A 72,089-nucleotide genomic window follows, 5' to 3' on the forward strand; every position below is an offset into this window, starting at 1 on the left:
AAATAGCAACTAAGATAAGCAAAGCAACAAAAGCAATTTAAAATAAATTTGAATGATCAGAATTGTGCCAATAACAGATTCTAATTGTCCGAATATTTTTCCAATACTAAATCTAGTAAACCAGGTGTGGCAGTCCAACCCAAATCCTCTCTACAGTAAATAACAACATGAGCACTTTTGGTGACAAGCTCACAATTTGCCAACCAAACTTGCAAGAATACCTTTTGCTCCTCTCACTTCAGTGAAGGTAATTTATGAACATTAGAATCATAGAATCGCTGTAGTGCAGAAAGAGGCCATTCGGTCCATCGAGTCTGCCCCAACAACAATCCCACCAAGGCCTTATCCCCGTATCCTACATATCTACCCCGCTAATCCCTCTAACCTACACATCCTGGGACACTAAATGTCAATTTAGCATGGCCAATGCACTTTACTCACACATCTTTGGACTGGGGGAGGAAACCAGAGCACCCGAAAACCCATGAAGACACAAGGAGAATGTGCAAACTCCACACAGAGAGTAACCCAAGCCAGGAATCAAATCCAGGTCCCTGGCGTTGTGAGGCAACAGTGCTAATCACTGTGCCGCCCCTAGTCCCCCTCAACCAAAGAACTGCCAAATATTTATTCAAGGAAAAAGTGCACCGCTAATAAAATGTTCTACGGGTGATAGCCAATTCACTGTTTTATAGTTTTCATAAGAAGCGAAAAGACCTGCAGAAGGTAATATGACAAACATCCATAGGAATTCTGGATCTGATGCAATCACAGAATCATAGAATGCATACAGAATAGAAGGAAGCCATTCAGATTATTGAGTCCATGCCATGTGTAATAAATATAGAATTATATTCATTATGACTAACAAATTATAGGTGGAATGTGGTCCCAAAAATACTGTTAAAAAGAATTGCAGAATTCTATGCAATAAAAATGAGATTTGACGATTAAGTTTCTCTTTATAATTATGGGTTACAGAATCACATCAGCATCATTGGAAGAAAAAAAATAGCCAGGTAGGATCACACTGCCATAATAGTTTACTGTCTGCTCAGTGAGTGGGGTGGCCTCACAACACCAGGGAACCAGGTTCAAATCCAGCCTTGGGTTACTGTCTGTGTGGAGTTTGCACATTCTCCCCGTGTTTGCATGGGTTTCCTCCAGGTGCTCCGGTTTCCTCTCACACTCCAAAGATGTACAGGTTAGACTGATTGGCCATGGTAAATTGCCCCTTAATGGCAGGGAGACTAGCTAGGGTAAATACATTGATGCAGGGTTGATGGGCTGAATGGCCTCCTTCTGCATTGTAGGGATTCTGTGAGTGAATAATCGGTTGTGTTCTATTGTGAACATAAGATTATCTTTGCCTGATTTCCCTTAATGAACTTTCCGAAGAGTGAACCCTGTGTCCATGAAGTTAAAGATCTACCTCATCCAAGGCTTGTGAGTTACAGATCCGACTGATTACTCTGAGTTACATTACTGCTGAATTTGTCACATTTGTTTGAGAACAACTAGCTGCCAATTCAAAACCTTCAGTGCATGAGGCAAAACTCAAACAATCTGCATTCACCATTGAATGCTATTTTTTCTATAAATGTTATGGATAATTCATTTGCATTAAAAGCAATATGCTTTAACAACTTAATAAATTATCAGAAAAACATGCTGTTGTCACCAAAAATCACTTTCCCCATCGTTTATATGCTAAGTTTAGCTAAGTGCCAGATTTTCAGAATTTGTTGTATGTTCTCTGATGAATAATGCACACTTCTCCTGAACTACACAGCGATATATCCCATTTTCCTCCTGCATTATAAATGAGCTTATCTCGCTCAGAAAGATTTTTTAATAAATTACATGGATAATTCATTGTGATAAAATGTACTTGAGTACAGAACAATAATATGTTTCTTAAAGATGTAGCTCTCCTTGTAACCTCCTCCAGTCACACAACCCATCAAGATCTCTGTGCTCCTCCACTATCTTGCGTCTCTTGCACTATCCTAATTCTTATTGCTCATGACTTTAGAAAAATAGAAACATTGAAAATAGAACCAGGACTAGGCCATTCAGCCCTTCGAGCCCGCTCCCCCATTCATTTTGACCATGGCTGATCATCAAATTTAACATCCTGATCCCGCCTTCCCCAATATCCCTTGATCCCTTTAGCCCCAAGAGCTATATCTAATTTCTTCTTGAAATCATACAATGTTTTGGCCTCAACTACTTCCTGTGGTGGTGAACTCCTTAGATTCACCACCGTCTGGGTGATGAAATATTTCTCAACTCAGTCCTAAAAGGTTTACCCCTTATCCTCAAACTATGATCCCCTAGTTCCAGACTCCATCTCACCCCCTCCACCTCCCCACTATCAGGATGATTCTTTCTCTATCAAACCCCTAACCTCTGGAATTCCCTCCATAAATTGTTCCACTTCTCTCTCTTTCTCCTTCTTTAAGTTGTTCCTTAAAACTTACCTCTTTGACACAATGTAAGGTGACTTGTCCTCCTACGACTCAGTATCCAGTTGTGTTTGACAATGCTCCTGTCAGTGCCTTGGAACATTTTATTTTGCTAAAAATGCCATGCAAGTTGTTGTTGTTATTTGTATTGCTGTATGGTGGGAGAACACAACGTTTGGACTTCAGAGCCTTCAGAATAAATAACTCACACCTACAAATTAGAGGACATTCACTGCAGTAAACCTGGGCTAGAGCAGAGGTAACAATTATAAGAATCCAGTGCCTTAACTTAGGCTAGACGACAGATAGCAAGATAAAGCAACGTACAAAAGTCTTACAAACAGAACAAAAATATTAATTTGACCAAGTTGAGAACAATTGCACTGCACTTAACAATTTGAATGTTCAGCAGGATTGGGAAATGCACGCTGGAGAACTCTGGATGTAAATTCCCAGTGGGATTGTTCACAGATGCAAAAATTCTATTACTGAGAGCTACGAGCCCCAAATATATGTTTGTTCAAACATAAATGCAGGCTTTCCTATGGTAAAAGGTTTGAAATTACCACCCAGAGTCCCAGATGCATTGTGAACCGAGTCTGATGGTAATTTTCCAAACATATTCTGTTTGGAAAGCAAAGATCTGAAGTGTTTCTAATGGTGAGAGGAATTATGCATCTTTGAAAAGCAGAAAGGAATATTTGTAGCCTTTCATCAGTAATGGCAGGCTGCATTGCAAACACGGCAACTTCACTCTTCCTCACTGCTTCTTCCATTTAAATGAAAGAGTCTACTTGTAAATATTGAATACCTTCCTTCTGGTGTCTACAACATAACATACTCCTCAGTATACAGGACCAGTCCTGGTCATCCTGCAGCCATGTCTCCATAATAGCTTTCAGATCATGTATGTTTACTTTAGTGTGTGGTATCAATTCACTGGTTGGAATTTTCTGGCTGTGCTTGCCCAGAACTGGAAATTCCCACCCAAGGTCAATGGGCCTTTGCGTAGTCCATTTCCCATCTTTTACAATTCCCATGGCAGACACGACAGGAAAATTCCCTATATTTACTTTGTTATGAATGCTATGCACATTCAGATACAAAGCTTCTAGGTTGCCCTTTTTACTGCTTTATCACATCTAGTTTTCACTGATGATGTATTCTTTGTTTTTTTCCCCTCTTGTCCATCCTGCCATTCTCTGACTCTTATATCTTATATTACTGTTTTGCTCTCCTGCCTTGACTCTACCCCTTGTTCAGCAACATCTGGAGTCTTTGCCAGGTCACTATCTGGCCATTTTTCTCCAGGGGCTATACTTACGTTTACGCCCCTAGCCGGCAGGGAGTTAATATCAGCAAGGGGGCAGGTTAATTATATTAAAATCTATTCCATTCCAGGTCCAAGCAGGTTCGCACCCGTTTACGCGAAGATCCAAAATCGCGATCTCGCCAGCGAGAACTGTGACTTCCAGATATTGAGTCATTGTTGACATTCATGTGGGCAGCAAATGCGGGCTCCAGATCATCCCTGTATTTTTGTGTAATTTTTTTATGGAGGTCTTGTGGTGCTGTGGGTGGCTTTGCTAAGCCGGAAGTATCAAATTCAAGCCCCACCACAGGACTTGAAATGTGCATTCACAATGTGACCAACCTGTAAATGCTTCCAACACAGGCCAATGGTAAAAACAAGGGAGATTCCTGTTCAGTTACGGAAGTTGGAGTCCACACTGTCATTGTCCATTTGTATTGTTCTCAGATGCGTAGACCCTATGGGACTCAGCACCTTTAACCCATCTCACAGTCAAAATCTCCATTCTGACATTTTATGGACTTCGGTTGTACAGATCTCAATGTTTTAGCAAGACTTACAAAAAGCCACACTATGAATTTAACAATCATGAGGTGCCTGTTGGAGAGAATCTAAATGTGAACATTTGGTCCAGAAGCAGGCTGTAATGTGACTTTTTTTTTAAAAAAAGTCTTTAATTCTTGATTTAATGGTTGATCTTAATGTAAATGAAGTAATTCTGTAAAATCATCCCCATCTGTCAGGACCTGCAGTTTAGATTGTTAGAGAATGAATGGGAGGATTGACTAAAATATCATATTAGATCTCAAGTACCCAAGCAGCACACATCGAAACAAATGTTTGAACAACGTATTCAGTGTCAAGAATAGGGTACGCGCACTGACCCATTTTAGATCATGGATTGAATATCATCATCCTGCGAGCAATAGCAAAAACAGTTGAGAGCAGTATTCTTACTTCCCAGCTTTTATTCTTTCTCCCGTCCTGTACATATATTTACTTTCTCCTTATCTAAAGAGTCAGCTTACACCTGGAATCCACACTCAAACGAAAATTAAGCTATTACTACACACTTGCAATCCCTGGCCCAACACAGCACTTTTACTACATTATGCACCTAACTGCCTATTTGAACTATCTTTGTTCATATTCTAAGAACATAAGAAAAACAATCCCTTTCTAGTCAGCACTTTCCTCTTATTTGTTTTTCAGGACATACCATAAATAAAACTGACGCCAATTCATTAATTTATTGCATTATTGTGACTATGTTCTTGGCTTTACAGTTTCACTGGCCACAGTTCAATTTTAATTCACTTTTTCCACCTGATTTAAGGACAACTCAGACTCCTATATTTGACTTTCCTCATTTTTACAACCATCCTTGTCATTATACGCTCATTGAACCTGTGAAGTGGTTCATATATGGGACATAGCTCATGAAAAATTTAACACTTCTGTTGGTTATTACAAAGACATTCTGTAACAGCTTATAATGAGAGGCTTGTAACATATTGTGCTAATAATATTCCTCTCTATGTTGACTAACAAAATACCCTGAGAGTTTATGTTTTTTTTTATTTTACAGAACATTCCTGCTCTTGTTTTTAGGTTGCCCTAGCTTGTGTTCAAACAAAATCAAAGATCACATTTATTCCACATTTAGCAAATCTGATTGGGCCTCACATGTTCAGGAGTCAGCTATTGTGGTGCTAAAAGCAATAATCCTGGTTACATGAAAACACAAGAAGGTTGAAACCGGAACAGGTCATTTTGCTGACTACGCCTACCTCTTACTGTTGATCCACAATAAACTACAACTCAGATGTTTCTTCATTCACAGTGAAAGGTTCCACGGAATTTTACTGCAGCTTTAAAAACAATGAGGTTGACCTTCAACTTACACTCATTAATGTCCAAAGATCACCTGATACAATTTTCAGGTGGCCCTGTGAAATAACTCCTCAGAGGCTGGTTTCCCTTCACCGGATTTACAAACTCCATTCCATTCCTAAGGTGAAAAGTCAGAATCCAGAGTGTCAGCACACCTGACACTCTGATACTTCTCAATATAATACACAAGTGAGACTTCCTGATTAGGCAGGCAATTGTTACCTCAATCGGGGAGCTCATACTCCAAGAGGCCAACATCATGGATCTCGTTGAGGTCACTATAGCCTGTAAGTGGGCAAGCCGCATGCCTGCCTAGACAGAAAAAGGCTGTTTAAATACACAGATAAGGGTTTTTTTGATGGCTATAGGACCAAGTTATAATTTTATGGTGTAAATTGGGTGCTCATTGTCTGATGCAAATATGTACACATTTAATCCATTTGTACCTGAAAATTATCATGGTTTTGGGCCTTAATTGGGACTCACAACCAGATTATCATATCATGGATTTTACCGCTAACCACTTCATACGTTACAGCTGGGTGGAATACCAGTGAACTGGGTAAATGTTACCCTGCCAATTTAAAAAGACACCATTTTGAATGCAATGGCGTAGTAGTATTATTGCCAGGCTATTAATCCAGAAACTCAGCTAATGTTCTGGGGATTCAGGTTCAATCCCACCACGGCAGATGGTGGATTTGAATTCGATAAAAAGTATCTGGAATTAAGAATCTATTGATGACCATGAAACCATTGTCAATTATTAGAAAAACCCATCTGGTTCACTAATGTCCTTTAGGGAAGGAAATCTGCCATCCTTGCCTGGCCTGGCCTACATGTGACTCCAGAGCCACAGCAACGTGGTTGACTGCCAACTGCTCTCGGGCAACTAGGGATGTGCAATAAATGCTGGCCAGCTAGTGATGCTCACGTCCCAAGAATGAATAAAAAAATACACACTTCCATGAACTATTAGTGAAAAGCAAAGTTAACCACAATTAGTTTTGCTGAAGTTTCTAAGTATTGTTTTGCCCCACCATGGCATGACTCCATACACAGGTGTTGGAACATATTTTTCTGTCTAACATGTTGTTTATTCATTCATGGAATGCAGGCTTCACTGGCTCGGCTAGGCCAACATTCATTGCCCATCCCTAATTGACCTTGAAAAGTTGGTGCTGATCTGCCTTCTTGAACCGCTGCAGTCCATGTGGTATAGGTGCACCTACAGTGCTGCTCAGGAAGGAGTTCCAGGATTTTGACCCCACAACAGTGAAGGAACGGAGATATACTTCCAAGTCAAGGTGAGTTGGACAAAAACTTACAGATGGAGTTGTTGCTTTTTGTAGATATTGTCGTAGCAAAAATAGGTTTGGTAGGGGTTGTCGTGAATTGCCTTGGGGTGTTTCTATAGTGCATCTTGTAGATGGGTTACACTGCTGCCACTGTGTATCGAAGGTGGAGGGAGTGAAGGTTTGTGGAATGGGTGCCAATTAAATCGGTTGCTTTGTCTTGGGTGGTGTTGAGCTTCTTCAGTGTTGTTGGAGTTGCACTTATCCAGGCAAGTGGAGAGTATTCTGTTACACTCCTGACATGTACCTTGTAGATAGTAGACAGGCATTGAGGATTTAGGAGGTGAGCTATCTCCTAGAATAAGACCAGTTCTTGTAGCCATGGTATTTATATGGCTAGTCCAATTGTGTTTCTTGATTTCAAGGCCACATTTAACTGAATATGGCAACAAGGAGCTGTGAAAAAACTGGAATCATTGGAAATCGGGGAAAAAATCTCTCCGCCAGTTGGATTCATACCTGGCACAAAGGAAGATTGTTGTGGTTGTAGAGGTCAGTCACCTCAGTTCCAGAACATTATTGTAGGAGCTCCTCAAGGTAGCATCTGGGGTCTAACCATCTCCAGCTGCTTATTTGATAACTTTCCTTTCAATATAAGGTGAGAAGTGGGAATGTTTGTTGATGACTGCACAATGTTCAGCACCACTTGCAACTCCTCAGATACTGAAGCAGTTGGTGTCCAAATCAATAGGACATGGATAATATCCAGGCTTGGGCTGGCTAGTGGCAAGTAACATGCTCACCACACAAACACCAACAATGACCATCTCTAATAAGAGAAAATCTAAATATTGTTCTTTGACATTCCGTGGAACAACAATCATTGAATTCCCCACTGCCAGTTTTCACTGAAAAGATGGAGGCTCAGGCGAGACCTGACAAAGATCTGCAAAATTATGAGAGGCATAGACAGGGTGGATAGTCAGAGGCTTTTTCCAAGTGTGGAAATGCCAGGGTGAAGGAGGCACGGGGTGAAAATGAGAAGGGGGAGGGTTAAGGAGATGTGCGGGGGAAGATTTTCACACAGAGAGTGATGGGTGTCTGGAATGTGCTACCAGAGGACGTGGCAGAAGCAGGCACATTAGTAACATTTAAGAGGCTCTTGGATGGGTACATGAATACGGAGGGAATAGAGGGACATGGGTTTAGTTAAGTGCGTCATGATTACCACGGGCTTGGAGGGCCGAAAGGCCTGTCCCTGTGCTGTACATTTCTTTGGTCCTTGTTCTCTGTTCTACCAATATCCTGGAGATTACCATTGACCAGAAACTAAACTAGGCTAGCCTGAATGAGTGCAGCTCCAACAACACTCGAGAGTTTGGCAGAATCCAAGACAAAGCAGCCTGCTTGATTGCCTTTCCTTCCATTCAGGTTCACTCCTTCCAGCACTGACACACAGTGAGAGCAGTGTGTACCACATACAAGATGCACTGCAGCAACTCATCAAGGCTCCTTAGGCAGCACCTTTTGAACTTACAACTGCTACCATCGAGAAGGACAAGGGCAGCAGGCATATGGGAACACCAGCACCTTGCGGTTCCCCTGCAAGCCACTCATCATCCTGACTTGGAAGTATATCAATGTTGCCTTAATTGCAGCCAGTACTATGGGTGTATATTCATCACATGGTCTTCAGCGGTTCGAGAAGGTAGCTTATCACTACTTTCTCAAGGACAATTAGGGATGGGCAATGAATGCTTACTTAGCCAGTGAAACCCATATCCCATAAATGAATTTTTAAAAGTCATCACCTGTTCAGAACAAGCATAGTTGCTTCCTACATTTCTATTTTTTCATCATAATACATTGCATTAAAATAGAAAAAGCTGTTTTTACATCTCATAAATAGTGCAGACGCACCAAAATGAAATTTCACCGATTACTGTATGGAACTGAAGCTGGTTTATCTCAGCTCCTTGCAAGTCACCTCTGATTTGCACAATAACTTTCATTTAGGAACCAATATTCAGAGCATTGCAAGAGATAATTCATATCAACCTGTAACCTGTTCACGTGATGTGATATTCTTCATTCACATTATGTGTGCTACTCGTATGCACTGTGCTATTGGTTCTGGAATAATGCATTATTAAAACCTGCTTTTTCATTTGTTTCCAGTTCGGAGAGGCTAAATAGAATTAAGTAAAATGACTCCTATATATTATAGAAGCATATTAGGAATTATTGAAGGAAACTGAGAATATTTTTCCTATTCAGAGAGCATAGGTGTTGTAAATAGGATTTAAATAATGGGCTGCCTTTGAATGGATTTAGGCTGGAGATTCATCTCTAATCATTGAAAGAAGATTCCAACAAATCATGTAAATTGTGCGTCCTAGCAAGCAGCACAATTTTACCCTTGGCCTAAATATGGATGGGGCACATGTGTAAAATCTCTTAAGTTTATTTATTATTGCCACAAGTAGGCCTACATTAACACTGCAATGAAATTACTGTGGAAGTCCCCTAGTCACCACACCTGGTGCGTGTTCGGGTACACTGAGGGAGAATTTAGCATGGCCAATGCACCTAATCAGCACATCTTTCAAACTGTGGAAGGAACTGGCACACCCAGTGGAAACCCATACAGATACGGGGAGAATACACAGATTCTGCACAGACGGTCACCTAAGCCAGGAATCGAACCAGGGTCCCTGGTACTGTGAGACACTGTGCCACCATGCATAGGATCCATTTGCCAACTCGCAGTGGTTACTGTCAAATTTAAGCAACTTTCAAAATGGCTGGTTAAAGCAGGGTGTCAAGAGTTAAATTACAAGGAGAAATCACATCAACATTTATTCTGTTATCTATAGAAGAATAAGGCCTGATTGAGGTTCAGCAAATGTTTAAGAAGTCGATAGGTTAGGTGCGGGGAAACTAATTAAGATCAAGGAAATAACTTTAAAAAGAGCTGAATCGCCCAGGAGAAAAAAATGGAGGCATTTCTTCACACAAAGTGTGGTAGAAATCGGGAATGCGCTTCCCAAAAGGCTATGGATGTTTGCTTGAATGGAGCTTTTGAGAGCAAAAGAGAAAGATTTTTATTAGGTATCAAGGAAAATTTGGTGAAGATCTGTCATGATGAATGGTGAAACAGTCTGAAGAGTCAGAACGTATTCTTCACACTCCCCAAGTTTTATCTTTATGTTCCTTTGAAATCCCTCCTATCAGTAATCCTCCCCCCAAAAAACTAATTCATATTAACTGGGAAGTCCTGTTTTATGCTTACACTGATTTATGCTAAATTAATGGGACATTCCCCATTGAATCTTGACTTAAGTCGATGGTGCACCATAAATGTGCGCCAGGACAATGTGGAAGTCCCAGCACATGGTTTCTGAAAATGCCAGTATTACAGCATTCAGCTGCAATCTCTCCCTAATTTCCATCATGTGCACTGACGATAAAGTGAGTATTTACACTTATTTATTTGCACACTTATTTCTTGGTCTAGCTGCAGTGAATAGAGGCAACAGACATTCTTTGGGTCGATTCATTTTTTTTTGTAACAGCTTTAAAAAGATGTTTAACATGTATGTAATGCACAGAAAATGAAGGAAGGATTTTTTTTTAAATTTCCAACTTTGTCATGTCCAGTAAAAAAGCACATTAATGTATAACAAGGTGGGCGCAAGTGTCTGGAATATGTCTCAGCTGAAAATCCATTGGATTTTGCTACGTATTTTAAGCAGTGTTTCTCCCAATTTTATGAGTTTCCCTGATGAAAGGTTGATCCTCAGAAACTTACATTTGCAATAGGAAGTTTGCAGCTTGGCTAGTTCAAATGCTTTTAGAAAATGTATTTCTTAAGGTGGCATATGCAAGCCTCCTGAAGCTGATGTGAGCTTTCTGATAGACATTGCAAAATCCAGTGCAGATTAAAAATCTGGAGTCATGTTCCATCACCATTGCTACATCCGGCTTTTAGCTTGGCTTCTTAACTGAAGTTCTTTTTGTGGCTACAACTAGGGGCAGAAGAGTCAAGCTAGATGTAAAGTGTGCAGTTCACACGTCCAAACTCCCTACCCCCTTCTCCCCTTCCCCAATTTCCCCCTTCACCCTCCTCCTTCCGCCCCTTCCCCTTCCCCCTCCCACTCTTCTCCTCCCCGTCCCTCCCTCCCACACTCTTCCTTCCTCCACTCCCCTTCCTTCCTCCCTCCCATTTCCCTCCATATTCCTCCTCATATCATAAGGACATAAGAACATAAGAAATAGGAGCAGGAGTAGGCCATCTAGCCCCTCGAACCTGCCCCGCCATTCAATAAGATCATGGCTGATCTGTCGTGGCTCAGTTCCACCTTCCCGCCCTCTCCCCATAACCCTTAATCCCCTCTCTTATCAAAAACCCATCAACCCACGTCTTAAAAATATTTAGCGAGGCAGCCTCCACCACTTCAACGGGCAGAGAATTCCAGAGATTCACCACCCTTTGAGTGAAGAAGTTCCTCCTCAACTCCGTTCTAAACCGCCCCCCCCCTTTATCTTGAGGCTGTGCCCACTAGTCCTACTGTCTTTTTTGAGTGGGAAGAGTCTCTCCACCTCTATCCTATCCATCCCATTCATCATCTTATACGTCTCAATGAGATCTCCCCTCATTCTTCTAAACTCCAACGAGTACAAGCCTAGTTTATTCAGCCTCTCCTCATAGCTCAACCCCCTCAACTCCGGTATCAGCCTAGTAAACCTCCTCTGCACTCCCTCCAAGGCCAAAATATCTTTGCGCAGGTGCGGCGCCCAAAACTGCACACAGTACTCCAGCTGCGGCCTCACCAATGCCCTATACAGCTGCAGCAAGACCTCCCTACTTTTATATTCAATCCCCCTCGCTATGAAGGCCAGTATCCCATTCGCCTTCCTGACCACCTGCTGCACCTGCAAGCTGGGTTTTTGCGACTCATGCACAAGGACCCCGAGGTCCCTCTGCACCATCGCCTGCTGCAGTTTTTCGCCACGTAAGTAATAGTCCTTCCTACCATTATTCCTACCAAATCCCTCCCTTCTTGTTTAGAACCAACAGAACAGATGTATAAAAAATATTTTACTGATCGTTGTGTGAGAGAAAGAAGTATATTTTGTGAGAAATTTGAAATGATGAGGCAATTAAATGAAATGTAATAGTGCAGTTGCTAAATGTTTAGTTAAATGTTCACGTGGTATCAAAATTTTGCCTTTATAACCTTTTTGTTAATAAATATTTTCCATTAAACTTTACAACATTCTACAAATGTTTTATTGAAGCACTAAAACAAAACACTTAAACATGGAATTATGCAAATGCTTTATTGAAACATCAAAACACACTAGTTAAATAAGGGAATTATAAATGAAGTAAGCAAGGCAGAAGAGTACTAATCAGAAACACATTTAAACTCTTCACCATTCAAAATGTGAACTCTTCTTTGCTTAATCTCTTGCAGGTATCCAAATCATGGTTTGAGAAGTTCTGGTCTCTCATCTTGCCAGCCAGATTTTCGGTTCCATATTCTAAATTAAAACATACGAACGCTTATACACATGCCACACATAAAGTTATATAGTAATATAATACAGATCTAAGTTTTAAAAATTTAAAGATTCTGCTATCAGACTTTTGAATGGACCTATCTTGCACTATAGCTGATCTTTCTCTGCACCCTAGCTATGACTGTAACATTACATTCTGCACTCTGTCCTTTCCATCTCTATGAGTGGTATGTTTTGTCTGTATAGCATGCAAAAAACAATGCTTTTCACTGTATACTAATACACGTGACAATAAAAAATCAAATCAAATAAAATAAATAGTTGTTTCACAGATTTAGAACAAATAACTGAAGCTGTGTTAATTTATACATTAAGTAATACTTTCCTCAATCATAAAAAAATTCACTCTTTAAATGAGCTAATAACAATAGGATTAACTACTTAAAATAAACAGCGAAAAAGAACAAAAGCTTCAACATAGTTTTCATAACAGCATGGAAATCCTTCTCTGTTTTCAATCAAAGCTGCTATTTCCAAGCTAAATCTCAATGGGAACTCTCAATCTGGCTGCATTATAAAGGAACATGGTTAGGGTCTCCTGCATCACCCTGTAGCCTGCAGGGAAGTTTCCACTGAAGGCCAAACGCTGCTGCTTCCATCAAGAGTTCGGGTACAATTTTTAAACTCAAGTAAGCGTGCAAAAATTGTGTGATTTTTGGCAGCCCGTGGCTTTCTGCCATTGATTAGAAATTATGGGCAATATTTCCTGGCTTCTAAGCGTCTGATGCCCCAAAAGTTGCACAGCGGAATCCCTCTCGGAAGAACTCATGTAAGGGATTGCACAAAAAGTGTCCAGAAGAGCTAACTTACCCTGGACAGCTGCAATGGGAAACTATCTGACAAAGGGATTTAAATTGCTAATTTTGGGTGGTTCTGCCAGTTTTACCCTCATAGTTACTTTGCAAGAGTTAGAAGAAATAAAACCACTTCCAACTTCGGCCTAACTATCTTAAAAACCCATACTGAGTCCCGCATGAGACAACCCTCCATGCACCTAACTCTTCCATCAGAGGACACCCCCATACCACCCCCAACCCCAGCACACTCCAGTCAGACCCCAGCCTGACCTGACAGCGGACATCAAAAGGGGCACGTCTTCCTTACTGTATTTCATCTACACCACCCTGCTGCAACCGGGAGCATCCTTCACTGCCCTTATCTCACCCAACCTGAGTGAGGAGGGTTGGGCAAAACAGGAGCTTTGCAATTACAGCAAAGTTAAGTCCCTCCGAAGTGGTAAACCACTGGTGGTTGCCATTCCAATGAAGTTACAGGCCATTGGGATGGTTTTCCATAAGCCTTCATTATTATCTAAAATACATTCTGAATAATAGTTTATTCTTGCCAATTGATTGTGTTGCTATGAATGAAGACAATTCACGCAAACATTTGCACTTATACATAGCTGTACACACCCTTGGGGATTTTCACAGTAACTTCATTGCAATTAATAAAAAATAAACTTGAACTTTAAACTTTCTTCTTGTTCCAATTATGAATCAAAGTAGGTTTTTCCTATCTCACTGACACTGCAAAGCACCATAGTTTAGCAAGTCATTCCCACCATACAATGTCAGGCACTCACTATGTCAAATCTTCAACATAAGCCATTTTTAAGAAACTATCCAACTTGAGTTAAAGGGAATTTTATCCTTGCATTGGGAATCATTTGTAGATGATCCACACTGACCCTCCAAGCTGCAATTTCAACCTGCGCCTATGAGCGGGTGAGAAAGACAGCCGTTAAAAGCAACGCACTCTGCCTTAACTGTGCAAACCAGAATCCAATGGTGTCATTGGACCTGACTACTATCTTAACCAGAGACGTGTGTGGGGTAGCTGCTGTAGTTTTCAGGGCGGCCTGAAGGAGGCAAGCCTGAGCAGCAAAAACAAAGTAAGGCTTTTTATTTGCTTTTTGACTTCCTTTTGTGACTCTCTGGGCCTCACAGGGAAGGGTTATGGCCCAGACTTTCATTATAACAGAGCGGCTCTCCATTATGGCAGACTTTAGGAAATGGCCAAAGATTCTAAGTCCCGCACTCAAACCCAGCATTCTCCATCTTCATAAGGCGGGACAGGGGTTGTATTGAATTTCTCGCATGGAAGCATCTGGCCATTCAAATCACTCTGCTGACCTGGGATTTTGGAAGGCCAGCAGTGTGGAACTGGGAATATACTGGACATTCTGGAGTGTACAGTTATACAGCTAGAGGGAGGTCTGAACTTGCTGGATTCACTTGGAAAGCCTTTGGAGAGGTAAAACGTTGCTCTGAATAGGTCCTGGGACCTTTGAGAGAGATGAGGCAACCTTTGGACAAGATAAGGCATCCTTTGGGATTGTTAATATTGAACATGATTATGCACTTTTAAGACACATGCTCATTGGAACTGTCAAGCTGGCAAAGAACTATCCAACTATTAAAGAGCTGCCCGGCTTTCACAGCTATCCATGAAATGTCGAAGCTGTCAATGAATTGTTCAAGGATACCAGCCAAGTTGGCATGGAAGGGTAAGAGCAAAAGGTAATAGGGTGGTATGGATTGGCATGAGTTGGCACAAAGTTGGCAAAAGGGTTTATGGGGAAATGGGGTGAGTATAGGGGCACTAAGTTGGCATAGGGGCCAAGCAGGTAATAGGGGTGTGTAAAAGGATAGTGTTGGTATATGGAGGACAATAGGGATGGATAGAGAGACATGCGTTGGCATATGAGATATAGGGCAATGGAGGGGGGGTGGGTGGGAAGAGATGCATGGTTTTGGGGGTCATGGGGGCATTCAGGGGTCATGTGTTGAAATAGATTGGCATGGAGATGGCAAAGGGAGTGTTTGAAGGGGTGAGGGCTGGAAGGATGTTGTTTGTTTTTTTTTACTTATTTAAATACAATGCCAGAGAGCAGAGGCAGACCTTGTGCCCAGCCCGTGTCCACACCAGGCAACCAGTACATTCACTCCAAGGTTTCCCGCTCCAACTCATCTTTTAGACCACTCCCACTGACCAAAAATCTGGAAATCTATGGAATTGGCAAATCTGACCTGGCAATGAGAACCTGGGCCTAAGTCTTCCTTGCCTTGGACATCAGACTCCTTCAATCACAACCTGATCCACCCCATCCCCCCAATCCCCCACAACCAGGATGTCTTTCCCCAGGAATATGAGTATGTTGAACCAACCCTCCAGCACCTGATAATGGTTTACTTTCTGCCAGCATTGTGTTTCTCCTGCCAGCCAAATGCCAACTCCCACCGACTCCGAACAGAAACCTGGCTGAAGCTCTGCAGATGTGGCCAGGTCATATAAATCTCTCAGGTTTCTTACTGCCTCCTAATCAGATGAGGCTGCTTCTTGCTTCAGAGAGACTGGGACCATCTGAGCTCTCATTGTGTTACAGCCAGATACTCCCAAACCTGCTTTCAACCTCACATGGCCTTAACCACTGAGCCACTCTCCTACCAAGAAACAATCAACACTCTCTGTTTGATATGTTAATGGTTAGTTGACAATGAATTTTCTGTGTCATTCCCAAGAAAGAGATTCCCTTACTTTATATCATTTTGCTTTTTATTCTAACTGGTCATTTATTTTCACTGGTGTTTATGAATAAAATCAAATATTACTTACTGAGTTGACTTGGATGAATCTGCTGGTGAAAGTTTTGATTCTAAAACTAAAATCAAAATTGCTAGATTGTGGGCAATAGGCTTTAGTTCATTGGAAAACTTGAGGGGCAGTAAAGCACCCAGACTCCATTGTCAATTGATGGGGTTGGAATGTCAATCTAGGGTCAGACCCCGGGGCATGGGATCTTCTCCTGAGTCCTGACCCCAAACTGGGGTGCTCTTTTTATCAGCACTTTTCCTCTAACTGGGATGGGAGGCAAGTTCGATGTTCTATTATTGATGCTGGGCGCTGTCTGGAGACCAAAAAGGCTCTTAGGGGTGATTCCCAAGGCCAAACAGTTGCCATGTCCAGGCCTGCTGTTATCTTGAAGAACAGAGAAGAGCTCCAGCAGCCTCATGGACCAATCGAGTGTCCAAAAGGTCAGCCATTTTATTGATCCATTCTGCTTAAGTGATGGCAGCTTTGTTCCACAACCTGAGCATCTCAGTTAGCACTCCCTTTCCTTTCAGAACTTTAATAAATCAGCGGCACTAAGACATGCCGTTCTACTCCGTGCACTATCATGGTCTAGATCATTCACCTCTTCCGTTCCTATTTAGTCCATTAACAAACTCTTCAAGGAACTTAACAGGCAGTCACTTGGAGGTGGGGAGGGTTGCCAACATTCACTCCAATCCCTACGCCACCCTCACCTTAAACTTATCAACCCAGCAGACCACCACGATGGCACAGTGGTTAGCACTACTGCCTCACAGCGCCAGCGATCCAAGTTCGATTCCACGCTTGGGTGCGGAGTCTACACTTTCTCCCTGTGTCTGTGTGGGTTTCCTCCGGGTGCTCCGGTTTCCTCCCACAGTCTGAAAGACACGCTGGTTAGGTGCATTGGCCAGGCTAAATTGCCCTTAGTGTACCTGGAGTGCGTGACTAGGAGATTTTCACAGTAACTTCATTGCAGTGTTAATGTAAGCCTACATATTTCATGAATAAATAATTTAAAGGCCCTCACTTCAAATTTGCATCTATTGCAGAGAAGCTGAAAGGCTGACATCAAAATCTGCTCACTGGCCTCCTGCACCCAAACTTACCTCCAGCAGCGACTGAAAATCCAGCTAGTGATCCCCATTAATATCTCTGGTGTTGGTTACATAAAAGAATCTCTGAATAAATTGCAAACAGATGAGACATGGGAATCTCTACTTCGCCACGGTTGATTTAACCTGTTAACTACAAGTACCATGCACTAAACTTTATTAAATGTTGAAATCATTGTGAAGGAAACAGTGCAGAAAAACACTAAGTGAAGACATCACTAGAGTATAGAAGACAAAGAGGAGATTGAAAATGGTGTTTTTTTTTAAATTTTGAGGAGTTTTGACAGAACAAATAGAGAAAAACCTTTTCCCCTTGTTTGAGAGTCAATGATGAAGTGTCATTTTATTTAAATTTATTACTAAGAGAGTGGAGCAACAGTTAAGGAACAATGCAGAGAGGCTAGGTAACTTATTCATTAACTTGGTAACTTGTCTTCAAATGGGTGGTACAGTGTTAGCACTGCTGCCTCACAGATTAAGCGAACGGGGTTCAATTCCAGCCTTAGCTAATGTCTGTGTGGAGTCTGCACATTCTTCCCATGTATTTGCAGGTTTCCTCTGGGTGCTCCAGTTTCCTCCCACAGTCCAAAGAAGTGCAGGTTAGGTTTATTCACCATGTTAAATTGACCCTAGTAACATTGGATTAGCAGGGTAAATATGTGGGGTTAAAGGGATAGGGCCTGGGTGAGATTGTGGTTGGTGCAGACAAGATGGGTCAAATGGCCTCCTTCTGCACTTCAGAGATTCGATGATTCTATGAACATAAAGTTTTGCTACAGGGAATTGTTGAGACCAAGGCCATTGTTCCTTTTAATGGAAAATCATATATAGAAAGGATAGAGTAGTATATGACTATAAGAGCAAAGTAGGATTGGTTTTGGATTGATCTAGTGAAGAGCTTGGACAAGCATGATGGACCAAAAACAGGCTCAATCTGTCTTGTCAACTTCTATGGTTCTATGATGGTATGTAGGCTAATGCCACAAGTATTACCAGAATGACAAGATAAAATGTGTTACAAATGGACAGGTTGGAATACACATATAATGTTCTTAATGGAGAAATATAATTAGGGGATTAAGTGGATAAGTTCTCAATAGGGATTGGCCCAGTTTGATAAGTAAATCAAATGGATTGGCACAGACGGGCTAAAGCAGGAAGCTTTGAATGTGAAGCATCAACAATCATATGGAGTGCAGAAAAAAACATTCACAGATTGTTTCTGCCTATAGTTGCCTCCAGGATGTGATTTTGATCATTTGGAAACCTTAACCCCAGTCCAATGTCATCAGGGAGAAGAGGCAATCACAAAGTAATTTGATTATGGTTTTCAAGCTGCCAGCATTACCCGTGCTATATATTGGCAGGACACAGTGACTTGCCAGGAGAACTGATCCATTTACAGATTTTTAAAAGTGAGCATCTCCTGACCTGTGCAAACTGTAATTTGCAGGGGCATCCTTAAGGTTATCCGCTGATAGATTTGAGCATGTTACAATGTTCAATGTCTTGCTGAGGCAATGTAGAAACCAGTTTCTGTTTTTTTTTCAGGAATTGCCTTGTGTTAGAGGGATATACCATACACTATGCTATTGGATGTTAGTGTCCTTAAGTACACAATCGTGCTTTGGAATATTTAGAGACATCTAAACTTTGCCTTTTATTTTTAATCCATACTTCTTGGAGAATCACCCTTTTAAATTCTATAGCTCCATATTTACAGTTGGAATCTTTTACAACTCTGATTTCAATCGGGCCAAGTTCAAGAGCGTACTACAAGTTACCACCAAATGTCTCCTGTTCCACCAGAGGCCCAAACATCCTAGACCACTGCTCAGAAATATCAAACATGCCTACTGCTGTGCCACCCGCCCACACTTTGGCAAACCAGATCACAAGGCTATGCTTCTGTTCCTGGCTTGCAAGCAAAAATTTATCAAAAAAAGTCATGCAGTGCTGGTCTGAGAAATCGGATGATCTCCTACGGGGCTACTGGACTTGTCAGTATTTAAAAACTCTGCAACCAACCTGAACGAGTACGCCACTACAATAACTGACTTCATTAGTAAGTGTGTAGAAGACTGTGTGCCAAAGAAGCAAATCTGTGTGTTCCCCAACTGGAAACGATGGATGAACAGGGATATCCACGATTTGCTGAAGTCCAGGTCTGAGACATTCAAGTCAGACAACACTGGCCTATACAAGAAAGCCCAATACGATCGAAGGGGATCCATCAAAGATGCCAAAAGACAGTACCAGGCCAAGATAGAGTCCCAGGCTAGCCACTGACTATGGCGAGGTCTACAAGACATAACAGGCTACAAGATGAAGCCATGTAAAATCACCGGCTTCAATGCACTCCTCCCTCTCAATGCATTCTACGCCCATTTTGAACAAGAGGTCGGCGAGAGAATGCCCTCCACCCTGGAAGCCTCGGATGAAACTATATCTGGAGTCACCATTGCAGATATCAGAGCAGCCTTCTCAGAGGTCAATCCATGCAAAGCAACTGGCCTGGATAGGGCACCTGGACAAGCACTCAGGTCCTGCATGGATCAGCTGGCGGGTGTATTCACAAACATTTTCAACCTCTCTTTAAAACAATCTGAGGTCCCTATCTGCTTCAAGAAGACAACAGCATCCCGTTACCTAAGAAAAACCAAGCAGCATGCCTTAATGACTATCGCCCGATGGCTCTGATATCCATCATTATGAAAGGCTTCAAACGGCTAGGCATGGCACAGATCAACTCCAGTCTCCCAGACTACCTGGATCCACTACAGTTTGCCTATCGATGTAACGGGTCCACAGCAGATGCCATCTCCCTGGCTCTGCACTCAACCCTGGAACACCTAGATAATGCGAAGACCTACATCAGACTCCTATTCATTGACTACAGCTCAGCCTTCAACACCATTATTCCCATGAAACTCATCTCCAAACTCCATGGCCTGGGCCTCAGCACCTCCCTCTGCAACTGGATCCTGAACTTCCTAACTCGCAGACCATAATCAGTTAGGTTAGGCAACAACACCTCCTCCACGATCATCCTCAACACCTGTGCCCCACAAGGCTGTGTTCTCAGCCCCCTACTATACTCCGTATACACTTGCAACTGTGTGGCCAACTTCTCCTGCAATTCGATTTTCAAGTTTGCTGATGACACCACCGTAGTGGGCTGGATTTCAAACAATGACGAGACAGAGTGCAGAAATGAGATAGAGAATCTGGTGAACTGGTGTGGCAACAATAATCTCTCCCTCACTGTCAACAAAACGAAAGAGGCTGTCATCAACTTCAGGAAGCATAAAGGAGAACATGCCCCTGTCTACATTAATAGGGATGAAGTAGAAAGGGTCAAGAGTTTCAAGTTTTTAGGTGTCCAGATCACCAACAACCTGTCCTGGTCCCCCCATGCCGACACTATAGTTAAGAAAGCCCACCAGCGCCTCTACTTTCTCAGAAGACTAAGGAATTTGGCATGTCAGCTACGACTCTCACCAACTTTTATGGATGCACTATAGAAAGCATTCTTTCTGGTTGTACCACAGCTTGGTATGGCTTCTGCTCTGCCAAAGGCCGCAAGGAAGTACAAAATGTTGTGAATGTAGCCCAATGCATCACACAAGCCAGCCTCTCATTCATTGACTCTAGCTACATTTCCTGCTGCCTTGGCAAGGCAGCCAGCTTAATTAAGGACCCCATGCTGCCCGGGCATTCTGTCTTCCACCTTCTTCCGATGGGAAAAAGATACAAAAATCTGAGGTCATGTACCAATTGACTCAAGAACAGCTTCTTCCCTGCTGCTGTCAGACTCCTGAATGGACTTAACTTGCATTAAGTTGATTTTTTTCTACACTCTAGCTATGACTGTAACTTTACATTCTGTACTGTCTCCTTTTCTTCCCTATGAACAGTATGCTTTGTCTGTATAGTGCGCAAGAAACAATAATTTTCACTGTATATTAATAATGATGTGACAATAATAAATCAAACCAAATCAAATCAATAGAAAAAAATCCTCATAAGTTCATTTTTTCTTTAAAACAAGTGCTATTGCTGTAGTCTTCAATTTTTAGAATGTATCCGCAAATTAGCTTCATGTTTCTTGACTTGAAATCATGAGAATTCTGACAAAAGTTTCAACATTAGCCAGCCATGTTATGTTAACATCAGGCTGGCAAAAAAAAAGCAGACATTAATCACAAAATATTTCATAAACCACTCTTTTTCTCATTACCTGCTCTACTCTCTTCCCAGAACCTCTGTGGTGATTAGCTGATTCACATACAAGCACACCATCTTATTTACATGCCTGACACAGGATATGGAACAAAATTGTCAGATGTGCTGCATTCCAGTTTAATACACTCTCCATTAGGCCAGGAGAACTGATCGATTTACACGATCGGGTCCCACTTCAGTCAAAGATGCGAAACGCCTGCCTGATGCAGCTTACAGGCAACTCACAGTCTGGGAAGGTAGGAAATCCAGGCATTCACATGTGTCTGCAACTTTTATCAATTCATCCTTTTGTTTCCTTTATCAATAACATTCCATTTTAAAAGGTTAGGACTGGGAAAAATTGAGTGGGTGAACGGTCCCACTCACTTCAGCATTGAAGAATTATAAGGAGGATAACCTGAGTAAGCTGTTGCAGGTGAAACAGTCCTAGGTCAAAACTCTCAAAACAATCCAGAAAAAATGTAATAAAAGGCTTGCTTCCACCTTCCTTCACTTATGATCCCTTTAAGCATCTCTAGCAGTGAGCATCTCCTGACCTGTGCAACCTATAATTTGCAGACGGGCTCAGGAAATGGCAGTATTGATTCACATCAGAATCACACTGGGAGCTTAACTCTGTTAAAAATCAGACAACTAGTCATTTCCAGCGGGCCTTGGTTCTTAAGTCCAGAAGTATAACCTGGTTGGAGAAATGCGAGAGTTGTATTGCTTTCAGGTTAGATGGCATGGGTTATGCATTTCTCTACCTGTGCAATAACCCTGTACTTGCCTTGTGTGACCCTCCATTTTTTAAAATTAGTATTTGCACCTTTTACCTGACCATTTTTAAAAATTCATTTGTTGGACGTAGGCGTCGCTGGCTGACCAAAATTTATTGCTGGTCATTAGTTGTCCTTGTTCAGGGGATAGTTATGAGTCAACCACATTGCTGTGGCTCTGGAGTCACATTTAGCCCAGATCAGGTAAGGATCTGGTTCACTAATGTCCTTCTCTTATGGACATTAATGAACCAGATGGGTTTTTCTTACAATCAACAGTTTCATGGTCATCAGTAGATTCTTAATTCCAGATATTTTCTATTGAATTCAAATTACGCCATCTTCCATGGTAGGATTCAAACCTGGGTCTCCAGCACATTAGCCGAGTTTCTGGATTAATAATCAAGCAATAATACCACCAGGCCATCACCTTCCGATACAAAGATAAGAAACAGGAGCAGGACTAGGCCATTCACTCCTTTGAGCCTTCTCCGCCATTCAATAAGATCATGGCTGATCTGATTTCTCCACATTCCCGCCTAGTCCCTATAGCCTTTCACCTCCTGTGAGACCACATTTGGAGCAAGTTGTACAGTATTGGTCTCTTCATTCAAAGAAAGATGTAAATGCATCAGAAGCAGTTCAGATGACTAACTGACTAACACCTGGTAAGGGTGGGTTGTTGTGTCAGGAAAGTTTTGACAGGTTTTGCTAATTTAGAAAAGTAAAAAGTGACTTTATTGAAACATAGAAGATCCTGAGAGATGTTAACAATGTTGATGTTTCCACATGTGGGAGAATAGAGCTAGGGATTACTGTTTAAAATAATGGGTAGCCAATTTAAGCCAGAGATGAGGAGACTGTTTTTCTCTGAGGGCTTTGGAACTCTTCTTATTAAAAGGCAGCAGAGGCAGATACTTTGAATATTTTTAAGGTTGAGTTAGATAGATTCTTGATTAACAAGGGGATGAAAGCTTATTGTGGGTAGACAGGAATGTGGAGTTGAGGTTGTAATCAGATCGGTCATTATCTTATTGAATAGCAGAGCAGGCTTAAGAGACCGAGTGGCACCTTTAGGTTGTGATCTATCTCCTCTATTTTAAACACTTCTGAAAAAAAAATCCCACACATTTATTGTCCTGATGCAAAAGTCCTCTTCTCGCCATTCCCCTCCCACATCGGGTCATCCGTCTTCTGCTCTTAAGTTTGCTACATCTTGTTGCAATCTCTCCATGCTACAATTTATATCTAACACATTCTCCCTATCTTATTAGTTCAGACGAAGAGTCAAGCTGACCTGAAACATTTATTCTGTTTTCTCTCTGTACCGATGCTACCAGTCCTGCTGACTTTTCCAGCATTGTCTGTTCTTGCTGGACAATATTCTTTATTTTAGTCAACATCCTTCAAGCAAACAGGATACCCAAGAAGTACAGATGATGGTCACTTTCTTGCTCTACTCAGTTTCCTGATTTCAGGTGACAATTTTTTTAGGAGCATCCTTAAGTTATCCATTGATAGATTTGGGCATATTACAATGTTCAATATCTTGCTGAGGCAACGTAAAGACCAGATTCTGTTTTGTTTTGCCTTGCGTCAGAAGGATATATCATGACGCATGCCACAGAATGTTAGTGTCCTTAAGTACACTATTATGCCCTGGATGATTTAGAGACTTCTAAACTTTTGTCCAGCAGAGAAAACTTGCTTTTAATTTTTAATCCATATTTCTTGGAGAATCACTCTTCTAAATCCTATAGCTTCATATTTATAGCTGGAATTTCTTACAGCTCTGAATTCTTTCAATAGAAAAAAAGTCCCATAAGTTCATTTTTTTCTTTAAAACAAGTGCTATTGCTGTAGTCTTCAGTTTTTCGAATGATCTCCGCAAACTACTCTAATCTTTATTGACTTGAAATCATGAGAAGTCTGACAAAATTTTCAACATTAGCCCAGCCATGTTACATTAATGTCAGGTTGGCAAAAAGATAAACATTGCTCACAAAATATTTCACAAACCACTCTTTTTCTCATTACCTGCTCTACTCTCTTGCTAGAACCTTTGTGGTATTCAACTGATTGACATACACATACACCGTGTCTTATTTACATGCTTGACACAGGATATGGAATAAAACTGTCAGATGTACTGCATTCCTGTTTAATACACTCTGCATTACGTCCCCTATGAGTTTTATCACGTTCTAACCCTGAAATTCCACTGTCAAATCCTTCAGTGATGTTCATAACTGGATACCACAGGACATGACATGCTGCCAGCACTCAGAGAGATCATCTGCATAAAATACATCTTGAGTTGAGCAATGAAAAAGGATGTGTTTGAATATGCTGGAGAATGATTGTGACTGATGATTCTGTTCCCTTGCAGTGAAATTTATGGACTCATTAATAACAGTTCAAGTCATTAAACATCTGCAGCTATGCCTTAAAAAACCTGTGGTAATTGGCACTACTATTGGTGACAGCAGTGGAAATAAATAACACCTTGCTTTACAATTCGGACAGTGTAATCATAGATATCATCTATGCTTTATTTTGTTTTCAGGATTTAGACTTCCAATGTGTCTAGACAGCCTTCAAAGGACGATTCCCTGATGGTACACTCAGGGGGCAGAATAACACATTCCAAGCACATACATTGCAAAACCAAACCAGTAAGCTCGAACACGGACATGCAATGTTCCAAATTCCATGATAATGAAATGAATATGTTTTGGAACATACTTGAGAGGGGGGGGGCCTCATCGCTCTACCAAATTGTAGGTAAATACAGAGCGATCGCACCAGTAATGAATTCTGTGTTTCCGAAACCCACTTAACTTTGCTTTTATTCATTAAAAGGGGGACATTTCTTATCCTTCTTGCTGGTCATTACCAAATACTGACAATATTGACACTAAAGGCTGCAACTGTGCAATACCATGCAAACAGCTTGGTGAAGGATCAGCTTGTTTTACTTTGTTCATTCTTGGGATGTGGGCATCGCTGGCTGGGCCAGGATTTATTGTCCAATCTTAATTGCCCTTCAGAAGGTAGTGGTGAGCTGCCTTCTTGAACTGCTGTTGTCAATGTGGTGTAGGCACACCCATGATACTGTTAGGATGCCAATTCCAGGATTTTGTGCAGATCCAGTGACAGTGAAGGAATGGTGATATATTTCCAAGTCAGGTTGGTGAGTGCCTTGGTGACGAACTTCCAGTTGGTGATGTTCTCAAGTATTTGCCATCCTTGTTCTTTTAGATGTTATGGTCGTGGGTTTGGAAAGTGCTGTCCCAGGAGCGTGAGTGAGTTGCGACAGTGCATCCTTCAGATGGTACACGCTACTATCACTATGTGTTGGTGGTGGAGAAAATAAGTGCCAACCAGATAAGCTGCTTTGTCAGGGATGGTGTTGAGTTTCTTGAGTGTTGTTGAAGCTGCACTCATCCAGACAAGTGAAGAGAATTCTATCATGCTCCTAACTTGTGTCTTGTAGATGGTGGACAGGCTTTAGGCAACAAAAAGTGAATTACTTGCCACAGGTCTTGCTTCTTACCTGTTCTTGGAACCTTTTATTTATATGACTGTTCCAGTTCTGTTTCTGGTCAATAATAAATCAAGAATATAGCTCAGCAAATGGTGTTTGATAGCACTTTTAGTGACCCTTTCCATCACTTTACTGATGATTGAAAGTATACTGATGGGTTGGTAATTGATCGGGTTGGATATATCCTGTTTCCTGTGTACAAAACATACCTGGACAATTGTCCACATTGCCAGGGAGATGCCAGTATTGTAGCTGTACTGGAACAGCTTGACTAGCTGTGCAGCAATTTCTGGAACAGTCCACTGTTGGAGTATTATCAGGGTCCACAGCCACATCAGTATCTAGTGCCCTTCAATCATTTCCTAATATCATGTGGAATTAATTGAATTGGCTGAAAATTGGCATCTGTGATGTTGGGAACCTCTGGAGGAGGCTGAAATAGATCATTCACTCGGCACTTCTGGCTGAAGGTGGTTGCAAGTGGTTTAACCATATCTTGCATTGATGTGCTGGATCCCCCAGCATTGAGGATGAGAATTCTTTTGGAGTTTCGTGCTCCAGTTTAATTGTCCAGCACTACTTATGAGAGGATATAGCAGGACTGCAGAACATTTTCCCCAGACAAATCAGCACTATGTAAAACAAAGACGCATTTTAAATGTATCCTTTACAAGAAACATGTTATAAACACATTTCTTAAAGGTACAGTACCATCACGGTGAGCTTATTAGCTATTAAATGCAAGAAAAAAATGATAAAGCACATGCATATACATTCACACAGGTTAGAAATCAGAATTGAGTCCAAAATTAAACAAAAATATTAGAGTCAGTCTTTAGCTTGTCCTTGAAGAGCCAATGGTGGACAGCTGCGGCTGTTCCAATTTGTGATTCCAGTAATGCTGACCTCAGCAGGTAAATAGTCAATTTTGAGATTCTGATGTTCTGCAGTTTAGATGAGAAGTTGTTCTGTTTCCTTTTCAGCTGTGCCTTTGCTGACTTAGGTTGCCTCAGCAATTGGAGAGCGAGTGGGACTTGTATTTGTTTTAACTGCATCAGGACAGGGGTAATTCTCTTTCCTCTTGCATCTCACACACACTAACACACCCAGAGCTAATCCACACTGACCAAGTTTAGCAGCTGGATTTTGGCCCAGTCTTTTCATATTCTTGGAAGGTAAAAATCAATCTAGGTCATTGCTCACAGACGATCATTCCTCATGAGGTGATAGTCAGCTCCCATTATCACCATAGGAGATGGCAATTAATTTCTGTATGGTTTTCATGCTTTTGATGTGTCCTTTAGCTGGAAACTGGACATAGTTCCATTGTCTCTTTCTCTCTCGGTATCACCCACCAGCAATTCAGTCATTGACTGAATTTATACCATCAGCTACTTTTGGCTCGTACTTCCACTTTTAAAACTACAGGTTTTATTTAAAAGTTCATTATGTCAGACCATGCCAAATTTGAAGATTTTCTTCCATCATCATGACAATCTTCACATATACATACGCAGATACATGCACGCACATTTTTCTATTCTACCTTGGGAAATAGTGGAAACATTTTGGTAAGAGTAGCTGGCTGATTATCAACTTGTTGGGCGGTGTTAAGTTTAAGTTTATTTAATAATGTCACATGATTACCTTAACACTGCAATGAAGTTACTGTGAAAATCCCCTAGTTGCCGCACTCTCGTGCCTGTTTGGGTACACTGAGGGAGAATTTATTATGGCCTAGGTACCTAACCAGTGTGTCTTTCAGACTGTGGGAGGAAGTCAGAGCACCTGGAGGAAACCAGACCTGACACGGGGGGGGAGGATCGTACAAACTCCATGCTGACAGTGACCCAAGCCAGGGTTCGAACCCAGGTCCCTGGCGCTGTCAAGCAGCAGTGCTAGCCACTGTGCAACCATAATGAATGCTTCTTCATGGTCAACAAGTCCTGGAACAGAACCTAAACCCAAAGTATCGAGTATCTGGTTCGAGGCGGTCACTCTACTTACTGAACCACAAGACCACTGATATCATAAATGCTCTTTCATTCCCTAACAACATCATGGAGCCCAAGACCCTGAAATTATTTTAGTTGCTTTTCTCCATAGAATCCAAAGTAATGGTGGTCTATTGAACTTAGAGTTCTTCCATACACACTCTGTCTTTTCTACAGTAAATGTCAGAATGACTTGCTGTACCTGATAAACAAATAGCACCAAGATGCACATTGACACTGGAAAGATTGAAGAGGTGAGTCACTCTGGGCTTTTAACAGCATATTTCTTTTCCATTCTATAAGATTACTGACTGAATATCCACTTCAATGCATTAGGCACCAGCACAAAGGCAGGCATTAGCAACCAAAGTCACCTTGACTCATTCTTGTTGAAAAAAACACGGTAATGCTAAAAAGTACTGCCTAACCTTTTCTTGGTTACACATACATACATATCAGTATATGAAACTATCATTGTACCTGCCCCATTTGTTTGTCTTATTAATAATTCAGATACACAAAAAAAAACAACTGTACTGCCATAGCATGCATTTGTTGCACTGTATTTGTACTAGTTAAGTAATAATTGACATTCAGTAGCATTACCAACACTGATTCTCTCAGTAACAACATCCTGGGGGCTACCGTTGACCAGAAATTGAACTGGAGCAGCCAACCTTGGCCAGAAGAGCAGGTCAGAGGCTGGGAATTCAGCAGAAAGTAACATATTTCTTGACTCCTAAAAGCCTATCCATGATCTACAAGGCAGAAGTCAGGGGTGTGATGGAATATTATCCATTTGTCTGGCTGAGTGCAGTTCCAACAATACCAAGACACTTGACCTGATCCAAGACAGAACAATGCACTTGATTGGCTCCCCCTCTGACCAGTATTTATTGCCCATCCCTCATTGTCCGAGGGCAAAGAACAAAGAAATGTACAGCTCAGGAATAGGCCCTTTGGCCCTCCAAACCTGCGCCAATCGTGATCCTTGCCTAAACTAAAACCATATGCACTTACAGAGTCTGTATCCTTTCATTCCCATCCCATTCATCTAGTCACCCCTTAAATGTTGCTATCGCACCTACTCCCACCACCTCCCTAGGCAGCACATTCCAGATGTTCTGTGTAAAAAACTTGCCTTGCACATCCCCTCTAAACTTTTCCCCTCGCACCTTAAACCCATGTCCCCTAGTACTTACTTGGCTTTTCTACCTTAGGAAAGAGCATCTGACTATCCACTCTGTCCATGCCACTCATAATCTCGCAAACCTCTATCAAGTTACCACTCAACCTCTGTCATTCCAGTGAGAACAAACCAAATTTATCCAACTTCTCCTCATAACTAATACCCGCCAGACCAGGCAACATCCTGGTAAACCTCTTCTGTACCCTCTCCAAAGCATCTACATCCTTTTGATAGTGTGGCGACCAGAATTGTACACAATATTCTAAGTGAGGGCTAACTAAGGTTCTGTACAGCTGCAGCATAACCTGCAAACTTTTATACTCAATGCCCTAACTGATGAAGGCAAGCATGCAGTATGCTTTCTGGATTACCTTATCCACCTGCGTTGCCACTTTCAGTGATTGATGGACATGTACGCACAGATCTTTCTGCCTGTCAATACTCTTAAGGGCTCCACCATTTACTATATAATTCCTACATGCATTGGACCTTCCAAAATGCATTATCGCACACTTGCCCGGATTTAACTCCATCTGCCATTTCTCTGCCCAAATGTTCGACCAGTCTATATCTTGCTGTATCCTCTAACAATCGTCGGAGAGGATTGAAAGTCAACCACATTGCTCTGGCTCTGGAGTCACATGTAGACCAGACCAGGTAAGGAAGGCAGATTTTCTTTCCTAAAGGACATCAGTGAACTAGGTGGGTTTTCCCAAAATCAGCCATCAGTAAATTCTTAATTCCCGATTTTTTTTTATTGAATTCAAAATTCCACCATCTGCTGTGGCGGGATTTGAACCCAGGTTCCCAGAACATTAGTTGAGTTTCTGGATTAATAGTCCAATGATATTACCACTAGGGCATTGCCAATAGCCAATATTGATCCGTAAGTCCCATCTGAAAGAAACAAACATCCCTAGGCAGATTGCCATCAAAAAGGCTTGGTGTGTTGAGTTGCTGTTTGGTGACTGTTGTGCTTTTGGTCTTGGTATCTTTCATGAGCAATCAGTGCCCATGCAGACATAGGAGGTGATTAGCATTGCTTTACTGCAGTCTTACCCAAACTAATGATCTTGTGATGCCACAATGCACTGGCTTGTAAAGTAGACAAACCAGACAATTCGTACAGAAAAATGATAGTGGTTCCAGATATTTCAAAAGGGAAAAAGATGTGGGTATGGGAAGGGCAGTGATTATCACAGTGGGGTATGATCAGGAACAGGACAAATAGAAGGATAGACAATCAGGAATGAGTGACTGGGAAGAAAGGCAATTGACAAGTGTTGACAGAATCAAACAATTGTCTGCAGGACTACATTGAAAGAAGAAGCTGTCCTGTATTTTTTAAAAATATAAAATGTTTCCAGCCAGCTGTAATCTATTAAAGATATATATAGCCCTGGTTATCCTGAGTAAAACAGGACCAGATTTTTTTTTGTTTTTATTTTTGAACATTAAATTTCAACATATGGGCAGAATGGCTATAACACTTAGAGCGATGTTAATGGCTACATTGGGTCATTGCTGGCAAAAGCCAGTATCTGTTGCCCATATCTAATTGCCCTACTTCAGAGGACAATTAACAGTCAAACATGTTGCTGTGGGTCTGGAATCACATGTAGGGTAAACCAGGTATGGACAGCAGAATTCCTTCCCCGTAGGATATTGAACAAACCAGATAGGTTTTGACGACAATCCATGGTCGTTCCATAGCCTCCATTGCTGAGACTAGCTTTCAATTCCAGAAATTCCGCCAGCTGCTATGGAGGGATTTGAACTCATGTCTCCAGAGCATTATCCTCAACCTTTGGATTACTCATCTAATGATTTTATCACCATCCTACTCGTTCCCCACAAGAGAATTCAAAATGGATGAAGGGGGATAATTTGCCACACTCACAGTCATTGAAGATATCATGTGTTGCTTTGGTTAGGCCCATTTTATTTCTGTGAAGACTGAAAGTTGTTTGGAATGAATTGAAAGGGGAACTTGCATGGCAGATTGTCAGCAGTCTAGATGTATTCAAAAACTGAGGAGAGAACAGAGTAATTTGAGGCAGGTTTAAGGTGCAGCATTGTATGGTGCATCTTAGGAGAAGTCTCATTTATACTTTTCCATTTCAGCTTCATTTTCAGAGGTTTTGGAAGGGAGTGGTCACAAGAAATACCACATGACTGATTCTTATCACTTTACCATTCTTAAACAAGGCATAATGGTTAGCACTGCTGCCTCACAGTGCCAGGGACCTGGGTTTGCTTGGGTTTCCTCCGGATGCTGCAGTTTCCTGCCACAGTACAAAGATGTGCAGGTCAGGTTGAGTGGCCATGCTAAATTGCCCATGAGTGTCAGGGGAATTAGCAGGGCAAATGCATGGGGTTTATGGGGATAGGAACTGGGTGGGATTGTTGTCGGTGCAGGCTCGATGGGCTGGATGGCCTCCTTCTGCACTGTGGGGATGCTCCTATCAAAGTAAGAAGAAAACCCCACATTTTGGCCTGTCAGATGCTGCAAGTTCTTCAAAGCATTTCCTTTCTCCGTGTCAGTGAAGATATAAAAAATATTCAACCCAAAGGTCTATGGGTCCACTTGGCACTTTGCACCATTTGTTTGCCATTATCAAAAAAATCGAGGAAGAAAGCAAATACAGGAAATACTCCAAGAACTCTTGCAGCTGTTGTTTATTACCTCAGCAGAATATTGCGGCGACTTTATCGGGCAAAAGCTGGATTCAATTAGTGCAGAGAAATGACAAACGGCACATAAACGAGTTGACGTATCGTTACAAATTTCAACGCAAAAGAATTACAAGCAGATTTTTTTTCTCCCCAAGTATGTGAAATCAAGCTAGCTTGCACCCTTTATTATCCTAAAGCTATTTATCACATCTGGTGTATATTTATATGAGAACCATATAGCCTGTTTGCACATTAAAGGTTTTGATTTGGGAGATATATTTGAATTGGCAGGTTCGACCTGTTCTCTTCACGTAATGGTTGCCTTGCTGCGTTTATTATTCTTTCCCCACCACCCCCCCCCCACCCCCACCCCCCAATGACCCGGTCCCTTAAGTAACTTCAACGCTAATTCAATCCAGTTCACTTCTTAAATCATCAGAATTCTCAGAACAAATGGCAGCTTTTGCTGGTGGGACACGGTGAAAGCAGACGACATTTTAAAAAAGGGGTTTGGTCTGAAACGCACGCTAAGGCAGGATTTTCCGCGCTCGCCCAGAAACCAGAAAACACTGCCTGAGGCCAACGGACCTTTCCATGGTCCTTCCTCTCCCACCGCCTATCTCCCCCACACATCCCCCTCCCGCCCCACCACCACCACTACCACTACCCATCTCCACCCCACTGGCGATTCCCGTGGCAGGCAGGACTGAAAGATTCCTCCCCCCCTCCCCGCCCGCATCAGGTTCTACTTACAAGAGGCAAGTGGACCACTGTTGAATTGCAGAACGATATTCAACGCTTGATACAATTTTGGCTGAGATTTTATCATGCACAAAGTTACAATCACATCCACAATGCATCCCATCATTTGGAGGGTTTCAAGAAGTTTGGATATAAGCAGGAAATTACACTGCATCAGAATTTCTTTAATCTGATTTACATCATGATTACATGGAAATTAGCACTGGAATCGATACTGTTCTTGTTTCCCAAAACCCTGCCCTGAAATTTCCCAGGAATCTTCATAGCGTATGCCAGGAAACAAAACAGATGTAAAACAAGGGAAAATTGGCATAGGCAGTCAGAGCTCGAGGAAATCATGGAGAGTGTGCCTTGTTTTAGTTTGAATTCATCCTGCTGATATTGTGAAAATAAATGTTTGTGCATAAATCAGGAGCGGCATTTTTGCAGTAATTCAATTGTGGAAGATTTTTCCTTCTGCTTTACGTAACAGACTTTGATTCAGTTCATCCTGGTGGCCTCCCACTCAGTTAATGGAGTTGCCCTCCTGAATGGTGTTGTGTGCTACATGGAAGTGGCTCTGGCGGCAATGGCCATACCTACGCCTAACTCGCTTGCCACTGCTGCAGTATCCCCACCCCTGACCCCTACTTCCCCAATGCAGCCAACCTGTCTCACCCTGGACTCCTCAGAAACACTTCCATGTCTTCAAGGGCAACTCGGTACTGAAGCACCCACTCCTTTATAATGCAATCTCTGTCACTGCCAGTGATGGTGCTGCTGGGGCTGATATGGTCAACAGCTTGGAAGAGAGGAGAGAAGAAGATGGGGGGAGGGGTGCGATGTTGGGACCCATTAACTGATTGCGACTGGCAATTGCTTCACAGGATTCTGTCATATGAAATAACTAGGATGTACCCTCTTTTGGATTAACAATATTCAGCCTCTGGAAAATACGATGGGGGCCTCAATGTGGAAAATTGAAAACTAAACAAGGAAAGAAATATTGCTATAAAACCAGCAGTCTGAAGTCATCCTTTGCATTATTGAAAATTTTGGACTTACTTCAGAGCTCTAGAAATGCTGGAAACTTGCATTTGCTGCTCTTTTTCATGGGGAAAGAGTTATGTCAGTGAGCCAAAAAGGGGCAGGACATAGCACAACAGAACTGTTAAGAAAATGCAATTCATAACTCTTAAACTAAAAGCAAAATGCTGCAGATGCTGGAACCTGAAACAAAAACAGAAAATGCTGGACAATCTCAGCAGGTCTGACAGCATCTGTGGAGAGAGAATAGAGCCAATCTTTCGAGTCTGAATGACCCTTTGTCAGAGTTGATGATGACAAAGGGTCACCCAGACTCGAAACGTTGGCTCTATTCTCTCTCCACAGATGCTGTCAGACCTGCTGAGAGTTTCCAGCATTTTCTGTGATTTTTTTTGTTTTTATTCCAATTCAATCAAATCAAGTCCAATTCAGAGTCTCAACAAGTTGGGACATTCCCGATCCAAGCTGACAAGACAGGGCTCTCACTTCCTGTCTTGGGCTTGATCTACATGATCCAAACTGATTGGAGTAGGCATAGCTCCTCCTCCAAGGCTTGGTCTCATTTACAGCTTAGCCAAAAGGCCGAGATGCTGCTTTTAAAAATTGCTTCAAATGAAGCTAAAATGTAACCTAATGACTTCGATCAAGCACAGCATGGATTCTTAAGCTGCTGCATTACAGAAAAATGTGAGGAAATCTCTGGCCGCTATCCTATGTGAAGCAAATGGGAAAGTTAGAAAGAATTAGACTTTTAAAACACCTGAGAGGAATTTCAAATTCAACCCATAAATCTTGATACAGATTGCTTCAGCAACGTCTGGAAATAGGTGTTTGACAGGCCTTACGTTTTTAATGGGGCAATTCAGGAATAGAAGTCACCTTTACATCTGATGATTGATGATCAATAGCCCAACCTAAGGTATGGCTTTGATATGCAGCTGGCACGCTTTCCTGTCTCTTGCTCCCCTGTGTTGAACTCTGTTTCTCTTTTGATTTGCACCGGTAATAAGATATGATAGAACGTGAGTAAATGTGGGGAATTTATTGTCCAGTTTGAAGGGGCTGCTGAACTAGAAGTTCAAAGCTTGCTTGAATCTAGTAACTGTGCATGTGTGTTATGTGTGAAACCTGGTATTTATTTCTCTGAGTGGTCTTAAAATAGCGAACGGTAATGTTAAAAGAGACTTTGGAAATGTTAGGGGGACACATCACGTCTCAGGAGAGCATATACTGAGTCTGCGAGCTATGAACTTCCAGACAGAGTACCTGAAAAGCGACTGCAACTTGGTCAATTTTCCTCCAACTAAACTAACAGAGAAAACTTCGGCATGTTCCCCCACAGAGGATGCTCCCACCCAAATTCCAGCTTTCTTTGCATCCAGGTGATCCAGTGTATCCAAGGAAAATTCCCTCAAACATGCTGCATCACTGTGGAAAAAAAAGACGAATAAAATCCAATGCTACACTCTGGAGGAGACCTTCAATTTCACCTCAGAAGCAGGTGCCCAGTCTGGTGAGTATTGTCGTGGAATGTTGGCTACAGTTTGGTGGATCTAAAGAAGCCTTTGTAGCCATACACTGATTCCAACTATTTACCAATATATAGCAAAGTGTACAAAATATAGCATAAAGTGTGCAAACTAGGATTTGTCTCCAAGCTTGGGTCTGCACACAGTTCTGTGCAACATCGCATTGATCTGTAGGTATGAGTCATGTGCTCTCTTACATCAGAGTGGGCAGGACTATACTGTCTCACATTAACTCTGTATGTACCAGACTTTTATACTACACCTCTCAAATTATCTAATGTGTTTGGTGTCATGCTAATTTACTGCAAGCCTTACATTTAAGTTTACTTATTAGCCACAAGCAGGCTTACATTAACACTGCAATAAAGTCACTGTGAAAATCCCCTAGTTGCCACACTCCAGTGCCTGTTTGGGTACACTGAGGGAAAATTTAGCATGGCCAATGCACTTAACCAGCATGTCTTTCAGACTGTGGGAGCACCCAGACATGGGGAGAACATGCAGACAGTGAACAACCCAGGTCCCTGGCACTGTGAGGCAGCATGACTAAGCACAGTGCTGCCCTGAAAAATCAAAGTGGAGAATATGGGCATATTAATAGTATTCTTTCACTGTCACTATTATTACATTATCAACCCCATATCCTCCCCTACAAGTCCTTGCAAAATGCCTTCTAATCCTTCACTATCTTGATCACGCTAATGTCCGAGAAGTGGTCGATGTTTCTTCAGAAAGAACTCTTCAAAATGCAGTGAATGAAAATACAACAAAACCTACTCCAACTTCTCAAACAAAGGAAGGGTTTAATAAAGAAATGTCACTACTCCAAAATGGAGCCTTGCCCTGTGCAACTCAAAGCTCACCACAATGCTACATAATTCCTTATTTGTAGTGAATCAGCTGGTCAGCTGACTATTACATCACTCTGTAATTGGTTCCAAGTGTTACTGTGTCACCTGACCATTACATCTTGTTTTCATTGGTCACAGTACATCCAATCAAAGTTGTCACTGGTTACGTTCTCACAGTGGAATCTGTTACTATTTATTTCCTGTTGGTTTGGAGTTATCTAGCATGAGTATATTTTTACCTTTCTATTCCTTCATGTCAAACCACACTCAATTGTTTCTGCTGTTGCTACTTGAATTCCAGTTTTCCATCACCTTGTGATCAAGTTGATGTCCTCTGTGGCTCAGGAGTATCTCCATGATGAGAATGAGATTTAGTGGCATGCTCCCTGCTGCATTTCGCTGTCAGCAATGGATGGCTGCTACTACGTTCCAGCATCTTTTTAAGGCTTCATCCTGCTGGCTGGGACTTGCGGATGTTCAGAGATTGAGTGTGGTCTGCTATATCATCATTGGAACCAGATGTTAAGGTTCATTGGACTGCTGTTCACTCTCTTTTACATCCTACACTACAGGCATCATGATTTCCTCTTGAGTGGTTGACTGGTCTGACCATGATAGATTTCCTGTCACCTGTGACAAGAATGGACAACCCTGCTCGGCAAAAAGAGAAGATGGTTCAAAGCTGAAATCCCAGTCAGGATACTCTTGGGTGTTTGTGCATTCGGGAACCTGCAGTTCTGGTGATTGATAGTGGTCTTGACATCCTCTGCCATTTTGAGGAGAGCCATGGGGCGGAGATGCAGGCATTGGGCTGGAATGGGCACAGTAAGAAGTCTCACAACACCAAGTTAAAGTCCAATATGTTTAGTTGGAATCATAAGCTTTTGGAGCAGCACTCCAAAAGCTTATGGTTCCATTGGACTTCAACTTGGTGTTGTGAGACTTCTTATTTTGAGGAAATCCAGCACTGCACAGGCCTCTCTACTCAAAAGAGAGAAAAGTTGGTTACAGATGATGTATATCTGTCTGAAGGTTTGTTTGCTGCCACACCTTCGTAGCTCCAAAATCATGCTGATGACTGGAAGTTGAATTCCTCTGGGCCTACGTAATGATGTGTTTGTTGATCAAAGCCAGAGACCTTTTATCCACAGTTCTTTGCTCAGCAGGAGTTTTACACAGGCTCCCTTGTTTAAGATTTGCTAAGTGAGTGAAATACTTGCATTCCAAAATGAGAAACCAAGATTTTCGACCTCACCCAAGAAGTATGACTTCATGTCATCTGGGTTTGCAGTCTCGAGCTTGTGAATAATCTTTTGGCCTGCTGTGTTTTTCCAGGATTTTTGCCTGCACAGTCCTGTGTGGAGTTTGTACATTCTCCTCGTGTCTGCGTGGGTTTCCTCTGGGTGTTCCGGTTTCCTTCCACAGTCCAAAGATGTGGGGGTTAGGTTGATTGGCCATGCTAAAATTGCCCTTTAGTGTCCTGCGATGTGTAAGTTAGAGGGATATGGGAGTAGGGCCTGGGTAGGATTATGGTCGGTGCAGGCCGAAGGGCTTGTTTCTGCACTGTAGGGTTCTATGTTCTTTACTTTAATGTCCAACCCTGTTGCATTGAAAGATTGGGCTAAAATGACAGGACATTGATCCACAGCATTGGCGTAATTGCTCTGCTGGTCTGTTCAGGTGCTGCTTTGCTTGGCCTGGAATGTCTTTGTTGCTTAACCAACTGAACTGTAATTTGGCCTCTGCATCATGATTTAGTCTCTCCCCTTAAAACAGCTCTGTACTGCTTGTGGAGGTCTGACTGTCTAACTATCAGGATTGCCTTTTCAAGGATTAGATCTTCTTTTGCTTGAGGTAAGGGATTGCATCATTCTCTGCTCGTCTCATGATTCTGTCTCTGATGAGTTAAATATCCATATTTGCAACCTTCTGCTGTTCTGTACAGATGATGAGGTGAATGAATCCTCTGTCTGTTGCACTTCCTTATTTAAATAGTCTGTTCTCACTATTTTCTTGCTTCTAAGATTAAATTAAAAGTGGAATGATTTTATACCTCTTCAAATTTAGCAGATAATTCATTAATTCGCGATTGTGCAATAATGTCATTCACATTTGAGCCTACCAAATAAAGCAACATGTTCACCTGCTCTTCTTCTGACTTTCTGCTTAAACCAGAAACTGTATCTTAAGAACCTTTAATTCCAAAATCTTCAACTTTGTGATTGATTTAAACATTGGGTTAGTCTGAATTGAGTTGAAAATGTGGAATTCAGATCCATGCTGCATGTTTAAAATTTTAAAAGTGTTAAAGTTTATTTATTAGTCACAAGTAGGCTGACGTTAACACTGCAATGAAGTTACTGTGAAAACCCCCTAGTCACCACACTCCGGCGCCTGTTAGGTACACTGAGGGAGAAGTTAGCATGGCCAATACACCTAATCCACATTTTTGTCTTTGGACTGTGGGAGGAAACTGGAGCACCTGGAGGAAACCCATGCAGACACGGGGAGAACGTGCAAACCCTACACAGACAGTGACCCAAGCCGGGATATGAACTCATGTCCCTGGTACTGTGAGGCCACTGTGCTAGCCATCCTGCCAGGCTCTGCTTTAAGAGCTTTCAGGATTTTAAGATGGCATCACCCTTCTGTTGGAGACAACGTGATTTCCAATGTTTGCCAGTCTTGGTGGCCTCCGCTACAATGGTGACCGTGCTCAACCCAAAAGAAAATCTTCCACAATGGCTGTCTGGATCAGGTGCCTGCAAACTTCTGCTGTTCCTGACTTCTAGCTTCTGCTTTTATAGAGTTGAGCAGTCACAATGTTCCCAAAATATTTAATGAACTCTTTCTTTGCTTTTTGCATTTCTGATGAGATCAGATGTCACATTTTCAGGCTCCAACTCGGGGATTGGGGTTGAGTGACAGGGCTTGTCAAAGTGCCCATCCATCTCTGCATTATTTAAAAATTTCTCAGAACTTGCTACAGCCTGGAGTTTTAAAAGATTTAGTTCACCCAGCTGACTCGGCACTCTGGAATTTGAAGCTGGACTTTCAAAAGAGCTACAATAAAGTCTTCTGCTGCGTTAAAGAATTTTAAACTCTGCCTTAAGGTTCCAAGCTTTTCTTTGGAGCATTTTCTAGTGTTTTGTTTCTTATGTACACTTACTTCTCGAGCTTCTTTTCCGTTCAGAAAGCTTTTTTGAATCCTTTCACAGTCTTGCAGTATTTTGATTTGTCTTTGCATTTTAGTGAGGTTTTTGGGTTTCTACACAAGCTGCCATCATGTTGTGGGGAGTTGATTAAAGTTCAGCAGGTCTGAAGGAATCTTTGTAGTCATACATAAGTTATTCTTTATTAATTCTTAGAAGTATTCACAAATACACAGTGAAGGGTATAAGCTAGGAACTGTCTCCATGCTTGGGTCTGTTTGCAGCACTATCCAACTAACCCAAGGCGTGGGTTATGTGTTTTCTTGCATTGCTGTATGGGTGGTACTATACTGAGTCACACATTAACCCTATGTGTACAAACAGTTATAATGGAATTATAGAATCCTACAGTGCAGAAAGAGTCCATTCAGCCCATTTAGTCTGCACCAACTCATCTTACTCAGGGCCTATCCCCTTAACCTCACACGTTTACCCCACTAATTCCTCCCTACACATATTGGGACACTAAGGGACAATTTAGCATGGCTAATCAATCTAACCTGCATACCTTTGGACTGAGGGAGGAAACCAGAGCACCCAGAGGAAACTCACAAGGCACAAGAAAAACTTGCAAGACATTACCCAAGGGTGGGTTAGATCCTGGGTTCCTGGCGCTGTGAGGCAGTAGTGCTAACCACTGTGCCCCGTGCCACCCTACAAGAACTTGGATACCATTTATGAATATAGTTCAATATTCAAACAGGAACTTTAACAGCATTTTTACCGATTGCAACTTTCAAGATGCATGCTGCTCCAATTTTCTCCACGCATTGAGAAAACTAACCAACAGTTCTTAAAGTCCAATTCTGGACTAATCTTAAAACTGCATCAGAATAAGAGTGGTTAGTACTTAGAATAGACTTCCAGAAAGGACAGAAGAACCTAAAGGCTCAGGATCATTTACAAAAATTGTGAATGCTGCCTTGGAGAGTTCATAGCTATGGACATGGATTTGTGATAAACTGAATGGGCTTCTTTGTTTGTCTGTATCTTATGAAGGAAGTCCCAGAAACAGAAGCGACACTCAGAGAACCGTCTAAGGAAAAGCTCCTTCCCAGGTCCACCTTAACACACAAACTCTGAGCTTCCCTAGTAATGTCTTTCCAAAAGGAAGAATGAGTCAATGCTGCTACATTATTTTGGAAAAAATTCTTCTTCCCCTTCTTCCAGCTCCTTCTCATGTTGTACATGTTTCTCTTGTTCAAGTGTAATGTGCACACAGCCTGCTGCACATCCTCTGCCTTCATAACAGAGAAGTTGTACCAAGTGAGAGTCAAGAGAAACTTACCATTCAACGAATTGCTTATTCAGTCCCTTTGTAGAATAACACATTTACGTGCAGTGATAGAATGGTAACACTCTAAAAGGAGAAGATCAGAAATTAATTACTAATTGAGTCAGGATTGGAGAAGATGTTGAAAATTGCATTTACATTGGGGGAAGCATTCATATTTATCACTTTTTCTTATAAATCTTGCATACCGTCCTATTCCATGTTTTTTTTTACATATCATTTCAATACATTGTGACTTTGATGAGACTTTAATGCGACTTGTGCAGTGTTACTGAAAGAATTTCACATTATCCACTCTAACGTAGAGTACAACCTAAAATCACTTCATATCAGGGATTCAGAGGGCATCTAAGCTCAACTCGGAATCACGATGAGCAGAAGTGACTTCTGTCTTCCCCGCATTTGCTCAGCACCATGTCGGCGGGCATGAAATTAAAATTTGACATGTGCCCTGCTCAGCAATGCTGGAAGACAGAGTGAGGGTGAAGTGGTTTAGATGTAAATAAACCAGATATTAATCTGTGCCATTGCTGAGTCTATTCTCAGGCCGTGGCACTCTGAGATTAGAAGTGAAGGTTTGCCAGGCTAGAGTTTAGGCTTTAGATGTGATAAGCAATCCAGAATCAAAATTGGGCTCAAATTTGCACTCGTTTTCCCCAATTATGAGCAGAATCTTCCGGGTGAACCTTGAGCGGGAAGCTTGGCAGGTGGGCGGTGGAACTTAACTTAGTGAGAGGCCAAAAACTTCTTTTTTTAATGTTGATTTGTTACTCACAAGTAGGCTTGCATTAACACAGCAATAAAGTTGCTGTGAAAATCCCCTCGTCACTGCACTCTGATGCCTGTTCAGCTACACTGAGGGACAATTTAGCATGGCCAATGCACCTAACCAGAAACGTCTATCGGACTGTGGGAGGAATCCCACGCAGACACTGGGAGAACGTGCAGACTCCACACAGACAGTGACCCAAGCTGGGAAGAAGCCAGATTGCCCACGCATTTTAGCAAGGTAAACATGTCAAACTGGCCTTGATGGCATTGTAGGACAGGCTTTCTGGCAGTTAGCGCCACAGAGAGATGAGTCTAAGGGGTGATGGGCCAAATGTGGGCAATCGGGACTAGCTTAGGGGTTTTAAACAAAAAGGGCAGTGTGGAGAAGTTGGGCCGAAGGTCCTGTTTCCATGCTGTAAACCTCTATGACTCTAAACAAATAGCACTGAAGAAATTAATGGGTCTAAAAGCCAATAAATCTCCAGGAGCTGAGTACTTAAATCCCAGGGTACTGAAGGAGGCAGCCATGGAAATAATGGAAGCATTGGTTTTCATTTTCCAAAATTCTGTAGAGTCTCGAACAGATCTGGCAGATTAGAGAGTGGCAAATGTAACCCTGCTATTTAAATAAGGAAGCAGGAAGTAAATGGAATTACAGGCTGGTTAGTTTAACATCAGTAGGAGGGAAATTGCTAGAGACTGTTATTAAAGATGTGGTAAATATAGTGCTTAAACTTTTGACCCCATAACCATAAGACTATAAGATATAGGAGCAGAATTAGGCCATTTGGCTCATCGAGTCTGCGCTGCCATTCAATCATGGCAGATATTTTTCTCATCCCCATTCTCCTGCCTTCTCCCCGTAACTTTTGATTCCCTTATTGATCAAGAACCTATCTATTTTTGTCTTAAAGACACTCAATGAGCCTGCCCTCCACAGCCTTCTGTGGCAAAGAGTTCCACAGATTCACCACTCTCTGGATGAAGAAATTTGTCCTCATCTCATTTTTAAAGGAATGTCCCTTCATTCTGAGGTTATGCACTCGGGCTCTAGTCTCTGCCACTAGAGGAAATATCCTCTCCACATCCATTCTATCCAGCCCTCTCAGTGTTCTGTAAGTTTCAATTAGATCTCCCCTCATTCTTCTAAACTCCATCAAATATAAGCCCAGACCCTCAACCGCTCCTCATATGAGATAAAGGCAATGGCAGCAACTTCCACCCCAAGTACAAGTTTCGGTGTGTTCCTCACACATAATGATCTGAGCAGTTTAAGGTTCAAGGGGACCAGTTACCCTACCGTGAGCTGAAGTCACTCCCATTTCCCAAGTTCCTGCTCAAATCCATTTCCACAGCATGAAGTTTTCACCAACCAGCAAAATCAGCCTGCATTCAAATCAAAGTTATTTAATTGTCCCTTGCTCTAAAAATGAAATACATTGGAGTAGGGAAGTGGTGCAGTTTTATTAATACTGACTCTGAAATTGGGGGGGGGGGTTATTCTGAAAGATAACCATTTTTAATGAAGGCTTCCAGCTGTGAATGAGCCATTCCGACTTCAAAGTGAAAAATGGCTTTTAGAAACTATGCAGAACCATTTGCAATTAACAATGATGTACATCAGTCAGTTTCTTAATAAATTAAATATTTTTCACCCTTTAAAAGCTTTTAAAATGTTCCCACACGCTCACGTGTGAAAAAAAACAGTTTATCCTCATCAAAAAAGCTGTACGCAAAAGTTGCCCATGGTGATTAATTTGATCTGGGGGTGTTGACATTTAAAGTTTACTTATTAGTATCACAAGTAGGCTTACATTAACACTGCAATGAAGTTGTTGTGAAAATCACCTAGTCGTCACACTCCAGCGCCTGTTAGAACAAAGAACAAAGACAGCCCAGGAAACTGGCCCTTTGGCCCAACGAGCCCGCGCCGCCATTTTAACATTACCAGTCCCCCCTCCACCCATGACCCTTATCTATGCTTATGGCATTGAACATTTAGGGAAAACTAATTTAGGGACAATTTATTACCCCCAATCAGCCTAATAGCACATTTTTGGGGTATGGGAGGAAACCAGAGCACCCGGAGAAAACCCACGCAAGCACAGGGAGAATGCACAAACTCCCACAGACACTGGCCCAAATCCATGTGTCTGCACAGCAAACAGTGATAGTCACTGAGTTGTCGTGTTGCCCAGTATCTGGTCCAGTTTAAGCGTACAGTAACGACATGAAGTACTAGGCTATTCTCGAACATCCAAGAGCAGCCCTTGTATGACCCATCGCGTGTATGACCCTCGTTGGACAACAAGGCGGACCGGCTTAAAACCTGTGAATTAAAAGAGAAAAACTTTAGTATCATAAGTCAGGGTATGTGGAGGGAGAATTTAGCATGACCAATGCACCTAACTAGCACTGTAGGAGGAAACCAGAGCACCTGGAGAAAACCCATGCAGACACAGGGAGAACGTGCAGACTCCACACAGACAGTGACCTAAGCCAGGAATTCGACCTGGGTCCCTGGTGTGGTGATGCAGCAGTGCAGAGCTGTTTGAAACCAGTACAAAATATCATGGAACTTTGGGCTGAATTGGAGTTAACTTGCACTTATAGTTACTTAGTCTTTCACAATGATTTGGTTGATTTAGGGTAAATTCCCAAACCCTAATGGCATTGTGGGTCAACCCACAGCACATGAACTGCAGTGATTCAAGAAGGCAGTTCAGCATCACCTTCTCAAGGGCAACTAGGCATGGGCATAAATGCTGGCCAGCCAGCAACGCCCATGTCCCACAAATGATTAAAAAAAAATTCTATGGAATCATAGAATCCTACAGTACATGAGGAGGCCATTTGGCCCATCAAGACAACACTCCCTATCCTTGTAACTCGATGTAATCCCCCTAACACCAAGGAGAAATCCCATCCAGATCTGTTCCCAGTAACCCCAAGCATTTACCCCGCAATACCTCTAACCTACACATGAATGAGCAGTGCAACTTGGCAAAAAGCTTTTAAGGATTTTCTTTCTCTTTCAACCAATTATCTCCCAAGGACATGAATTGATTTCTTGGGTGAGATCAGCAGACACCCGTCAGTCAATGATGATGGGTGTCAGTAGCTCAGTCAGTTTTAATTTTTTCACTCCTAGAATGTGGGCATGATTGGGTGGGCCACCCCTGAGGGCATTTTTTAAAGAGGCAATCACATTGCTGTGGCTCTGGAGTCACATGTAGGCCAGACCAGGTAAGAACATAGAACCCTACAGTGCAGAAAGAGGCCCTTCAGCCCATCGAGTCTGCACCAAACACAATCCCACCCAGACCCTACCCCATATCCCTGCACATTATACCCACTAATCCCTCTAACCTACGCATCTCAGGACACTAAGGGGCAATTTCTTAGCATGGCCAATCCACATAACCCGCACATCTTTAGACTGTGGGAAGAAACCAGAGTGCCCAGAGGAAACCACACGCAGACATGAGGAGAATGTGCAAACTCCACACAGACAATGACCTGAGCCAGGAATCGAACCCAGGACCCTGGAGCTGTGAAGTAGCAGTGCTAACCACTGTGCTGCCGTGAGCACAGGCATGAGCAGCATTTTCTTCCCCAAAGGACATTAGTGAACCAGATGGGTTTTTACAATCATCATTAGTTACTTAATTACAGATTATTTTTTATTGAATTCAAACTTCACCATCCGGCATAGAACTGGGGTCTCCAGAGAATTACCCTGGTTCTCTGTATTACGAATCTAGCAACAACACCACTATGCCATCATCTCCCCAGTGGGTCAATTCTTCATTTTTGAGCATCAGCAAAGAATTTGACTGTCAGATGTATCACACATCAGCCAACTCTTGCCCTCAGTTGCTGTCCAAGCTCATGCAAACCCAACAGGGATCACTAAATAGTGGCAGCCATACCTTTTGCTGAATATTTTAGGCTGTTGATGTCCCTCCCATTGCTGTGAGATCACCTAATTCGCATAGGACAAGAAAGAAAAGCTTTGGCCTTGGAAACACACTCATGTATCTTCGCTAGCTGAGTCACCAGGGGAACATGGAAAAGGCATTTCAGTGGGAATATACTGACAATGCAACAACTTGCAAAATCCTGTATGTGAAACAAATGACAAAGAGAGGTGGACACCAAGCAAGAAGTAAGGAGCTTAGAGCACAAGGCTAAAGATGCAGGGAAATAGATTTGTGGCAGGTGGGGCTTAAGATAGCAAGAAAAAACACTGTGGAAGAAAGTTCTAAATGGTTTAACTATTAGCTACTGAAGGTAAATTGAGCAAACAAAGGACAAATAACGATTCAGAGTCAGAGGGAAAAAGTCTAAAGTAAAGTGTTTTTATTTATTAGGCATAATTTAGGCTTATATTAACACTACAATGAAGTTACTGTGAAAGTTCCCTAGTCACCACATTCAGGCACTTGTTCAGGTCAACGCACCTAACCAGCACGCCTTTCAGGCTGTGGGAGGAAACCCAAACAAACACAGGGAGAACATGCAAACTCTACACAGATAGTGATTGAAGCCAGGAATCGAAACTGGGAGCGTGATGCTGTGAGTGCTAATCACTGTGCCACCCATGTTTGCTCCTTGGGATGTGTAATTATAGAAGATTTGGGCATAGGGGCAGCAAATATGATGTCTATTTGAAGATAAGGATATGGTAATAAATTAGAATCATAGAATCCCTACAGTGCAGAAGGAGACCACTTGGCCCATCAAGTCTGTACTGACCACAATCCCACCCAGGTCCTATCCCCATTACCCCATGCATTTACCCTAGCTAGTCCCACTGATACTAAGGAGCAGTTTAGCATGGCCAATTCACCTGGCCTGCACATTTTTGGACTGTGGGAGGAAAGCGGAGCACCCGGAGGAAACCCACGGAGACATGGGGACAATGTGCAAACCCCACACAGACAGTGGCCCAAGCCAGAAATCGAACCCAGATCCCTGGCATTGTGAGGCAGCAGTGTGCTAACCGCTGTGCCACCATGTCACTCTTAGATGGAGTATAGTGAGTCAGTGGAGGGTATCTTTACTTTGTGTCAGAAAGGTCTAAGGCCACACAGTCCTTGTTGAGATTAAGTTAGTTAATTTGTTTAAGAAAATAATCTTTTGGACAACATGAACAAGGCTGTGGCCACAAAGGGAATGCAGGCAGGACATTAAGCAGCCCATCAATGCTTGTGAACGTTGGGGAATTGGTTAGCTCAGTTGGTGGTAAGGCTAGATAGTGATGCAGAGTGATGCCACAGCTTGGGTTTAATTCCCATACCGGCTGACACTATTCATGGAGGCCCTGCCTTTGCAACATTTCCCCTACCTGAGGTGTGATAATCCTCAGGTTAAAATCCACACCAGTCAGCTCTCTCCGGACTTTGGTGTCTTTACCTTTCATAAGTGAACCGCTGGCCTTGAAGTAACTTTTCTGTTTTGTTTTTTGAAAAAAGACTCATTTACCACATTCTTCTCAGAATATCTAAAATGGCTAAGCACTAAGCAGAGCAGAAAATAAGCTAAAGAAGTTGTCTTCAAGATAAGGCCTCAGTTAAGTGGGAGTTAAGCAGGAGAATCCAGGTAGCTAACTGGCTGAGAGTGGGAGGAGAGGCAGAGTAATTGTTGGTGATATTGATGGGAGGTGGTGAGCTAGGTCTGGTAACCATACAATGAATATTATCGAAGTGAATATAAAAGAGAATGATTGGGATGTAAAAGCCACAAAAGGAGGATTTGGGAGGGTTGCTAATGGAATGTTTTGACCAGTTGAATGTTTTATGTTTCAGTCACTGCCGAGTATTAGCAAACACTCGATAGAGATTGAAATCAAATTGACATCCGGCCACAATCAGTCCCTAAAGAGATATAAACACTCCCATTTATTGTCCTGAGCAGACATGTTGTAAGCCAATCCTTTTCCTCAATGTCAGATCATGGTAACTATCCCATTTGAAGCTACTAAGTTAATTGTTTGTCGATAAGGTTCTGAAGCTTCACAATTCAGCTCACTAGCAGTAAATATTGGAGTCCACTTTCATTATCATGTTCAAGTGACATAGCTGTGCAGAATAAAAAGCAGTTATCATCACACATATTGGGACTTGATGGTTTGAGGTGTAAAGATTGTAAGGAGAGACTGGATAGACTGGGACTTTTCTTCCTGGAGAGTAGGAGGCTTAGGGGTGATCTTATAGAGGTCTATAAAGTAATAAGGGGCATAGATCAGCTAGATAGTCAATATCTTTTCCCAAAGGTATGGGAGTCTAAAACTCGAGGCTATAGGTTTAAGATGAGAGAGGAGAGATATAAAAGGGTCCGGACAGGCATTTTTTTTCACACGGAGGGTGGTGAGCGTCTGGAACAAACTAGCAAAGGTAGAAGTAGAGGCAGGTACAATTTTGTCTTTTAAAATGCATTTAGATAGTTACATGTGTAAGATGGGTGTAAAGGGAAGTTGACCAAATGCAGACAACTGGCTATAGCTTAGTGGTAAAAACTAGGTGGCATGGACAAGTCGGGCTGAAGGGCCTGTTTTCATGCTGTAAAATTCTATGACTCTACAACAGTAAGCATAGGTGAACATGTGCCATGCTACAAATTATGCTGAGCAAAATACATACCTGTAGAGGGCTTTATGGCATTGCCAACATTTCCATTTCAATTAGTGCTTTGTTGATTTTGAACTTGAAGATACATAATTCTCGGGAACAGCGAGAAGGAAATAAACCGCTGTATTTCTCCATCCTGTTTCTATTCTGAAGAAAAAGAGACATGGAAACTGAGTGAAGGTAAGTCCAGGGTTTTGACAGGACCAAATTGGCAGGCCCCAATGAGGAAGTGGGGCAAACAGGACAAGGGGGATGTGGATTCATTACCTTGTGCTTGGCCTCTGATGGACACACAGGGTCCGCAAATAAGAAAAATGCCCTTCCCGCTGCCCACCCGGCCATTAGTCTGCACAGATTATACTCGTTGGTCTAGACATTTGATGATGGCCTCAATGCAGGTAAAATCCCAGCAGTGACAAAAGGAAGACCTTAGCTGGTCATTGAATTGGATTGAACCAGAAGTAACTGGTACAGCAATATACAAGTTTGGATTGTCAGTGAAGGGCCAACACTGCTGGTCGAACTTATTGGAATTTCAGAGCCATTCTTCCCTGGATATTCCAATCAGAGCCATTTATCCCTGGATATCCCAACCATTTTCTGCATTTGGGATGTGCTACTCTCATCCAGTCCTCAAACAGGCAAAAGTGAGTTACAGTAAAATGCGGCCCACGCTACACAACGACAGGGAGATACAAACCCAATGCCACAATGAACACATTAAATCAAAAGCACATCTTGTTGTTGTTTCACTTCAGTCACCAAGGAAAACTGCCCTTTCAGACTCCTCTTCTCCAGGGTGACATTAACAATGATGTTTTCATAGAATCCTACAGTGCAGAAGGAGGCCACTCGGCCCATCGAGTCTGCACTGACCACAATCCTACCCAGGCACTTTCCCCATAACCCCATGCATTTACCCTAGCTAGCCCCCTGACACTAAGGGACAATTTAGCATGGCCAATCCACCTAACCCGCACATCTTTGGACAGTGGGAGCAAACCAGAATACCTGGAGGAAACCCATGCAGACACGGGGAAAATGTGCAAACCCCTTACAGACCGTGACTCAAGGTCGAACCCGGGACGCAGGCATCGTGAGTCAGCAGTGCTAACCTCTGTGTCACCGTGCCACCTGCTGGATTCTTACAAACATATGAAGATGGCAGACATTCAAAAAAGCTCCAAAAAAGATTCATACAAGCTCAAATGGCAAATGGAATTTAATGTTGGCAAGTGTGAGGTGGTCCACTTTGGTAGGAATAATGGTAGGAAGGACTATTACTTACGTGGCGAAAAACTGCAGCAGGCGACGGTGCAGAGGGACCTCAGGGTCCTTGTGCATGAGTCGCAAAAACCCAGCTTGCAGGTGCAGCAGGTGGTCAGGAAGGCGAATGGGATGCTGGCCTTTATAGCGAGGGGGATTGAATATAAAAGTAGGGAGGTCTTGCTGCAGCTGTATAGGGCATTGGTGAGGCCGCAACTGGAGTACTGTGTGCAGTTTTGGGCGCCGCACCTGCGCAAAGATATTTTGGCCTTGGAGGGAGTGCAGAGGAGGTTTACTAGGCTGATACCGGAGTTGAGGGGGTTGAGCTATGAGGAGAGGCTGAATAAACTAGGCTTGTACTCGTTGGAGTTTAGAAGAATGAGGGGAGATCTCATTGAGACGTATAAGATGATGAATGGGATGGATAGGATAGAGGTGGAGAGACTCTTCCCGCTCAAAAAAGACAGTAGGACAAGGGGGCACAGCCTCAAGATAAAGGGGGGCGGTTTAGAACGGAGTTGAGGAGGAACTTCTTCACTCAAAGGGTGGTGAATCTCTGGAATTCTCTGCCCGTTGAAGTGGTGGAGGCTGCCTCGCTAAATATTTTTAAGACGCGGGTTGATGGGTTTTTGATAAGAGAGGGGATTAAGGGTTATGGGGAGAGGGCGGGAATGTGGAACTGAGCCACGACAGATCAGCCATGATCTTATTGAATGGCGGGGCAGGCTCGAAGGGCTAGATGGCCTACTCCTGCTCCTATTTCTTATGTTCTTATGTTCTTATGTTCAAAGCCTTAACTCTGTTTTTCTCTCTCTGTCTCTCTCTCTCGCTCTCTCTCTCTCTTTGCAGATGCTGCCAGACCTGATGAGTTTTTCCAGCATTATCTGTGAGGGGAATTTCACAGTAACTTCATTGCAGTGTTAATGTAAGCCTTACATGGGACTAATAAATACATCTTTTTTAACTTTATTTTCTGTTTTGGCTTCCCGACATCCACAGTAACTCGTTCTTATTAAAAAAAATACTGCATTTGGTCATGTTGTAACTGAGCATCACCACACTCAATGCTCTACACCCATAGAATCTTTTGAAAGAAACCAGTTCTGCTACCCGGTTGTGTCTTGTCACAACTTGATCCTTCCTGCCAAACATGTTGCATTGAGCTCTATCCTGGAGTGGTGCTTCACTTTAGGTGTTTAAGTGGAGTCCCTTTAGACAACACCTGTTTCTCTTTCTGTCCCAATGATCTCATCCTCACTGAGCAAGGTCCCCCAAGGCAAGATCATATTTATTACCGAGTATCTAATTACTGAATGTATAACGCGGCAGAACCTGAAAGATCTGGTAAGATCCTCCATCCCTACTTCAATCAAACTCAAATCTCTAGCACGCCACAACCCAATTAATGGGACTTAGAATCCTGCTTAGAAGGATGCCATTCTGCCATCGAGTCAGCACCAACCACAATCCCACACAGGCCGCTATCTCCATAACCCCATGCATATACCCTAACTAGTCCCCCGACACTAAGGGGCAAATTGGCATGGTCAATCCACCTTTGGACTGTGGGAGAAAACTGGAGCAACCAGAGGAAACCCACACAGATACGGGGAGAATGTGCAAACTCCACACAGACAATGACCCAAGCTGGGAATCGAACCCAAGTCCTTGGCACTGTGAGGTAGCAGTGCTAACCACTGTGCCACCATGGACCAGAAAATCTAACCTACCATTCCTTAATGGAATCAAAGCTCACTGTATAAAAACTGAAAATTCACTCATATCTGCTATTTCCAGTTCATGTACATCTCCTTGTCTGTTATAATAAGTTTCTGCTGTAAATCAGTCATGTCATTGTCTGGCATTCTTTAGAATTACACTGCCAAGTGGCTATTATTTGAGAAAATCACAGCTATGTTCCTGCTTGAGAAAATTGTTTTCATTTTCTTTATTGTTCTGATGTTTATTGGGCATATCTGTCCTTAAAGTGTTACTGACAGAATGGGGGTTGATTTGAACAGCTCTAATTTCTCCTTTTACGGCCCGTTCGTGAACAGAGAGGTTTTTTTTTTATTTGTTTTCTGCTCTTTATAAGCAGTAGCGCATTTCCCAAATGCTGGGTTTTGGTGCGACCCACAGCAAGTCCAAGATAGGATGAACTTAAAGGGTTAGTTTATTTGCACCCACTGAGAATGCAGGAATAAGGTTCACAAAGTCACCCCAAATGCCAACCACTCTGCCGCCTCCTGTGCCCCCGCATCACCTCCCCCCCATCCACGTATTTAGGTAGTAAAGGCAGGGATAGTGAAAATAAAGATTTACAGGATGAAGACCACAGAGAAAGAAATATGATGTTCTGCCACATTACGCTCAGTTCAGATCACACTGGATTGAAACTTGCTCAGGGAATCATGGACTGGGAGTCCGCACCAAACCCTGTTGCAATCCTCCCAGCAACTGTGTCTGGACATTATCTGCATATTTAATTAGCATTAATAATTAGGATATTTAAATAAGCATGTAGATTAGCCTAGTCCATTTAAGACTAGATTCTCCCTGCTCCCGGGATTCTTTGACCCTTCGGTGCAGCAGGAGCAAGAATCACTACTGGCCTCCACAAGTGAAGACCAGGGTGTGATGGCCATGCCGGGGGGGGGGGGGGGGGGGGGGGGAGGCAGAGTTGAGCAGACTCAGAGGCTATTGAAGCCCCAAGTGGTTGGGAACATGTCTGGTCAGTACTCATCTGGCAGTACCTACCTGGCTGTGCTAATTGGCACTCTGGCCCATGCCAATAAGGTATTCCTCCATGAAGTCGGTAGGTTGAAAGTCAATACTGTGTAACTCACTTTTCCAGTGGTACTGACTTCATGTGATGAGATGGGTATGCAGGGATGAATCAGACTTGGAGCTGTTGGAATTCCTAGCAGCAGGATTGTAGATGGTAGCTAAGTAGTTCACCTGAGCAGAACTCCTTTACTATGAAGCTGCTAGAGAGATAATATATAGTAGCACAAGCTAGGCAGTTCATCAGACAATATTACTTTTTCCACAAGCTAGGAGTCCATGTCACATGATTCCTACCTCTTCTCCAGGTTTTTGACAAAAGATGCATATCCATTGTCTGGATTCCAAAGGCCATTAAGTATCTAATCCGTTAGGAATTGAAAGAAAGATTGCACTGTCTTTGTCTTAGTTGATGATCCATCTCTTTCTGGATAGCTCGGGTTATTAAATGCTAATGACCTTGCTATAGCACTCTTTGAATTTGGGCTGCATAGACCCCAGATGCTCACTAGTGACTCCTCAGAGATAACGAGGTGTGAGATTTACCAAAACTGCCAAGTTGCTCCTTTTGTTCAAAGGTCACAAACATTAGGTTCAGCCATTTCAACATTAGGTTCCACCATGGAATTTGATGGATTTGAACCCAGGACCTCAGAATGTTCACTGAGTTTCTGGATTAATAGTCTAGCAACTAGGCCAGGGCTCATGTTGGCAAAACCCCAAAAAAATGCTGACTGTTTGATATGAGCCCAAAATTGACCAACACTTACTGAACAATCCTGATTGCATTAATGGCTATACTAGAAACCAATTTAAGATATTCAATCAAGTTCATAATGTTGCTGATTTAACATAGAATAGAAAAGCTACAGCGCAGGAGGAAGGCATTTGGCCCATTGAGTCTGCACAGATCACATTCCCACCCAGAACCTATCCCCATATCCCCATATATTTATCCTGATAACCCCCTGTCACTCAGGGAAAATTAATATGGCCAATCCACCCAACCCACACATCTTCAGAGTATGGGAGAAAACCAGAGAACCCGGAGGAAACCCACTCAGACACAGGGCAGCTTTGCAAACTCCACAAAGACAGTCAACCGAGGCCAGAATCGAACCTGGATCCCTGGCGCTGTGAGGCAGTGCTAAACACTGTGCCGCCACACTGCCCTTGAAACTTGCTAGAAGTGACGTGCATTCATATGCAAGGGCACTCTCCCTGCAAACAAAAGGAAGTTATGATAAAGACAAAATACTATGGATTTTGGAACCTGAAACAAAAATAGAAAATGCTGGAAAATCTCAGCAGGTCTGACATCATCTGGGGAAAGAGAATAGAGTCAACGTTTCGAGACTGGATGACCCTTCTTCAGAGCTAAAGGCAAGGAAAATTGGACAAGATTGAGAATATATGATAAGCCTTTCATCTTTTTTAAAATCCCAGGAACTTGCGGAGTCAAAGATCACCAAAAGCAAAGGAACTGCCGCGGTGGCTGCATCTTAATAGATCTGCGGTAAAGAAACCATAAGTATAAGTAAATATCCTGGACATTTTACTCCTGCCACTTAAATTGCCATCATTATATTTGCATCAATTGTCCTTTGAGCTGTTTGTTGAAGGAATTTGGGACATGCGAGTGCTGTACAATTTGTACCATCAACAGAAGTGATGCAACACTTTTTGATATTGTACGTGTGTAAAATGTACAGTGGGATTGTGTGCCAATGTTACTGCAAATATCTGGAATGAACATATGTATTTGGAACGTAAAGCAGCAATTAAACAACAGTGTGGTCTATTGTGAATGTCATAGCTCATAAAAAAATACTCAAGTTCAAGATTGTAGATGTGAATATTGCTACTGAAGCTGCTGCTGTCATATAACACATTTATAAATATATATAGCAACCATGCAAAGCAGGTTATATTTGATCAACACCCAGCATTGAAGCCTCACACTTGGCACAGTTGTGCCTTTGCTCTAAGGTCTGAACTCCAGCAGATAACGGCCAGAATTCTTTGTAAGTGGTATGGTGGCATAGTGGTCAGCACTGCTGTCTCACAGCATCAGGGACCCAGGTTCAATTCCAGCCTTGGGTAACTGTGTGGAGCTTGCACATTCTCCCCACGTCTCAGCAGGTTTCCTCTGGGTGTCCTGGTTTCCTCCTACAGTCCAAAGATGTGCAGGTTAGGTGGATTGGTCATGCTAAATTGCTCTTTAGTGTAGGTTTGTGGATCAACCACGGTAAATGCATAGGGATAGAGCGGGGTGTGGGCCTAGGTAAGATGCTCTTTCAGAGGGTTAGTACAGAATTGATGGGCTGAATGGCTGCCTTTTGCTCTGTGGGGATTCTATGATCTCTTGCAGCTTTATTAGTCTTTGCCACTTCAACACCTTGGTCTGGTATATGTGTACAAAATCTTGTTTAGTTATTCCAAAATACAGCATCATTTCTTTATATTAAATTTAATCTGCCATTATCACTGCACTACATATTTCATCCAGCTGAAATACCCTCCATGCTACACCATTGTTGAAATGGAGTGAAGGACAGACAGTACTGTTGACCTTCACTTTTCTCAGAGAGGTGGGATGATAAGGCTGAACGCTTGAAAGAGAAAATGGCCGACCACTTTCAGGTGAAAGGGCAGAACAAAAAATTCAATCGTTAGTAACCTTGCTTCAGGGTTTCAAAGCAAACTATTTGGTGGTTTTGGAAAGCCGACAGTTCGTATTAAATGCTGTTCCTTTCCAAGGTTAGAATCCCTTGAGGTGACATAGTTCATTCATCAGCTGGAAATTGTCTGCCATACCCCAAAGTTAGACTGCGGTGAGCAAACCTGGTCTCTCTCCCACATTCATTTTCTGAATTGTAATGCTTTACTAAATGAATTGATTTAGATTCTTCCACATACAAATATTTTAAATTAAATGAAAATTAATGCCATTTGATTCCTTAATCTGTGTAATTCATCCTGATCAGGACAGCTGAATTTAACCAACATCAACTCGATTTTACTTTCTCTCTATTCCTATAAGGGATGTGGGTGTCACCGACAAGGCCAGCGTTTGTTACCCATCCCCTCGAACTGAGTGACTTGCGAGCCCATTTCAGAGAGTGCTCAAGAGTCAACCACATTGCTGTGGATCTTGAGTCACATGTAGGCCAGACCAGGTAAAGATGGCAGATTGCCTGTAAAGGACATTAGTAAAGCAGATGAGTTTTTATGTCAATCGATGATAGCTTCATGGTCACCATTACTCAAATTTCAGACTTTTATTAATTCAGTGAATTTCAATTCCACCAGTGCTGTGATGGGATTTGAACCCATCTCCTCAGGGCATTGGCCTGGGCCGCTGATTTACTAGTCTCGAGACAATGCCACTATGCCACCATCTCCCCCAAATCTCAAGTGTGTTCCATTTTTCATTTCCTATTAAATTAAGCTGTCCTTTGCAAATGTTGCCATGGGGGTTCATTCAGTTCAGTCAGTCAGATAGTTAGAGCATGATGCTAAGTGACAACAATGGCATGGGTTCAATCCCTGAACCTACAGGCTGTGGTACTTCATGGAGGCCCGGTCTGGCCTACATGTGACACCAGACCCACAGCAGTGTGGTTGACTCTCAACTGCCCTCTGAAATGGCCTTGAAAGCCACTCAGTTCAAGGGTGACAAAGGATGGATGGTAAATGCTGGCCAGTCAGCAATACCTATGTCCCATGAATAAGAAAAATGATCGTCCTTTGTGAACTTCTGAACTGCTAACTCATACTTAATTTCCAGGTGACATTTTATACGCAATAGATTGATACTAAAGGGCAAATCCTCAATCTGAGCAATCATCAGTTAAGAGGTGAACATTAAGTTTTACATGTCTAACTTATCATGCACCCAATTCCCTGTTCATTCATTTATAATCATCAAATGGAACAGCACAAAATTAATAAGGTGGCTATAAGGAATGGAAGATGGATATTAATATGGATAAATGTACTGTAATGCATATAAATGGCTAAAACCTGCAGCATGTGAACATAATGGATTGTTGCCTGTTGGTCAAAGGTCAAATGGAAGAAACAGATTCAGTAGTAGTTATTAGCCATTTGATGAATGAATTTGGTTATTGTGGAACTCTTATGAACAAGATCAGTGATGGATTGGGCCGAATGATCAAGTTACAGAAGTCTACTCAAACTGCACCTTGACTACTACTTCTAGGTCAAGGTGACAAGAAACTAAAGAGGCATTGAAATGTTGGAATTGTACAAAGGAGAATCGGTGGGTTCATCCCCAGAGCCAAGGATGTGTATTAATCGTGAGAAGGCAGGAGAAACCTAGGTTTTTAATTCTAGAAAATAGGCACTTCGGAAGTGATCTTATACGATTTATATGACATTGTTATGTAGAAAACATTAACCTTGAATATTACTTTACATGAAAGCATAGCAGTAAAGCTTGGGAACATAGAATCAAATCATCAGGAATTTTTTTGGAGTCTATAGAGTCATAAAGCAATACAACATGGAAACAGGCCCTTCGGCCCAAATGGATCATGCCAACCATGGTGCCCTCCCAGCTAGTCCCACTTGCCCGCATTTGACCCATATCCATCTAATCCCTTCTCATTCATGTATTTATCCAAATGCTGCTTACATGTTGCTATTAAGCCTGCCTCAACCACTTTCTCTAGCAGCTCATTCCATACATGCACCACCCTCTCCATGAAGATGTTGTCTCTCAGATCCTTTTTAAATCTTTCCCCTCTCACCTTAAACCTATGCCATCTAGTTTTCAATTCCCCTTCCCTTGTTTGTTCTTGTTCCCTGTTGTTTTTCATACACCAAGTGAACAATATGTAGAATGACTCTCAAGAGTAAAAGCAAAATCTCAGGAGTCATTTAAGAACAATCTCAGATCAGGGTTGGGGATGCTGTGGGGGACCTGCAGTAGGGTTGTGTGTGTGAGGGGGTTTTGCAGGCGAGACTGAGTCTGAGTGTTTAGTCTGAGTGTTGCCTCCTAACTCTTGCAGAGTAACGATCAGGGTAAAACTGACAAAACTATCGATTTAAATCACTTCTGTCAGATGGTTCTTAGCCCAGCACCATTGTCCTGGGGAACTCAGCACTTCTGGACAATTGCCAGATAAACCATCAAGTGGGAACGTATGGGAGGGATTCCCCAGTTATCATTGGAGTCCACCCTAAATGTGACACCAGGGAACCAGGAAGTTATGGACATGATCTTACTGAAATATATATAAGGATCTGGGGGTTTGACAGGGTAAATGCTGAGAGGATGTTTCTCCTCATGGGAGAATTTAGAACTAGGGAGAACAGTTTAAAAATTAGAGGAGTCCCACTTCAGGCAGAATTGAGAAGGAATTTCCTTTCTCCAAGAGTATTTTCTTTCACAGAGAGCAATGGATGTTGTGTCATTAACTATATTCAATACTAAATTCAACATTTTTTTGATCAACAAGGGAGTCAAAGGGGGTGGATAGGCTGAGGGGAAAGTGGAATTAAGGCAACAATCACATCAGCCATGTTATTGAATGATGGAACAGGTTTGAAGGACTAAACACTCCACTCTTGATCCTATTTCTAATGCTCCTAGAAATGAGCTGTTGGACTCGGAGACTGAATTTGTGCTGTTTTCATTGCTGTGCCACTCAGTTTCATGCAGAATCTCATGGAGGAAAAGGCAATTAGAAAAATATTATATTCAAATGTTTAACGTACTGCATGTTGAGGATAGCAAAATGTAAACCAATGCTTAACCTATGATGGCTGAAGTCAAGGACACGAGCCCAAATTTCAAAACTCAACTTGGGAAGAATTAATTTCTTGCAAAACATCGATGATTGGATTCTTGTCAAAAATAGCCTGTGTTCCATTAGCTAATTCTCCAGAAAAAGAACATCTAATTAAGAGGTCTGACGGAAACAAAAGCAATTACAACAACTTGCATTAATACACAGATTTTTTCATGTAAATTAACACCCCAAGGTATTTCACCAAGATATAATCAGACAAGGTGAACACTGAGCCAAAGAGCAAGCTACTAAAAGTGATACCGCTGAGACTGCTTTCCTTGGGAAATACAAACAAAGTTTGCTGCAATATTGACATTCTATTTTCTGTTACCGTGTTAATAGATACCATTGAAATTAATTTGTCAAATTGTGAGGACAGGTGTTAATTGGGTGCAGAAATAAGACTAACCTATCTGAAAGTTCAGAATTTGTCCTAATTGTTGATTACCATGATTTGCGTTTTCCCGCGGGTTTGGCATTTATTAGACACATATTTTAAGGCGCAGTTTTTTTTTTATTTGTTCAGGCGAGACCGGCAAGGCCAGCATTTGCTTCCCATTCCAAATACCCAGTTGGAGGGGTGTGGGATGAAGCTGCCTTCTCAAACTCGTACAGACTGAATGGCATTACTACCAGTGAGTTCTGTTGGGAGGCACTTCTGACCCAATGTGGCAGGTCAGGATGGTGTGTGATTTAGATGGGAACTTGCAGGTTGCTTTCTGCAGCCTGTTTGTAATTCACAAATACACCCGCAAAGTGCAGACACCAGCCTAAAAGGGCTAACTCTGTATCAGGCTAAGGACTGTGGGAGCAGTAAAGAACAAGATGTGCAGCTCTGTCATAGAGTCATAGAAGTTTACAGCATGAAAACAGGCTCTTCAGCCCAACTTGTTCATGCCACCCTTTTTTTAAACCCCTAAGCTAGTCCCAGTTGTCCACATTTGGTCTATATCTCTTCATACCCATCTTACCCATGTAACTGTCTAAATGCTTTTTAAAAGATGAAATTGTACCTGCCTCTACTATTACCTCTGACAGCTTGTTCCAGATACTCACCACCCTCTGTGTGAAAAAATTGCCCCTCTGGACCCTTTTGTATCTCTCCCCTCTCACCTTAAATGTATATCCTCTAGTTTTAGACTCCCCTCCCTTTGGGAAAAGATATTGACTATCTAACTGAATTGCTATGGAATGACCACAGGAATCGATTAGACAATGGCTGTTGCTGTGCTTTGAACAGACAGTGAATGAACGCAAACCACTGTGTGTCGCATTTCTAAGAGAATTACAAACGCAACTTCTTGCCTCCCTCACCATCTTACCAGCTCGCCCTGCCCATCTACCGGCGGGAAGAGAAGGTAAGATCTCCCCCTCAGTATTTGTGACCAAAAGACAGCAATTAATTGGTGCCCGCTGAGATTTTCCAACATTTCCTGTTTATGCCTCCCTTTTTCCTGGTGACTCCAACTGGAATTCCAATAAATAATGCGGCACTTATTATTTTAGGTAAAACCTTCAGAGAATTTTGAATATAAATTTTGCTTGAGAGTTTGGTGTTCTCTTTACAAAGTGTCTCAGAAAGTATTCTGATGGATTTCAGAAAGCCTCTTCACAGCCCAGTGGTAAGTAAACTTGAAATTATAAATATCCTTTTAAGTAGTGTTTGAAATCAACAACAAGACCGTGTATACTCCTGAACCACCACTACTGTTGGGAGAGGGTGTTTTTAAAAAAATCATTGCTAAAAAATTACAAAACCAATGCTGAGAGTGGAGAGGGTGAACTCTTAATCCATCTCCTTACTTGCTCAAAAACCAATTCAAATTAATTGGATTCATAGTTACAACAAGAAAGACTGATCCAAACTGACAAGAAAAGGCATTGCACTCCATCTTGGGTTTCATAGAATCCTAGAATCCCTACAGTGCAGAAGGAGGCCATTCGGCCCATTGAGTCTGCACCAACTCCCCGACAAAGCATCTTACCCAGGCTCTATTCCCATAACCCCACATTTTTATCCAGTTAATTCCCCTAAACTACAAATCTTGGGATTTTCTCTTTTCATTCACAGGTTTTAAGTCGGTCCACCTCGTGTCCAACGAGGGGCATACACACGATGGGTCGTACTGGGGCTGCTCTTGGTTGTTCAGGATTGGCCTAGTGCTTCATGTCGTTAGTGTGTGCCTATACTGGACAAGAAACTGGGCAGTGACTATCGCTGATTGTTGTGCAGACACATGGATTTGGGCCGGTGTCTGTGGGAGTTTGCGCATTCTCCCCGTGCTTGCGTGGGTTTTCTCCGGGTGCTCCGGTTTCCTCCCACACCCCAAAGGTGTGCTGTTAGGCTGATTGGCAGGAATAAATTGTCCCTAAATCAGTTTCCCTCAATCTGGATGGCCATAAAACATTATAAAAAATCTGACAACACCAGGTTTTAGTCCAACCGATTTATTTGATAATAGACTCACAAGCTTGTGAGTCTATTATCAAATAAGTCGGTTGGACTAAAACCTGGTGTTGTCAGACTTTTTACTGTGTTTACGCCAGTCCAACGCCGGCATACCCACATCATAAAACTAAGTGGTGCTGAGAGACAGCAGCGCTAAACACTGTGCTAATGTACGATTTGGCCTAACACTTGATCTGATCTGATTCGATTTGATTCATCATTGTCACATGTGTTGGTATGCATTGTTTCTTGCACGCTATACAGACAAAACATACCATGCATAGAGAAGAAAAGGAGAGGGTGCAGAATGTAGTATTACAGTCATAGCTAAGATGTAGAGAAAGATCAGCTTAATATGAAGTAGGTACATTTGCAGCAGAGAAGAAGCTATTCTTGAGTCAGTTAGTACATGATCTTTGACCTTTGTATCTTTTTTCCGACGGAAAAAAGTGGAAACAAGAATGTCCAGGGTGCATGGAGTCATTGACTATGCTTTTCCAAGGTAGTGGGAAGTGTAGACAGAATCAATGATTGGGAGGCTGGTTTGCGTGATGGACTGGACTCCATTCTTAGTCAAATGTACAAGAAGCCAAATATCCTACGGGAATTGTGATCAATCGCCATGAGGAGCTGAATAAAGAGAATAAGTAGCTTCAATGCAATTAACCAATCTGGGTTCTACACTGAAGAATCCAGAGTGAAGACTTGATCCCACTACTTTCTGACTCAGAGACCAAAACATTACCACTACCAATACATTTGGTCAGTATTGGGTAGCACGGTGGTTAGCACTGCTTCTTCACAGCTCCAAGGACCTGGGTTCAATTCCTGGCTCAAGTCACTTTCTGTGTGGAGTTTGCACATTCTCCTTGTGTCTGCATGGGTTTCCTCCGGGTACTCCAGTTTCCTCCCCAGTCCAAAGAGGTGCAGATTAGGTTGATTGGCCATGCTAAAAATTCCCCTTAGTGTCCTGGGATGTGTAGGTAAGTGGGATTAGTGGGTAAGTGTGCAGGGATGTGGGATGGGGCCTGGGTAGGATTGTGGTCGGTGCAGACTCGAAGGGCCTCTTTCTGCACTGTAGGGCTTGATTATTCGATGATTACCAATGATCCACAGTTTGTTGATGCACAGGCCACTAAAATGCCATGCAGCCTCTTTAATGAACCCTAACAGGCAGACTAAGCAGCAATCAGCCACTAAACGTATCTGTGGGCAGTCATTCCAACTGATGGCTTCAACTCCTTTACCAAGATGGCATCCTGCACTGGACACAAGTTAAGCAGCCCCGGAGCTTACGACCTCAGCTTGGCCATGTTGAAGGCTCTTTAGTGTCGGAAGTAGTTAATGAAAACCATCTCGCATTTGCTTTGTTATCGTAAAAAAAATATGCTTGTCTCCAGAAAGCTGCACTGTAATTGTCATGGAATGTATTATCTATCTGCAACAAAATAGCCCATTATGTGAAGCCCTTTGGCAATAATAAAGTGCTTTAGGAGTAAGCTGATTGACAGCTGGGTGACAGACGGTGTCTCTCTGTTTCATGGAGACATAAGCTAATTCTACCTCGCACCAGTACATCAGATAGTAGACAGTCAAACTGTCAAGACAAGACACTACAAGTAGCAACTAATGACTATTAATTCATTTTCTTGGCTGCTGGAGGCAGCACATTGGGAAGGAATATGCCATTAATGGCACATAGATTGGACAGATTACAAACCCATTACAATATACTGGGTTCCTTTTTTATTTTTATAAGGACAGAGCACTTAACACAATGAATTTATGACTGGAAATATATCTTTAGCTTTTCACTGCTGTGTATATATAAAAATTTTCTTAGGTTTTTGACTTGGGTGTTCTAAGGTTGCTGAGCTTTCTCTGCTTTCTATGAATTTGCACCCATTACTCTTACAAGTTCTGTTTAGCAGATGCATCACATTAGTATTTTTAAAATAATATTTGTACATATTTATGGGGAGAAAGAAATCAATATTTTTGATTTTCAGAAATATGGATAGAAAATACAGATTGTAAGTTGACATCCTAAACTATAAGTTCAATGATTCAGTGGTTTAACCCAAACATTAATCTCTCTATTAGCTCTTACTATTTATTCTTAACAACTTTGAAAAGCTGTTTATTGGAGAGGCGACTTGGGAGGAAGTAACGAGATTGTGCTTCTGGGAGGCTCAACTTAATATTTTAACCCTGGGATCACATTCCTGACCTGTGTCTTATAGATGGTGGACAGGCTTTGGGGAGTCAGGAGATGTACTTGCCACATATCCCTAGCCCCTGACTTGTAGCCAGAGCACATGTATAGTGGTCCAGTTCAGTTTTAACATTAGCACATATGAACTAGGAGCAGGAGTAGGCCTTCTGGCCCCTCAAGCCTGCTCCACCACTCAATAAGATCATGGCCAATCATTTTGTGAACTCAGTTCCTCTTACCTGCCTGCTCACCATAATCCTTAATTCCTTTACTGTTCAAAAATCTGCCTATCTCTGCCTTAAAAACATTCAATGAGGTAGCCCCAACTGCTTCACTGGGCAGGAAATTCCACAGATTTACAACCTTGTGGATGAAGAAGTTCCTCCTCGACTCAGCCCTAAATCTGCTCCCCCTTATTTCGAGGCTATGCCCCCTGGTTCTGATATTACCCACCAATGGAAACAATGTCCTGGCTTCTATCTTATCTATTCTCTTCATAATATGTGTTTCTATAATATCCATCTCATTTGTCTAAATTCCAATGAATATAGCTTATTTAGTCATTCCTCAACTCCTGAATCAACCAAGTGAACCTCCTCTGCACCTCCACCAGTGCCAGTATATCCTTTCTCAAGTAAGTTTCTGGCCAATGATAATCCCCAGGATGTTGATTGTGGGGATAATAGCAATAATAATACCAGTTAAAGTTTATTAGTGTCACAAATAGGTTACATTAACACTGCAATGAAGTTACTGTGAAAATTCCCTAGTTGCCACACTCTAGCGCCTGTTCAGGTACACTGAGAGAGAATTTAACATGGCCAATGCACCTAACCAGCACGTTTTTCCTGACTGTGGGAGAAACCAGAGGAAACTCACACAGACATGGGGAGAACATGCAGATTCTGCACAGACAGTGACCCAAGCTGGGAATCGAACCCAGGTTCCTAGTGCTGTGAGGCAGCAGTGCTAACCGCTGTGCCACTGTGTGGCCAACTAAATGTCAAGGAGAAATGGTTAGATTCTCTCCCTTATGGGAGAATTTCCTTGCCTGTCATTTATGTGGTATAAGTGCCAGTTGTCACTCCAGGGTCGGGATTTAACCGCCACCTTCCTCCCTCCTTCCCTTCCCCCTTTCCCACACCCCGACCACCCCCTCCCCCATCCACAATACCCCTCCCCCAGCAGCCCCCGTCTGGAAGCGATTTTATGCTAGGGTGAGTAGGGCCTTAAAGAGGAAGTCTGCCCTTGCCCCAGTTAAGGGCCTTAAAGAGCCATGTAATGACCACTTGAGCATAATTTCAGGTTAACACTGCAATGAAGTTACTGTGAAAATCCCCTAGTCGCCACACTCTGGTTCCTGCTTGGGTATACTGAGAGAAAATTTAACATGGCCAATGCACCTAATCAACATATCTTTCTGACTGTGGGAGAATGCGGAGCACCCGAAGGAAATCCAAGCAGACATAGGGAGCACATGCAGGCTCTGCACAGACAGCCTGAAATCATAGGCTGGCAGGATGATGGCAGTTCAGGAGAGGAAACATATAAACAAACAGGACTTATCATAAATTTAAAGGGGTGTGAATCATGGCTCAGTGGATGAATGGAGAGATATATACTCTTAAAATTTCAAAAAACTGTAAATAACATCTAAACATCTGTCAGCCTTTTCAAAAAATTGATGAGTGGAAATAACTGGCAGGCCAAAACTAAATGAATGCATGTGAAGAGGATGAAATGATCATGTTGAGTGGTGGAGCAGACTCAACTGGCTAAATGGTCCACTCCTGGTTCTATTTCTTGTATCCATGTGGCAGATCATTGCCATACCCAAAACTCGCAGACTTGGGTAGGAGATAAGAAAGGTCTGATCCTTTTTGACCCTTTGGCTGACAAGTGTGACATTAAAGTTCAACACTGTGTACAGCATCTGCAACACTCCTCACTCCTGAACACGTGTGGCTCATAATGCAAGGGAAGAGATGCAAATTGGAAAGTGTGTTTAGAAATGGTAAGCCCCTGAAGGGCAGTACAGTGGCATAATGGCAAGGGAATGGTGATCCATATCCATGTAAGGATGGTGTATGACTTGGTAGGTTGCACAGTGGTAAGTACTACTGCCTCACAGCGCGAGGGAACCTGGGTTCAGTTCCAGCCTTGGGTTCCTGTCTGTGTGAAATTTGTACATTCTCCCTGTGCCTGCGTGGCTTTCTTCTGGATGCTCTGATTTTCTCCCACACTTCAATGATGTGCAGGTTAAGTGCATTGGCCGTGCTAAGTTGCCCCTTAGTGTCCCAAGATGTATCGGTTCGGGGGATTAGTGGGATAAATACATGGCATTACAGGGATAGGGTCTGGGGAAGACGTTCTGCCAGAGAGTTGGTGGAAACTCAACGGGCCGAATGAACTTGTTGTGCACTGCAAGGATTCTACGAATATGTTTTATTTATTCCGTACACAAAGCCTGTATGTGCTCGTGTGTGCATGTGCATGTCTGTGTACATGTGTGTGCACGTGCACTTTAGATAAACATTAGGATCCTTCTATTGAGGATTAGCAGGTCACCATGTAATATTTTGTACATTTCCAGATAGAATTTGCAGAAGGTACTCAGCTTGTTCCATCACAAGCTGCCATGTGAGGCTAGAAACTTGGGCACAGATTGATTTTATTGGGCTGAATCTTCTGAGAAACGACAATCTGCTCCTCTTTGTTTTTGTACGGTGCCAGAGCTCTGTATTCCTGGCCTGGCATTCTGAACCTCGTCAGAAATACAGGTTGTACGTGATCTCCAAGTTCTTCTCCATAGTGCAGGATTGTTGGGGGAACCCTCTTTTAAACGACACTAACTGCCATAATTTGGTTAATCTTTATTCACTGAAAAGCTTTGGGATCTTTAAGCACCCTTTCATTGTGTTAACGAATGACAGTGAATTAGGTAAGTGGGTAGAATGGATAGGATGATAGAATGGTTGAGCATAGGGTAGCAGGCTTGTGGGGGGCAGGAAGCAGTTTGCGAGGGTGGTAGGTGGCAATGTTGTAGGTGGCAGGCTGGTAGGGTGGCATGAGTAGGGTGCCAGTGGATAGTGACAGTTGACAAGGTCATAAGTTGTAGGGTGGCAGGGTGGCAGATACCAGGGCGGTAGACTGGAAGGGTGGATAGTGTGGCAAGGTCAGGTCAGGTCAAGCTTGGGGGGAGCATCAGGGTGTCAGGGGAATTGGAAGGCCAAGGGTAGTGAGGAGAGTCAGGGGGTTGGGACGGAGTCAGTGGTTGGGGTTGATATTTTGGAGGAATCGGGGGCAGCGGGGGTCAGAGGGAGATGAAGGGTCAGTTAAGGCTTGGGGTCTGGAAGGAGTTGGAGTGTCAGGATGATCAAAGGGTCAGGGCTATTAGAGGGTTGGGAGACTTAAGGGAGTGACGATAACTCAAAGGGTTGGGGGGTTTGAAGGGTCAGAGAAGAATTGTAGGGGCAAGTGGTCTATTTTACATGCTTCTCCCACCAGAAACACATGCGTCATGGGCATGTAATGTGCAGCCAACGTTTTTCTCCTGTCTAATATTTCCTGGGTAACTATCAAGGTAAGTAAATTGGAAATGTCCAAAATCTCTGACTCTAATCCAGAGGTAGAGACTTTTACAGAGAGTTCTGAAGTCAGAGGAATTGCCCATCAGATGTTGAAACTTCTGCAGATTGATCCTTGGAGGGACCATCACCACACTACAGGTAGCAAGGGATTAAGTGAAGGCAAATGAAGCTGTTAAATGGCCCACTCTTGTTTGTAACGTAACTAATGGTCCTTAGTCTAGCAAAACCCATTGTGATAAACTATATAATATAGTGAACATGAGTTTATGTTGTTTCCAAATGTTCCATGTGAATAAGTCAGTTTTCTGTCACACAGTTAATGGCACCAAGAGACCAGAAAATGTCTGTACCATTCCCACAGCGTATACATTGAAGAAATTCCTTCATTTACCTTGGCCAACCTTGAGAGCTCATTAAACCACTTCTGGCACACTGTGGCAGTTTGTAGGCTGTTGGAGATTACACTCATTGCCTCTGCCACCTCTCTCTATAAATTCTGGATCTGCCTATTGAGGGCTTCTTATCCTTAGTGTCCAAGATTTCTTCTTTTCTGGGACTTATTTCTGCCAGATGGACCTCCATCCAAGCCATTTGCAAATTTTGGAGGCTTTAAAGTTAAAGTTTATTTATTTATTAGTGTCACATGTAGGCTTACATTTACACTGCAATGAAATGACTATGAAAATTCCCTAGTTGCCACACTCCGCCGCCTGTTCGGGTACACTGAGGGAGAATTTAGCATTGGCAGCATGCCTTTTGGACTGTGGGAAGAAACTGGAACACCTGGAGAAAACCTACACAGACATGGGGAGAACATGCAGACTTTGCATAGAAGTGACCTGAGCTGGGAATTGAACCCGGGTCCCTGACGCTGTGAGGTAGCAGTTCTAACCACTGGGGCTCCGTAATCACCCAACCTAAAAGCTGTTCCTTCCAGCTTTATTGCTACACTCACCTGCTGCTCCCTGGCAAAGGATTGTGCGGAGCTTCCATCAGGTACAGCGTTTTTAATCCAGCCTTGTTCTTTTAACAAGATATCTTGTCGGCCCTACTAGATTCCTGTGAAGTGTCTGGCCAAATCATGATTGTCTTGCCAATCCAGCACTTGCTATCTTTCCATTTTTCAATTCCCAGTGCCCATGTTTCCTGTTTGCCAGCCTTGCCATGAATCTTCATTATCATGCCAGATCTTTCTTCTGCCAACCTGTCAGTTCTGTACTGGCTGTCCCAGCTGTTTCCCAGTCATCTCTTACAATGATCTCCATGCCTCTTCCCTGGTCTTTGCAGTTATAGAGACAATGAGCACTTACACAACTTGCTGCCAGTGAAGTCAAGTGGAGCAAGTCTGGGGCCACTCAGAAACTAAAGGGTTATGTATATTCTCAGCACTTATTCAGGCAAGCTGCCAGTTTGGAAAAGAAAAGAAACATTTCTTGCTGGCTGTTGGCCTTCACAAATCTTGGCAGATCTACCTCAGTGTAGCAGTCAGTTGTGCTGGAATCATGTGTGGCCAATCCACTTAATTCTACTGTACTCGTGTTGAGAGAACAGCTTAAAATTATTTTTTCCACCCAAAATGAAGCAAATTATTCAGTAATCACCCACTATAATGCTTCCATTGGCAGCCACACAGCAGATATATTATGTGGAGAGGTGTTTGTAAGGGGGATTTTTTGGCTTCAGTTCTTCCTAAGCAAGAGTTTGCACCCCTCCCCCAGGCAAGCCTACAAAAGGGCTGGGTACCTCAGTCTGTACTACAATGGAGATTGTGTTGTATAAGAAGGTCATTCACATACAGGCCAATGTTGGTGAAAACATTCTGAACTTCTTCAGTTGAAAAAAAGCATCCAAGCCGCACTCATAAATTTAATGGCCAAGTCATTACAAAACAGCTAGACATGAAAGTTCCTTGGCCACACAAAAGAGTTGGAATTTGAGTTAACACTAATCAATACTAGTAGGAAGACATCAATTCAAGTGATAGCAGTATTGCTGTCACTGGATTTTCCCACTGTTATACTCACATGCGGCTAAAGGATATTATTGTTGGCAAATGAAATATTTTACCTTTTTGGCTTCTTCTTGGAATCAAGATCAACATCAGGTTCAGCAAGCTTCCTTTACTTTTCCCCAATAAATTACCTCGGCAACAAGCTCAGGAAAACATTCCATGTTGCACCAACATTATCATTTAAAGTTTATTTATTAGTGTCACAAGAAGGCTTACTACTTGCGGTGCTCCAGTTTCCTCTCACATTCTGAAAGACGTGCTGGTTAGGTGCATTGACCCGAACAGGCGCCGGACTGTATCAGCTAGGGGAATTTCACAGTAATTTCATTGCAATGTTAATGTAATGTTACTTGTGACTAATAAATTAACTTCAAGTTTAAAGTAACTGTGAAAATCCCCTAGTTGCCACACTCCAGCGCCTGTTCGGGTACACTGAGGGAGAATGTAGCATGGCTAATGCATCTAAACAGTATGTCTTTCAAACTGTGGGAGGAAATTGGAGTACCCAGAGGAAACCCATGTAGACATGGGGAGAACGTGCAGACTCCCAACATGCAGACAGTGACCCAAGCTGTGAATCGAACTTGGGTCTCTGGCACTTTGAGGCAGCAATGCTAACTATTATGCTACTATATCACCCACACCCTTTCCCGCACTATTTCCCACACCAGCCATGTCTCTGAGGTCATTCAGTGAGAATGACAATTAGTGGTTTCTGTGCTGGGTCCATGCTCTGAATTGAGAACATCCAGGCCATTTCAAATGGGAGCATGGCAGCCAAAAAAATCAAGAAGACTTCCATAGTCTCAGTCACGGATGAATTCAAATACATTTGCTGAGAGAGCAATAAATGTTTTTGAAAAAAATTACAAGAATTATTTACTGAAAGAATGAAGCCACAAGATTTTTCAAGATTTAAAATCTAGAAACATAGAAAATAAACACAGGAGATGGCTATTTGGCCCTTCAAGCCTGCTCTGCATTCAACATGATCATGGTTAATCCTCTATCTCAATACCATACACCAGCACTCTCCCTCTACCTCTTTGGAGTTTAGAAATTTATCTGCTTTCTTCTGAAATATATTCAGTGATTTGGCCCCACAGCCTTCTGTGGTAAAGAATTCCACAGCTTCATCATCCTCTGAGTGAAGAAATCTCTCCTCATCTCAGTCCTAAATGGCCTACACTGTATTCTGAGACAGTGACCCCTTCTTCTAGACCCTCCCCCAGTCAGGGGAATCAACATCCCTGCATCCAGTCTTTCTAGCTCTGAGATCCCCTCTGATTCTTCTAAATTCCAGAGAATACAGGGCCAGTTGACCTAAGCTCTTCTCATACAACAATCCTGCCTTCCCAGGGATCAGGCTGGTGAACTTTCGCTGCACTCCCTCTATGGCAAGTACATTTGTTATTAGATAAGGAGACCAAAACTGCACACAATATCCTAGGTAGAGTCTCCCAAGGCGCTATATGACTTCAATAAAACATCCTTGCTTATTTACTCAAATCTTTTTGCAATGAAGGCCAACATACCATTTTGCTTTGTAAATATTTGCTGTACCTGCATGCTTGCTGTCAGTGCTCGTCACTTGAGCATCAACATTTCTCAATTTATCACTATTTAAATAATACTCTGCCATCCTACTTCTCCATCCAAATGTGAACAACATCACATTTATCCACGTTATTCTGCATCTGCCACATATTGCCCACTCACCCAATTTGTCTAATTCACCATGATACTTTTTAACAACTTCCTCACCACTCACTCACCTTCCCACCAGCTTCCGTGTTGTCAGCAAACTTGGAAACATTACTTTTCATTCCATCACCCCAATCATTGATGTGAATAGCTGGGACTAACATTCAGAATCAACATGTATTAGAAATCATAGAATGTGTTAAACATTGATTAACAGGCAAATTGTGAGTGATTATAAACTGTAAATTACACGTTAAATGGCGTATACAGCTAAGAAAGACCTTACCATTGACTCAGCAGCCATCACGGCGTATATAGGCATAGTCCTTCAAAACAGTGTCTTCCACATGAAGAATTTCAGTTCTCCTCCTTTTAGGGGTCAGTCTGATCCCCATCAACAGCAGCTCATAACAAACTTGAGTCTCGCAAGCACTGTTTTCACCAAAAAGGGCACACATTTACAGAACCTGCACAAGTTGGTCGGCATGACAGAGATCCACCAATGCTATGTTCAAGTCACAAATCAGCTGAAGGAACTTATTTTTAGCTTCTGGGTCTGAGCTTTACCTTTGTTGCCCCATTGTACTTATCAACAGCTACTGTCCAGCTTGAATTGATCTGTATTTAAATAAACACAAAATACTGCTGGAATCTGAAACAAGAGTAGAAAAATGCTGGAAAATCTCAGTTGGTCTGACAGTATCTGTGCAGAGAGAATAGAGCCAACATTTCCAGTCTAGATGACCCTTCCAGCACTGACAAAGGATCATCAAGACTCGAAACATTGGGTCTATTCTCTCTCCACTGATGTTGTCAGACCTGTTGAGATTTTCCAGCATTCTTCTGTTTTTGTGTTGTGTTAAATTGATCTGTGTCTTTTTATATCTTTTGACCAGATTCAGTTTGCCCAAAAATTTTGGTTTCCAAGTTTGTTTTTGTTTCCTGAGAAACTGGGAGGGTCAAGTTCCTTTCCATTTTTAGCTCTTCTGTTTCCAGTAAGGGTCCACCTCAAAAAATACAAACAGATTTCCTCACAATGTGTGAAAAGGTCAAAGGAGACTGACGATCTCACAGATGGTCTATTTTGAGCAAAGTTAGTCCCTTTCTCTTTCTCTTCTGATACTATGCTCTGAAAAGACGTTGGTGGACATGGACTTTTGTGTTGATGCACGGTTATGCTTGGCAAGGTATAGTTGTGGTTTGTCCTTTGCCTTCTATAGGCGTCTGACCAGGAAATTCTGCTTGCCGTAGATGTATTCAAAGGGTTTACAGGTTGATTATCAAGCATTTTGGCCACATTATGAATGCATCCTCTGAGGCCATCAGTTCTTGGGGTAGGACTCAAACCCAGAAATCCTGGCATAGTATAGGATGCTACTGACTGAGCCGCAAGACCATCCAACATCAGTTTAGAGTTATAACTTATTTTGCATTATGATCTGCCAAGAACATCTGCTAACACAATTTTGACAACTTTTTACAGCTTTCAAGAATTTCTCATGACTATTTAATGGTATATTAAAATGTTGATACAGAGAAATACAAAGGTACATGAAACTGAAAACATTCATGGTTGTAAGCTGACTGAACTTCCAAGAGATGTTACTGTCACAATTTAACATTGAATGTAATTAAATCATTGTCAGTGTTGATGTAAATTGAATGATAGGTATTAGATAAGATATAAGGAACGAGATTCCCTAGCCTCCCAGCCGTGTGTTTTCTGCCAGCAAGAGGTGGGGCATTGTTTGCTAGTGGCAGGATTCTCTGGTCCCTCTGTTGTCAATGAGAATTCCCATTGATGTCACCCCATGCCAGCAGGAAACCCGTGGGCAGGGGCATGATGTCAGCAGGACCAGGGAATCCAGCTGGCGTGAACAGTTGGAGTTCCAGCCAAGATATGTAGATGCAGTAACTTATTTATACTATAAAGGAAGCAGTGGTGTAGTGACATTGTTGCTGGACTCATAATCCAGGGAGCCAGGGTAATCCTCTGGGGATCCGGACTTTAATCCCACCATTGCAGATGGTGAAATTTAAATTCAATAAAACTCTGGAATTAAAAAACAAGTCTAATGATGACCATGAAACTATTGTTGATTGTTGTAAAAACCCACTGGTTCACTAACATCCCTTAGGGAAGGGAATCTCTCATCCTTACCTTGATCTGATATATTACTGTCACATGTATTAGTAAACAGTGGAAAGCATTGTTTCTTGTGTGTTATACAGACAAGGTATACCATACATAGAGAAGGAAAGGAGAGAGTGCAGAATGTAGAGTTGCCAAATTTTGTTGCATCCAGGTGGAAAGCAATGAACAGTCAGATGATAGATTATCTCAAGACATTCTACCATCTCCCACCAAGCTGCCACTTCAAGTAACACTAACTATTCACAGCATATGCTGCAATGCTGAAAAAAAAAATCAAATTTCTTAATTTTCATCTGAGATGTGCAGCTTCTGTGGGCCATTTGGGTTTGGTCTGGGATGGGATGAGT

This window comes from Carcharhinus amblyrhynchos, chromosome 11, assembly GCF_965287045.1.
Source record: "Carcharhinus amblyrhynchos chromosome 11, sCarAmb.v2.hapA, whole genome shotgun sequence".
NCBI classification, from domain to species: domain Eukaryota; kingdom Metazoa; phylum Chordata; class Chondrichthyes; order Carcharhiniformes; family Carcharhinidae; genus Carcharhinus; species Carcharhinus amblyrhynchos.